This window comes from Saimiri boliviensis, chromosome 3 (genome assembly GCF_048565385.1).
Source record: "Saimiri boliviensis isolate mSaiBol1 chromosome 3, mSaiBol1.pri, whole genome shotgun sequence".
Taxonomy (NCBI): Eukaryota; Metazoa; Chordata; class Mammalia; order Primates; family Cebidae; genus Saimiri; species Saimiri boliviensis.
Genome location: NC_133451.1, coordinates 37308687 through 37380775, shown reverse-complemented (window position 1 = coordinate 37380775; position 72089 = coordinate 37308687). Strand labels below are relative to the sequence as shown.

Genomic DNA, 72089 nt, shown 5'->3' with positions numbered 1-72089 from the left:
ATCCCAGCCAACTTGTGTTCCCATGTATTAAATTCTTGTAAAATCAGCAGAGTGATTTTTGCGATGCCTGGCAGGCAAAATACTTGTAGGCATATTATATTGGGTCTAATTAAAAGCTCAAATACAGCCAATTGTTCACTCCATTCTTTATTAGGGGAGAGGAGTCTTTAAAAGAAATTAGCCAGATGATGCCTGTCTCATTGCAAATACTCAATTCAGCATTTTGCTCAACCATTTTATTTTTAATAATAAGGAAGTTCTGATTGGTAAGGTTGAAAGCTTTTGCTTATTAAAAAAAACATAACAGATCCACGCTAGGTTGCACAATCTGACATGGATTTTCACAGTAGTGTAGAAAAGCAACTAGACTAACATAACGATATGACTAGCATGGGTCGGTACTAGACAGACATTTTACAAATGGTTTCTGATGTAAATTGTTTTTTCTGCTGAGAGCTGAGTTACTCATGGCTAGACTAATGATGGCCCCATGCTCTGAGCTGAGGTGTAAGTCTCTCTCATTTTCTTTTTTCCCTTCTTCCTTAGTCTCTATTCCCTTTTTCCTGTCCCCATGCACACCAGCTTTTGTGTGTTTGTGACCTTCAATATCCATGTGTTCTTGTAAAACATGTAGCTTTGTACATATATGTGTTTCTAATTTATATGAATGATGTGTCATATTGTTTCTCGCATAAATTTGTCCAAACTCAGCTCTTCTAACAAAGGGAGGTTCTGCCTTTAATATTAATACAACAGACACCCATTGTCTCTGGGGGATATGTTCCAAGACCTCCTGTGGATACCTGAAACCTCGGATAGTACCAAAACCTATATATACTATGTTTTTGTTTGTTTGCTTTTATGTCTTCTTGATCTGATAGCCTAGAGGGCTACGAAGTGAATGACGAGTGGGTAGCGTAGAAAAGCATGGACAGGCTGAACAAAGGGATGATTCATGTCCCAGGAGAGAGCAGGGCGGTACAAGGTTTCATCATGCTACTCAACATATTCAATGAAAAACTTACGAATTGCTTATTCCTTGACTTTTCCATGGAATATTTTTGGGCTGTGGTAACTGGAATAGTGGAAAGCATGAAACTGTGGATAAGGAGAAACTATTGTATTTTTTTCTACTTTTCTTACTCAGTGCTGTTTTTGAGATCATTGATGCTGATTTACTTGTGTATTTAGGACAGTCCTCGTATAGATATACGAGGATATATCTTCTCCTACTCTGTTAGCTCCTGCTAACTTTTTCTGCTGAAAGAAATTAATTTTGATATAGTCAGATGCATCAACATTTTGCTATGTGGTTTATACGTTTTCAGCTTTGTGAATATCTCTTCCCACTTGAAACTCACAATGGTAAATGCCTGTATTTTCTTCAGTTAGGTTTCAGCTTCTTTCTTTTACACCAGACATTCATCTTCACATAGGGGATAAGGTAGCAAATCCAGCTTTGTTCTTCCTTAAATAGTGAGCCAATTCTTTTCCTAAAGCGCTTGTGTTTTTGTTAGTCAATGTTTGGCACCACCTGTCTCACATCTCAAAAGCCCAGAGGTGCAAGGGTGCACAGCATTTCTCACGTGTCTACTCAGTCCCATTGGTCTATTTGCCCCTACTGCTTTAGTATATTACTCAAACAAAATCCCAGACACGTGGAAACTGAATACAATACTACTAAGTAACTCCTAGCTTAACAAAATCATAAGACAAATAAAATGCTTAGGGCTGAGCAACAGCCCCACCTCAGGACTCTCACTACCCCATATGGGATCTCTGAATCAGACAGAGGCACCTACTTTAGACATTCACAACCCTGAGAGCCCATAAGGAGAGAGCTAGAGGTCCTTTTCTGCAAAGAAAAAAATATTTCTTCCTTTTGCAGAGAGCTCTTCTCACCAGCTCATCCAGACCTTATGCAGTGAGCAAAATGGTTTACTCTATGTGGCTATTCTGCCGGTGAGAGTGACAAAATTTAGGGCTCCGAATTAAAGCAGAATTTAGAAAGACATTTATAACTTGATATGGTTTGGGTGTGTGTCCCCACCCAAATCTCACCTTGAATTTTTATAATCTTCATATATCAAGAGCAGGGCCAGATGGAGGTAATTTAATCATGGTGGAGGTTTCCCCCACACTGTTTTCACAATAGTGAATGAGTCTCATGAGACCTGATGGTTTTAGACATGGGAGTTCCCCTGCACAAATTCTCTTACTTGCTTCCATTTAATAGGTGACTTTGCTCTTCATTCACCTTCTGCCATGATTGTGAAGCTCCCCAAGCCATGTGAAACTGTGAGTCCATTAGACCTCTTTTTCTTTAAAAATTACCCAGTCTCAGGTATGTCTTTTAGCAGCAGGAGAATAGACTAATACAGCAAATTTAAATACGCTTCTTAAAAAAAAAAAAAACTTCATTACCGGTATTGTCTGAAAAATAAATAAATAACCCAAGGAAAACTGAAAACAAATCAATTAGGAATTATCTCAAGAAATTAAAAAATATAGCAGCAATACAAACTCAAACAAGAAGGAAGGAAATAGAAATTAGTAGACTAGAAACCAACAAGCTAACACAAAGCACTTCAGGATATTAATTAACAAAACATATTTGGCTGTTTGAAAAAAATTAAGAAGGTAGGCTTCTGGCAAAACTGAACAAGAAAAGAAAGAAGACACAAATACCCAACACATATAATAAAAAGGACCTATATACCTAGAGATTAAAAGAATTATAAAATGCTATTATGACTGTTTTCTAATAAATATGTTAACTTAGATGAAACAGATACATTTCTGGAAAAATACAAAGGACAACAATTGGGAGAAGAATAAATAGACTACTTCAATAGAATAATCAGTAAAACCTCAAAGGGTAAGCAAGAGGCCCCTCTGCCCAGAACTTGGACCAGTTTTTCAGAGGAATCTTACTAAACTTTCATGGAAGAATATCTGCCTTTTATAAGATGTTCCAGAAAATTGAAAGACTGAAAGTTGTCCAACTCAGTTGAAATGGTCTATATAAACAGACAATGGCCAGGCTATATATAAAAATAGAATTCTGTCCCACAGTCTGCAGCAACTAGCCCAGGAAACTAACCCATTATCTACAGTAGCCAGCCTAGAAAATCAACCTGCAATCTACAAATTAGACTTGTAGAAAGTCAGACCACTATCTCTAGCAAACAGTCCAGGAAGGCAAACCATAACCCTTGTAACAATCAGTCCAAAATAGCCAGGACTTAATTAATAATTGACAGCATCCCTAATTTTTTTTTTTTTTTTTGAGGTGGAATCTTGCTTTGTTGCCCAGGTTGGAGTGCAATGGCACTATCTCGGCTCACTGCAAACTCTGCCTCCTGGGTTTAAGTGATTCTCCTGCCTCAGCCTCCTCAGTAGCTAGGATTACAAGCACCCAACATCATGCCTGGCTAACTTTTGTGTTTTTTTAGAGATGGGATTTCACCATGTTGGCCAGGCTGGTCTTGAACTCCTGACCTCAGGTGATCTGCCCTCCTGGGCCTCCCAAGGTGCTGGGATTACAGGTGTGAGCCACTGCACCCAACCAACATCCCTGATTTTTGTTCCTGCTTCCAACTTAGGACCAACCAGAGAAAGCTAAATATGCACCCTAACCAATGACATAGGATACCCTGCTTCCAGTTAACCTGCTTCCCTAGGCTAACAGCCTCCAATAAGGGCTTACCTGTAGTCTTTCCTTTTTATTCTCTGAGGCTTGCTCTGTCTTCTCCTTGCCTTTGAATATCTGTCAAAATTCCAGTGCTGGTGGCCAACTCCCTTACTAGCAAGCTCTGAATTAATTGCTTTTGTCTGTTCTCATTTGGTTGGTCTTCACTCATTTGCACACAGTTTATGAAACTAATGAAACATTGATTGGGTAATTACAAGCTCATTTCAGTTATTTCCATGGATATAAAATTCTAAATAAAACATCAGCTAGCCAAATTTTACATTTTATTACAGCTACATATTTGTATATCCCATGTACAAGCAAGCTTTATACAAGAAATGCAAGGATGGTTCTACATAAAAAACATCTATCACTGTCATTTGTCATATTAATGGTCTAAAGGAGAAAAATCCTAAAGGTATCTAAATAGACGAAGAAAGAGTGTTTGTTAAAGTTCAATACTTATTTACATTAAAAACACTCAGAAAACTAGAAAAAGAAAGAAACCACTTTTACCCAGGTAAAGATTATATGTCAAAAATCCTATAACAGAAATCACGCTTATTGGAGACATTTTAGACACACTTCCATGAAAATCACTATAAGACAAGGATGCCAGATGGTTGCTACTAATGCTTAATATGGTGTTGCATAATTTAGCCAATACCATAAAAATGAAAAAAGCATAAAGATATGAAGATCGGTGGGGTTAGGGGGAAATTAAATAGTTATTACTATAGTTATTACAGGTATTAAAACAGTAACGGCAAACCAATAGCATCATCAGGCAAAGTAATATAATTAGATGGTTCAGCCTGTTTGCCAGATGTAAGATGATATTGTAAAACCGATAATGTTCCTCTATACCAGAAACTAGAAAATATGATAGGAATAAAGAAGGAAGGGCAGGTTTACTCTAAACATTTGTGGGACCTGGGGCAAGAATACAAGGGAAAATACTATTGTGTATTTAAATATGTAAAATTTGAAGTCAAAGATATTTAAAACAAATTATAACTTTATTTATACATTTGTACATTTAATAATAGTACCTACAAGCAAGCTCACCATTTGCTTGTCTCACTATACCAACGTCTGAAAGAGGAGATAGGGGGTCGTTTCCTTCTGCCTCTGCGCTAGTTGGCACATGTCTAGATCGGGTTCCCTGGAAATACATTCTGAGACAGAGATTTGCATACAGGTGGTTTAAAGCGGGAAAACACCTGCAATAAAGAAGTCTTACATGAAAGTGAGGGGAACAGGATAGGGCAGAGGGAGAAGCTAAAAAGTTTCATTTAATTTTTGAATAAAGTATTAAATGTTTTAATACGAATAAAATCATTTGCAATTCTAGTATTTCGTATCTATCTAGTTGTCAATGTAAAAATTCAATACCATGCTTCACGCATGTTATGTCTGACCACTCAGTTTTTGGGTCTAGTTTTCAGCAATTTGATTATGATATATTTGGGTAGAGATTTCTTTGGGTTTAATCTTTCGGGGGTTTGCTGATCTTCTTGAATTTGTATATTTTTTTAATCTTTCAACAAATGTGGGGAATTTTCAGACATTATTTCTTCAAATATTTTTTTAGCCCTGCACCTTCTTCTCTCCCTTTGGAATTCTGAATGTTAGATCTTTTGTTATTGTGCTGCAGGTCCCTAGCCTGTGTCCATTATTTTTCAATCTAATTTTCTTTCTTTTCTTTCTTTTTTTTTTTAAATGGAGTCTCACTCTGTCACCCAGGCTGAAGTACAGTGGTGTGATCTCCGCTCACTGCAACCTCCATCTCCTGGGTTCAAGCGATTCTCCTGCCTCAACTTCCCTAGTAGCTGGGATTACAGGTGCGTGCCACCACGCTTAGCTAATTTTTGTATTTTTAGTAGACATGGGGTTTCACCATGTTGGCCAGGCTGGTCTTGAACTCATAACCTTAGGTAATCCACCCACCTCAGCCTCCCAAAGTGCTGGGATTACAGGTGTGAGCCACCGGTCCAGATTTTCAATCTATTTTTCTCTCTGTTGTTTACACTGGGTAATTTGCATTGATTTATCTTCATATTACTGACTCTTTCCTCTGTAACCTCCATTCTGTTATTGAGCCTAACCGGTGGGTTTTTAAATTTTGAACACTATATTTTTTGGTTCTAAAATATCCTTTTGATTCTTTTTTGTGTCTTGTATTTCTTGCTCAGATTTTCTAGTTTTTCCACTTGTTCCAGTAGTGTTCATAATTGCGTTTAGGAAAATTTTTATGATAGTAACTTTAAAACTCTTTTCAGATAATTCCAACATTTCTGTCCTTTGAGTGATGGTGTCTGTTGATTTCTCATGCAAGTTAAGATTTTCCTGGTTCTTGCTATGCTGAGTAATCTCTGTGTGTACTGTTTTGAGACTCTGTTTCCTTTTTAAATCTTCTATTTTAGCTGGCCATCTACCCATTTAGATTTAGAGCACACATCCTGGCCCACTTTTGTGGGCTGTGGTTTGAATGTTAACTTAATTTTTGAACCTTTGTAGTACTATTCTGGTCAGCCACACTGTGCACCGAAGCCAGTTTGAAAGGTGGTGATATTCCATGCTGTAGTTAATTCTCAAAGCTTCTTCTGTGTTGATTCCAGTTAGTCCGATGCTTGGGCTACTCAGAGATGAGTCAGGGACTCCAGACGTGGGTTTAAAATGTCTCTTCCTTCTGTTCCTTGCTCTCTATAATCCCCTCCCCGACTCTATAATTGAAAGCCAATGCTGTGGCTTATGTGCAGTAATCTCAGCACTTTGGGAGACCAAGGCAGGCGGATTGCTTGAGCCCAGGAGTTCGAGACCAGCTTGGGCAATATAGCAAGGCCTTTCATCTCTAATTAAAATCATTTTTTAAAAGCAGTGTTATACTCCAGGTAAACACCATGAGAGGTGCAGCACCCCCCTCACCATTGCCCAAAATATCAGGCACAGAATGGTTCTGGAGGCTGGAGCCATTTAATATAACTGTTATAGTCAGCCAGGTGTGGTGGCTCATGCCCGGAATTCCAGCGCTTTGGAAGGTAATTAGCAGAAGGACTAGTGTGAATGAATGCATTTATTAATATTGTGACTAGAACTCTTTTCCAGATACCCATTTTCTTAGGGCTTTAATTAATCCTATTATGGCTTTAAACATACTTACACTATTCTGACAATTCTACCATGTAAATTTGTTTTGTTTTGTTTTTTTTTTGAGATGGAGTTTCGCTCTTGTTACCCAGGCTGGAGTGCAATGGTGCGATCTCGGCTCACCGCAACCTCCACCTCCTGGGTTCAGGCAATTCTCCTGCCTCAGCCTCCTGAGTAGCTGGGATTACAGGCACACACCACCATGCCCAGCTAGTTTTTTGTATTTATAGTAGAGACGGGGTTTCACCATGTTGACCAGGATGGTCTCGATCTCTTGACCTCGTGATCCACCCACCTCAGCCTCCCAAAGTGCTGGGATTATAGGCGTGAGCCACCATGCCCAGCCGGTTAATTGATTTTTTGATAAACATGTACAAGCGATTTAATGGAGAAGGAATAGTCTTTTCAATAAGTGGTGTTGGGACAACTGGAAATACATATGAACCTTAACTCGTAAGTTATATCTATGTGCAAAGATTAAGCCCAAATAGATTGTAGATGTACATGCAAAGCCTAAAACCGTAAGTAATCTTAGGAGAAAATAGGAAAAAAAGTTTGAGGCCTTGGGTTAGGCAAAGATTTCTTAGATGGAACATAAAAATTATGATTCATGAAAGAAAAAAAGTGATAAATTAAACTTCATCAAAATTAATCTCTTCTGTTGTTAAGAAAATGGAGTTGGGCACCATGGCTCATGCCTGTAATCCCAGCACTGAGGGAGGCTGTGGTGGGCAGATCACCTGAGGTCAGGAGTTTGAGACCAACCTGAGCAACATGGAGAAACCCCAACTCTATTAAACATACAAAAAATTAGCCGGCTGTGGTGGTGCATGCCTGTAATCCCGACTACTCGGGAGGCTGAGGCAGGAGAATCGCTTGAACTTGGGAGGCGGAGGTTGTGGTGAGCCGAGATTGCATCATTGCACTCCGGGCTAGGCAACAAGAGCAAAACTGTCTCAAAAAAAAAAAAAAGAAAGAAAATGAAAAGACAAACCACAGGCTGGGAGAATTTATTAGCAAAACATTTTGCAGATCTAGAATGTACAGAGACTTCTGAGAATGCAATAATAAGAAAACAAATAACTCAATACAAAATATACAAAAGATTTGAAGAGATTCTCCACTAATGAAGATATAAGGCTGTCAAACAGACACATGAAAAGATGCTCCTTGTAAATTATGAAGGAAATGCAAATTAAAACCACAGTGACATACTGCCCCACCTATTTGGTTGGATAAAACAAAACAAAACACTTGACAATACCAAGTGTGCGTGAGGTTGTGGAGTACTTGGAACTCTCATACATTGCCAGTGGAGATGCAAAATGGCATAGCTGTTCTAGAAGAGTTGGGCAGTTTGTTAAAGGCCTAAATATTTACTTAGCATATAATCTAACCATTTAAGTATTTACACAAGAGTGAGGAACACACAACCCAATAATTGAGCAAAAAAGGTTAATAATACCTGTACATGAATATTTATGGTGGCTTTATTCATAATTGCCTCAAATTGAAGATAATACAGATATCCTTCCACTGGTGAATGTATAAGCAGATTGTGGTATGTCCTGATTCAATAATGGAAAGGAACAAGTTACTGATACATGTAACCACATAGTTGAATCTCAAATACTAATGTGAAACAATACATATCAGACTCAAAATGGTGACATACATATATAAGAGGTGAAAGTACAGGGAAATGAAATAGGCCAGGAGGAGGGGGTGAATACAAATAAGCCTGAGGGAATTTTTAAGGAGGGATGGAATTGTTCTATGTCTTCATTGTGATGATATGACTGAATGTACACTAAAAAGAATGATTTTTATCTAAATGATACAATTCACCTGAAATTAAAAAAAAAAAATAAATTGAGGCCAGGCACAGTGGCTCACACTTGTAATCCCACCACTTTGAGAGGCCAAGGTGGGTGGATTGCTTGAGTCCAGGAGTTCAAGACCAGCCTGAGCTACATGGTGAAACCCCATCTCTACAAAATATACAAAAATTAGCTAGGCATGGTGGCACGTGCCTGTAGTCCTTGCTACTCAGGAGGCTAAGGTGGGAGGGTTGCTTGATCCCAGGAAGCACAGGTTGCAGTGAGCCGAGATGACACCACTGCCCTCCAGCTTGGGCAACAGAGTGAGATGGTATCTGAAAAAAAAAATTATATATATATATATGCACACACACACACATACACATACACACACGCATATACATATATGTATATATACATATGAAGATATATACATATTTGTATATATGTGTATATAGACATACGTGTGTGTGTGTGTGTGTGTGTGTATGAATGCATTTCTATATCTCAAACCTCTTATTTATAGAAACCAGCAAATTTCCCCCTTTCTTTACCCATCGGGGATTTCTGGCTTTGCAAGTACTGAAGAATTAGTAGTATTTTTCTAGTGAAAGGATGGATGAGTGGGGCCTGGAATGGAGGGGAGGGTATCCCAGCAGATGACTCAGTATGGTAAAACGTGAGCACACATGGGTTGAATTTTGAGAGGAAGCACCAAATGGCCTGAGGGCCGTCCAGGCCAGAAACTCATATAATAATTAAGACAGCAGGCTCTGGACGTATGTGGCCTGAATTTGAACCTGGTTTTTCTTCTTCCAATCTTTGTGACCTTGGGTAAATTACTTAACCTGTCTGTGCCCCAATTTCCATCTATAAAAAGAAAATGGTAACAATTACATGCTTTACAGTGTTGAGAATTAAACTAATTAATGCCTGCAAATTGCTTAGAATAGTGCAAAATATATAGTAAGTGCTCACTTAATGTTAGCTACTACTACCCATTTGCTCATTCAACATGCCTTCCTTGGCACCCTTTCCACCATACACCCAGGCGTGCTTTGTGCCTGGTCCTGGGCGTTGGACGCTGGACACCCAGGAGAGAATCATGTTAGAGATCTGAGCTCTAGGGAGGGAAGCAGACGGACAAACTGATCATGCATGGTGATAAGGGCTGAAAATTGAGAAAAATGCAAGGATTATGCAGTTACAGAAAGAAGTAGGAAGAGAGTATCTCTGCAGAGAGGGTGAGTGGAGTTCATTCTAGGAAAGCATGAAGAAGAGGTGACTTTTGAGTGGGATTTTGACAAATGAGTAAGAGTTTGGTATCTCCCTGAATGCCCTGTGCACCCATCAAACTCACTGAGCATGGGAAATGTTTGAAGGTTCTTAGGAAAAAGAAGGAAAAGGAAAATAAAAGTTAATTGATAAAACATGAGGCTTTAAAGGGGGTAGGGCTGAATTAAGAACCAGCTTCAGTAGATTGAGGACCATGGAAGGATTCTAAGCAGAAGGGCATGGCATGGAGAAGTCTTTGTTTGGGAAGGATGGCTTTGGTGGCTGGTGGAGGAGAATGATTGAAGTGAGAGAGTGAAGACACTTCTGTGCTGGCCCCAGAGAGAAACACAGGGGCTCACTGGCAATGAACACGAGAGAAAAGACCCAAAGTAGCCTCAGAAGTGATTAGCTGACTGAGGAGGGGTGAGAGAGAAGTTAGGGCCAGAGGTAGGAGCAGAACTCAGAATCACCTATTCCTTAAACTGAGATGGAGGACCGACTTCTCTCAGGGCTTGTTGGGCCCCCAAGAATGGAAGGAAAATAAATTCTTGGCCGGGCATGGTGGCTCACTCCTGTAATCACAGCACTTTGGGAGGCCGAGGTGGGTGGATCACCTGAGGTTGGGAGTTCAAGACCAGCCTGGCCAACATGGTGAAACCCCATCTCTACTAAAAATACAAAAATTAGCCAGGCATGGTGTGGCGCACACCTGTAAACCCAGCTACACGGGAGACTGAGGCAGGAGAATTGCTTGAACACAGGAGGTGGAGGTTGCAGTGAGCCGAGATTGTGCCACTACACTCCAGCCTGGGTGACAGAGCAAGACTCCGTCTTAAAAAAAAAAAGAAAAAAGCCGGGCATGGTGGCTCAAACCTGTAATCCTAGCACTTTGAGAGGCTGAGGTGGGTGGATCACCTGAGGTCAGGAGTTCAAAACCAGCCTGGCCAACATGGTGAAACCCCATCTTAAAGAAAAAAAGAAATTAAAAAAAAAAAAAGAAAAAGAAAAAAAGGAAAAGAAATTCTTGAGTTCCTTTAAGGGGAATTCCAGGCACCTAGCTAGCCCTGAGAAGTAAATGAGCAATTTAATAAGCAAGAAGGTAATAGTGGCTTTAAACAATAGTCAAGGAAGTTAGAGTTACAAGATGTTTGGTTCCCTGTATACACTAAAGATAACATCTTAACTCGTGTCCCTCAGTTGCTTTTCAGAAACCCAGAACTCCAGCAAATGGAGAATGCCATCTGCTGTCATGTACACCTCGGATAAGGAGGAACTGAGGACTGAGTTCTGACCACAGCTTTTTGTTCTAAAGTTCTTCCTGAGGGGCCTGAAGGAAGCCATGCCCAAGGCTTCTGCTGACCCCAGGTCTTCAGATAAATCTTCCCTTCCTTAACCAATTGCAAATCAGAAAATCTTTGAACCTCCCTATGACCTGTACAGCCCCACTTCAAGATATGCCATCTTTTTAGGCCAAACCAATATATAAACTCCATGTATACATTTACGATTTTGCTTATAACTTTTGCTTTCCTGAAATTTACCTTTGCCTTTAAAAACCCTTGCTTAAAAGTCACTGGGGAGGTTGGGTTTTAAGCATGAGCTGCCCAGTTCTTCTTGCTTGGCGCCCTGCAAATAAATGCCCTCCTTTCTCCTGCTGCAAAACCTTGGTGTGGATGTTTGGCCTTACTGCTCTGGGCTAGCAGATTCTGGGTTGGTTCAGAAACAAACTACCATCTAACAGTGTCTTCACAAAGATGAGCAAGTCCCAGCTCAGCCATGACGATCTCATTCTGGTGGTGAATGTGTAGGTGAGATAGTTTCGTTGAGGGATCACATAAGCATAGCTTTGGAGGTGTGTAACTGACAGGCAAGCTGTTGGACATTGCAGCAGGATGTGATATCTCTTCTGGAGGAGATCAGCAAGGCTTGAAAGTTCCCAAGAGCCACTTCTTTTAATTCTTTAGACACCAAATCCTTAGACTGCTGGAGTTCTTGAATCGTGAGAAAAGGAAGAAACACTGAATGCATGAAGTGTATGCAGTGTGAAATAGCCATGATCCACGAGCCTGAAGCTCCAACTTCTGTTTTCTATTCTTAACCCCACCACTCAGGGTGCCTGTAGGGAATGCAAAACCAGGGAAATAATGAGCAGAAGCTCTCAAACCAATAAACATATCTGGACTTGGTGAGAATAAATCTCCCACTTTTCCATAAGTTTAAAAATAATTCTAATTTACAGCATGTGTCATTCTAATTTGGGAGTCACTTTCTCTATACACTGCACTATTACTAACTACTGCGACTGTGATCAGCTCAGGCAATAGGAAATGGGAACAGGCTCGGTTTACATTCTTAAAATGAATGGACATTTGAACAATTCATTGTTGAGTTTTGTGCATACACACTGGTAACTCAAGTCTAGTAGTTTAACTTTTACATCTATATGTATATGTATTTCTACCATCTCAATCCATTGTTTTCATAAATGAATTGGGAGGCCATTAGGCTGAGACGGCTCCCATGCCTTGGGTTCCTGTGTAAGCAAATCAAAGCCTAAATCAGAGTGAATGACTGTAGCCTAGGAAAGCAATCTTAACCAATCAGAAACTGCCAACCAACCTCTAACTGCAAACTTTCGACTTCAACCATCAAATAATTTGTTTTGCTTCTGAGAACAGCTTATTCAGTCTCCTTGAATCAGCCCAACTGTTTACAACTGGTCCTGCCAGATTCATGAATTGCTGACTGCTCAAATAAACTTTTAAGATTTTAATGTGCCTGAGTTTATCTTTTAGCACCATTCTTCCTGAACACAGCTGTTTCTTCTCTTTCAGATTAGAATTGATAACTTGGCCCTCAGCAAGACTCCTAATCCTGCTTTCCTAATCTAATAGCATTTAAAATATAGTTATCCCTCGGTACCCATGGGGGATTGATTCCAGGACCCCCAGGGATACCAAAATCCTCAAATGCTAAAGTCCCTCACATAAAATGGCATAGTATTTGCACAGTTTATGCACATCTTCCTGTATACTTTAAATTGTCTGTATTGCTTATACCTAATACAATGGAAATATTATGTAAATAGCTGTTATACTGTATTCTTTTTATTTGTATTATTATTATAGTTTATTTTTATTTTTCCTGAATATTTTCTATTTGCTCTGGGTTGAATCTGTGAATGTGGAACCCATGGATGTGGAACCTACAGAGGGCTGTGATGGGCAATAGTTATATATTGTCTTTTTTTGTTTGGAACATCTTAACTTTATTTAATCATTTCCCCAAAGAATTCAGTTTCTCATAGAATCTACATTTGTCATCATCCTGATCATTCACCTGGGCATAATCCAGCTTGTAACAATTCTTCCTAGAAGGATGGATCTTATTCTGAACTCAGCAAGTGTCAAAGTCATGCTTAAGAAATACAGCGGAAGAGTTGGCTGGGCGCGGTGGCTCATGCCTGTAATCTCAGCACTTTGGGAGGCCAAAGCAGGTGGATAACCTGAGGCCAGAAGTTTGAGACCAGCCTGGCTAACATGGTAAAACCCTGTCTCTACTAATAACACAAAAATTAGCTGGGCATGGTGGCGTGTGCCTGTAATCCCAGCTAAGGGGGCTGAGGCAGGAGGATCTCTTAAACCTGGGAGGTGGAGGTTGCAGTGAGCTGAGATCATGTCACTGCACTCCAGCCTGGTGAACAGAGAGAGACTCCATCTCAGAAAACAAAGCAAACAAACAAACAAACAAAAAAAAAAACAAACAAAAAAAAAAACAAAAAAAAAAAGGAAAAAGAAACATAGTGGAAGGATTACAGCCAGTCATCTGGACTATCTCAAGCCGGTATTCTACTAGGTTAACAGCCACATACACTTGCTTTTGAGCTTGCAGTCAACTACCTCGGTATATAAGCAGTCAAGTTCCCTAGAAAAGGCTGGAGAGTGGCCCAAAGTCTAAACTTGGCCTTCTCCCAACCTCCTTCCACTCTCCAAGGTAAGTCATGTGGGAAGTGCAGGCCAGACATTATCTTTTGTTTTGCTAAGATGAAGTCCAGGCTGGAGGAAACTGCTGAGATCTAACAATCTAGCCTCAGTTTCAATTACATTGTAGGGATGCAGAGGGAAGAGGATAGGTGATTACATTTTGCCTTAAACAAAAGAACTCCAAATCCTTGGCTGGGCACGGTGGCTCATGCCTGTAATCGCAGCACTTTGGGAGGCCAAGACAGGTGAACCACTTGAGGTCAGGAGTTGAAGACCAGCCTGGCCATCTCTACTAAAAATAGAAAAATTAGCTGGGCACGGTGGCACATGCCTGTAGTCCCAGCTACTCAGGAGGCCGAGGCAGGAGAATCACTTGAACCCAAGAGGCAGAGGTTGCAGTGAGATCACAATACTGCACACCAGCCTGGGCAACACAGCAAGACTGTGTAAAAACAAAAACAAAAACATGCCAACTCTAAATCCCTATCAGAAATGACGTCTTCATGTGATGCAGGAGACTGCAGCACCCATGGACATGGTTACTAAAGGTTTGAAAAATATTTTTTATCCAGAATTATTTACTTTATTGCATTATTGTCCTGTTCCTAGTTCCCCACTCCCCAGCATGAGTCTTGGTATTTTACTCTAAAAGTTTAAAGTATTATACACATGTGTCTTTTAATACAATACACTACAAGTTCTTTTTGGAAGTAGGCAGGGTGAGTCATAAACAACAAATAAAGTATTTCAAGAATGAACTAGGTGAGTTTCTAGATTTTTGCTGGATTGTCTGCTGTTTTACAATTTGAACCTGGAAGACTTCATGTTGGCTATTTTCAGAAAACCAGGGACATAGATTGAGGGCTGAGTTCATTCCTTTAGTGCCTCTTCCAGTTAGATCTATTTTTCTGTCCCTCCATCAACAGTAACTGCCCATCAGAGTAAGTAAAGTTCTAAGCGAGGGTTCTTAAATTGCTCTGAGTTTTGTAGTGATCACTGCATATGAAGTCATCACATGATCACATTTAATATTCTGATGGTTTTATTAACAAGTATATAATATATATTGCATACTGTATATAGTATATGAGGACTGTACAGTACAAATTTATGTTCACAGTTTGACATGACAAAATGTCATTACTGAATTCCCATTGGACTACAGAGTAGAAACAGAGAAGGTACATTAAACATTCACATCTTTAGTAAGAAAGATTACCAAAATGTTTCAGTATCTGCAAGTATACTAATGCATGCTAAAAACCTTTACCCATTCAGTCTTATTAGCTTATAAAATATATTACACTTTATTAAAAATTTCTGCATAGTTTATACAAGTATTAAAGTACTGTAAATGTAATAATCCTGCTATATTTGCAGGTATGGTTTAAGAGATGCTAAGCAGAAAGATTATTTTGACCCTCTAACACTAAATACATAACAGAAAAAAAGTGCTAGTATTTGTAAAACAATATCGTTGTAGCCCTCGTTTAATGCATGTAAAGATGGCTTTGTAAATGTATTTATTGTTCAGGTGAATTTGCGATTATTTAGCAATTGTTAACCTTGACCAAGAAGAGAATAAAGACAGCTCGGAGCAACTTCATGTATGACGGCAATTCCTTCAAGACAACTGTATATTTTCAAGCCAAATTTTAAAACCTTGGATCTTTCAGATTGTCTTTAAAACAATCTAATCAGGAATGATGAGCAGATATACAGTATCAGCAAAATAGTCTTTCAAAAATCCATATTAGTGCAATACTGATAGTGCAGATGGGTGTTTAATAAGATATACATATACATACATAGTTCCCCTGTAGTTCTGTTCCAAGGCTCTCGAAACTTCTGTGTATTTAGCATCTCCTTAGTTGAATATAGCTATGCTGCTAACACATTCTCCAAACCAAGCAATTTAGAATGTTAATGCCCATTGATGTCGATTCACAAAACTCTAAAATATGATGGATTCTGATTCTTCTGACTTCTCTAGGATGACACTTGGGTAACAACTGAAGAAATTCTCTAACAAACAATTTACATAATACCAACTTCATGTTTACAAATCATTCTCATAAATTTAAAATACTGTGATTGAAATCACCATTGATAGTAACATGACACATCATTAAAACATGTTCAAGGGCATCTAATCTTGTATTTGAGGTCTTCCACAATAACAGCTAAAAATGACTAAGAGGCTAAATTTCTCAACTATCATAGTAAAATACAAATATATATATAAGAAAAGTTTGGTAAGGGCCAATTGGTAATAAAAGCATATTGACCAGCATGGGAATAGAGAATGGCCGCTCTGGGTTGCTTTTGCTCCACAGTTAAAATGGATCTTTGTTAAATGAACTGTTAACACAATCTAAGCAAGCTGGACAGTAACATAGGAGTCTTTGCCAAGTCTTGCTTAAAATCTTTTGAACAAAATATATGCCACAGCAAACGCATCAATTCCATGAGATGCCCACGAGACTATTCACTGAACGCGGGCTCAGAGCTGATCTTAGATCAGTTTGATCCTTTCTCGCCCTTTCCCCACTTCTCTATGGACTGGAACACACATAAACTGGTTACCTCCATCAAAACAAGAAGGTTTTCCTTGCATTCCATCTTGATTCTTGCATGTTGTGGAAGAACCATCTCAAGAAATGAACACTCTGCCATGAATTATGACCAAGCATTTACAATACAGACAACACCTACTTTTCAAAGAGCCATTTTATCACTCAATTCATGTCATAGTTGCAAAAGAGAAAAACTTTAGCTTAAAAAAAAAAAAACAACAAAAAACCAATTTGCAGTGCTTTAAAAAAAAAGAAAACCAAACCCAAGTGCCAAGATAACACATTTCTTTGCATTTCTCAACTGTGTCTTCACAGCTGGTTCACAGGGCAGATGAGTGGGACCTCTGCACAGTCCCTACGACTTTTATTAACAGTGCCATCAAAGTAAGCTCCCCACACAATTCACAGGCCTCCGGAATCACTCATTCACAGATGTTCTAAAAATGGCGAAACACTGTATTCCTCCCAGTTAAAGTTGTGTTGGATCCTGAGTTGTGGCTGGGATGAATCTTCAGGATTTCATTCTTCTCTCTTCTCCTCCATTCTTGATGAAGGGGAATTTGGTTATATGCACCCACGTTTAATGACTGTTGCTCACTTTCTTCAAATTCATGACCAATGACATTTCTATGTATGAATTATTTTTATTTTAGACTATGATGCTCAAAAGCCTGCTTTTGAATAACTTCCCCCAATAAATGGTGCTATTTATCTTCAACATAAACGCGAGCCATTTTCAGTTTCTTCTGACACTAAAATAGTGATAGAAAATTGCCAGCTCTAACAGTAAACTTTTGGGAATTTTTGAGCTACATATATGAATCCCTGATCTGTGGTTTTCTATATTTTTTCATAAATTCCCAAAATAAAGGTATGTGTGCTTCACAACTAGTTATATTTACAAATAGGGTCGCTCAGGTCTTAATTAAATCAATCTATTAAAGCATTAGCAGATGCTTTACGGTATGCGTCATGAATACAAATGACAGTCAATTTGGCACCTTACAGCTCACACAGAAGAGTTTCTGTATAAAAGCTATGTGATTAATTTGATAAGGGAATACAAGTACCACTCAACATTTCCCTGTTTACACAAAAAAGCTCTAAGCAGATTGGGTAAAAGAAGAACCATCGTGTCTTACCATTACTGGGCAAATATTCCATGGAGTCCCTACTATTGATGTTTGATGACCTCATGTTAAGGACATTGTAGGAATGGAGACAGTTGCATGGATAACCCCATCGGTGTATGGCTTTGCAGCAGGGTTCTGCAAAGCTGAGTATGCAGAACCTGAAGCTCTGGGAATGCTGCGCACAGCTAACTAAATGTTGAAACCACACTGACAACCCCCAGCCCAGGAGGAATTGCCTCTTCTGCTCCCCCTGCTCATTGGCCCTCTGCTCCAACTCCGTGCTATGAAAGCACAGCACCCTTCCCTTGAACTCTACACATCATCTGCCCACATCGAAAGCCTGGGCTCATCTCCCATTGGTGGCAAAGACCTCCATATGAGCTGCAGTCACAAAAGAGGGCAAAGAACTCAATTCAGCTGAAGTCTAAGATCCAGGTTGACAAAGATATGTGAAGGGTGACGGAAGCGGTGACTGCGCTAGACTGAAATCTTGCTGTACTTCTTTCTAGCTAACCGGTGCAAGGGGCCACCCTTCTTTTCACTGTCAAGCATAAAATAATTAGCACAGGGCAGAGGTAAGAATGTCTCTGGCAAGGACTAGCAGTCTGGATACTGTATTTCTAATACATTTACTCTGACATTCTTTTGAGGAATACATGGAGAACTGACAATTGGTTATGTTAGTTTACATGTTCCCTTGTTCTTATTACATTAAACGTATCTATAAGAAGGGTTTGCTTAGCATCCCCAGAAAAAAAAAAAAAAAAAGTGTTCACATTCTTTAGGTCTGACCCGTGGTAAGGAGAGGGAGGATTAGGGAACATCTACTACTGACCATATGGAAGTTTTGAATGATATAAATCCAGAGATTCAGACCAGCTGAATCAAATTAAAATGTACATGTAAAAAATGTGTTAGATAATGGGAGGCAGGAGAGAGAGAGAGCCAGGTGAGTGGGGAGTCACGCTGAGGCAGGACACAGGGGCATTCAGACTAGCATGTGGCGTTTCCTATGAAGGGCAAGATGGTCAGAACGGGAGAAGCTGCGGTCACAGTCCGGGCACTGGAAAGGTTTGATTCCAGTGTGTTTTCGGAAATGTCTTGTTAGTTCATCAGACCGAGCAAACTTCCACGTGCATCCTTCCCATGTACACTTGTATGGTTTTTCTCCTGCAAAAGGCAAAAGAAAAGAGCTAAATTTTTTGGTAAAGGCAGTAAAGATCTTTGAGCTTATGCCTGACGAATATATTTCCAACATATGTTCATACGTTTGTTCTTCAATAACACAGTGTATTATAAACTACTGCAGGTGAAGCAAGAAAAAAACAGGAACTAATATCTTATGTTTCATTGGCTCACTGCTGAAAAAACAGGAGGAGAATTTTAAGAGTTTTTAAAACAGAGTCACTGAAATCCATTCGGAGGGACCACCATATAGTGAATCAACGCATGGTGATCTGTATTTGCACATCTCCAAATCTTAAATCTGCTTGGGAGCTTAGTTATATGCAGTGTTATTCATTTAATGAGAACTCCAAATTGAAAGTTTGTGGGATTTTCTTAAACTTCTCAATAGTTTTCTAAAAATATGAAATCTCTAACAATTGGAAGTATCTGTTAGGGATTAACATCTTATTATCTTGTTTAGTCAATAACAATTATGCATAAGTATAATGCTTTAATTCAGGGGTACTAAAAGATACGAATTCCTCCCCATCTGTCCTGAGCCAGATTTTTACAACCCCTTCCTGTAGGATGAGGATAATTTACAGATGAGGAACAGAAGTTTCTTGTGAGAAAATAACAGGGAGAACCAGGATGCAGGGAGACCTGCACAAATAAAAAGGCTGTTCTGGCAATCTTACACTTTAAATTAGTAATAAGGGTCATGAATATGACAAATTAACTCCCACTTAACACCCCTTGTTCTCTAGAAGCCTTGAGGGATTACCATTCCTTGGGCATTTCAATGAGATATTTAGGATTTCTATTATCTGCTTCCTGGTACAGAATATACACACAAAGAGGCATTTTTTCCTGTATCGAAACTGTCATCCAAATATTCAATGTCTTTTAATTTTAGGCTGGAATTTGGTAACATCTACCTCTCGGGCCCCACTCATGCCCCAACGATGTCCTCAGTAATCATTGACTGGCCTCGCTGCTTGGGCGTTCCTCTAGACACAAGGTTATCACCCTCAGCTCTCTCTGTGGCTGTTAGCTTTCTCTGCCTCCTCCCAGGATTCACTTAAAAATTTCACTTCCATTTTGCCAGACACTTTCCTTCCCTTTTCTCTTCCAAACCCCAGATTCTTCCTTGTGAAGTTTTCATAGTAGAAGTGATTTGCAAGACTCAGAACAGCAACCTACACTGTTAAGGAAAATGCACACAGATGTAAACTGCTGTCAAACTAGAATTTCACCTCGAAGAGCCTGAGGTGAGATGAGCCTTACTGTATATACATCACCACCATGAATAGTCAATCAGGCTGTTCAAACAGTTCATTTTAAATTTTTTTTAAGAGACAAGGCCTCTCTATGTTGCCCAGGCTGGACTTGAACTCCTGGGCTCAAACAATCCTCCTGCCTCAACCTCCCAAGTAGCTGGGACCACAGATGCACGTTGCTGCACCTGGCTGTTAAAACACTTTTGTATTATTTCCTTAAGATGTTTGACTACCAAAATGTTCGGGACTGAGACCAATTTCATATTTTTCTTGGCTATATAATAACTTTATTATGATCTGGCTGTTCATGCTCTATATTCAGTATTAGGCAAGATGGAAGAAATCCTTGAACCAATATGATAGGCAATGGCAGAAGGATTCCTCAATTTTAGATGATGCATATTATCCAAATTTCTTCACTTTTCTTTCCTTCAAGGACAGTCTTCTATCTGAATTGTGTTAAACTGTTGCATTATTATTATTATTATTATTATTATTATTATTATTATTAGTTTCACTCTGTCGCCAGGCTGGAGTGCAGTGGCACAATCTCAGGTCACTGCAAGCTTCACATCCTGGGTTTAAGTAATTCTGCCTCAGCCTCCCAAGTAGCTGGGACTAAACGTACCCACCACCACGCCCAGCTAATTTTTATATTTTTAGTCGAGACAGGTTTTCACTATGTTGGCCAGGATGGTCTCGATCTCTTGACCTCATGATCTGCCCGCCTCAGTCTCCCAGAGTGCTGGGATTATAGGCGTGAGCCACTGTACCTGGCCCTGTTGCATTAATTTGTGCTGCACAAAGACCGTTCTTCACTCTCAAAAATTTACAATGTATACATGGGAAATAGCTCATATGAAGGCCACATGGTCGTCTGTTAAAGCACTTCCCCTGTTCCGGCAGCAAAGGCTCCAACTCTTTCTCCCTCCTTTGCTAGAGAGCACAGAACTGCAAGTGATTGTGAGCAGCCTTATTACGGGGATTACTTTGAATCTATTCTAACTTATTACAAAGGGAAATCATTAGCAACTTCTTCATTCTGCACAACTCATGGGGAGACGACACATCTGGAGACAACTATGATAACTTTCAAGATGCCTGAAAAAACTTTCATGGGAACGACCTTTGTATTCTATTCTAATACATCTTAAGAAGAAAGATAAAGTGACTCTGGGGTTTCTAATACCTGTGTGTGTTCTTCTGTGTGCTTTCAAGTGGGAGCTTTTAGTGTACACTTTGTTGCATCCATCATAATCACATCTGTGTATCCTCCGTTTCCTTTGAGTATCCGGGGATTCCACAGGTAAAGGTCTCTTCCCAGGCTGCACGATGACCGAAGGGTGATTCCTGTGAAAGCCAAGGTTAAAGGCAAAACGTTGAGAGCACGCTCTTTCTTTTTCATCGGTCTACTAAAAGCATTAACAACACTGGGCAGAAATAAACAAAAAATCCCAACAAAATAAACAAAAAGAAATTAGCTGATCAACCCAGGAAGCACCGCTATATTCATTCAACAAACACTGCGTGGGCACCTACCATGAGCCAGGCACTGTGCTTGGCACCGGGACACAGAGATGAATAAAAACAGGGTTCCTGCCCTCGAGGAGCTCACACTCTAGGGGGAGACAGACACGGAGATAAGTAATGACAGTCAGAAGGGTTAGGTGCTACTCTAGAGGCTGGCGCCGAGTGCTGGGGAGGCTCCTTCCCTCAGTCAACATTTGCCTATTTATAGAATCTTATGGTTCCAGGCAATGCTGAACACTGTATTTTTCCACAGGCTGCTCTGATTCTCATTATTGTTCACTAGGGAAAAATGGAAAAGATCAAACTCCTAAGTCTCAGGAAACCACATGGTAGAGTATATCTACGTTTTTATCCTTTATATAATTGGCATTTAATTGGAGTCCCTTAGAGACTGCCAATTCACATGCAATTTTCAAATGCCGGCTCTTCCAAAGGAAAAAAAAAAAAGTTGGCATTGCTGTCTTCACAAACTCAAACCTCCACTGTCACTGTGATTCCTGTATGAGGGTGAACTTCAATGCAGTGTGGTCACCCATGATGCTGGCTCACGTGGTGCCAGCTCCCTCACGGGACCGCCATTCTTCCGGCCTGATTTCTCTCTCACTCCTGAGCTTGCACCTTCCCTGCGTGGATTCAAAACCAAACCCTGTTAAAAATCTTATAATCTAAGCTTTCTCTTTTTCCACAAGAAGATGGTGGAGAAAAAAGGGAGCTGGAGGAACTGAGAAAAGTCTGTCAAGTTTTCTCAGGCTTCCCCCACTGACTAATGTAAGTAATTAAAATGTTCTAATCTGTTCATTCACTTTCCTAGTGACTAATTACTTGATACATCACAAGTGTATGTCATCGGCCTCTAACTGTCATGAAAGACTTCTTTCTCTTTCATGTTGAATCTATAGCTCCTAAAACGTTCCAGATAATGCAGGAATATTTTGCCTAAGTGTGTTTGGGGAGAAAAAACATGGGTAAAAAGGAAAAAAGAATATGATGAGAGTAAACACTCTTAACTCGTGAGCTTAAGAAAAAGGATAAAACAAATTTATCCATAAAAATCAAAAGGGAGTCTCTTGATATAAAACTTGTCTTGGTAAATATCTGAATACACATCCCTTGTCAATAACTTTTTCAAGTATGCTAAGAAGTGACTACAAAAGAATAAAAGGTGTGTTTCTTACATGATCTTACTTCTCACGCTTTATTATGAGCAAAGGAAAGTGTCAATTTTGACTCTCACCTTCCTACTCTAATATCTGGAAGGGGGGTAGTGATGGATAAAATAGGCCAAGTTTACATACAAGGAAAAGTGAACATAAAATAGTGAAGAGGGGAAAAAGAACAAGGACTTCAATTATATGTGTGTGTGCAAACAAATAGCAGAGCACAGCAAAGTGAGAGGTTTACAGACACAGTTTTTATAAGGCTGAATTATTCTTTAATATCCTTCGATGAAAAGAAAATAGTTCGGTTTATTTTTAACTTTCAGCTTTAATGCCATCTAATGAAAATGTTTCATCTCCATTAAAAGAACTTCAGGAAATAAAATGTCAGGGCGGAAATTTCATGATTAACCATAAAACTTGCATGTCTTTGGGATACTGGGAGACTATCTTTCTCAGATAACTTTAGAAATCTCTCCCAGTTATTAGAGTTTATGGGCTGGGAATCTAATCGTTTCTGTGCAGTAATTCTGACTGCCCTTTCCAGTTGTTTATTTTATAGGTAAAGGTGCATCCAAAGGCTGTGAGCTCCAATTACAAATCGCAGCCCTGTCACTGACAGTCTCTGTGATCCTGGGCCAAGATCTCACCCTCTCTGTATCATGGTTTCCTTTCTGTAAAGTGGGGATGATGATAATGTTATCTCAGAAGATTCTATCTCAGAACAATGTCTGTTCCCAAGATAAAGCTACTAAATGGTAGTCATGAATACTGAGGTTCAAAATATTCTATTTGTAACTTTGTACCCTATGGTTGTTTATTTTCATTAGTTTTTTGAGGATGTCCCCAAACCAGGATACCTCTGCTTGAGCTGTGTCCCTCAAACATTCTGAGCACAGTTAGCTGCCACATCTCTTAAGAGACTGGTGTTGGTTCAGGCCAAGGCTAGATTAAGAGTGTTGGGATCTCACACTTTTTGGTCTCCACTCCCATTTTCAAAGAGTAATGGTTTGGGATTATTACAACCAAGAAGTTAGAGAGCTAATACATCTATCTGTCCACTGTTTTGAGCTGACACAGCCCATCTTTAAGGTTGCTACAATTCACATACACAACTCAATAGGGAACTCTGATCCTTATGTTTTTTGTTCTAAATATAGCTTCATATACTTGGAACAAATACATCTTTTTGTAAATCTGTAACAAAAGGAATTTGATGTACCTCTGAGTGCCTTTATAAATAATCCTAAAGCTGTAACACCACAATCAAGCAAATGGATTTCAAAGCTGCACTTTGGAGCCTGCCTCTGGAAAGGGTTTCCTAAGGCAATTATTACTGGGGCTGCTTCACCGCAGTGGTACTAAGCGCCTAGTTTCAAGTGATTCTTTCCTGGCTAGCTGGTTTCCTACGTGGGCTGCTACTGGGCACACTCCAAGACATTACTTAATCACATCTGTGGGAACATTACTTAAAGAGTACATGTCCCAGCTGTGGCTAATCTGTTGAATTCTTCTGAGATGCAAAATGCATTCTTAGGACAGCATTAAAATAAGCATATTACTCATTAATCATTAAAAGCCACTGGGCTTGAGATCATCAAAAGAATTATTACTTAAAATAAGAAAAAAGTGTTTTCTTTTGAGCAGCATTCAAAGCACAAAATAGTGCCTTCAAATCTTCTGCAATGTTTTACATTGCAATTTGCAAGACGCCAGACTTTGGAATAACACTTGTCCTGTCAACGGATCCCTCCCTATGGAGGCACTTGGCTTTATTTAGTTTTATAGCATCTTTTTCATCACCCATGCAGGAACAACTATAAGTGCATGCCCTGTTGCTAGTTATCTTGCCAGAGACGTCCCTCAACATAGAGTTAATTCCACCTATAAGATGGGTCCATTTTGCTTAGTCATGTTTTCCATTTTGCTTAGTCATGTTTTCCTTTCACTTGAGTGCATGGGCAGATGCCATGGGTTGGATATGACAAGACGCCAGGAAAAGCCCTGATTTGAAAGCAGGAGATCAAGCCCAGGTTCCCTCAGTTGTCAGCCGTGTGATTACAGGCGACTTATCTAATGTCTTAGGTAATCAGTTTGCCTTTTGCTCCAACTCCCACATGCTTGTTGTGGACGAATGACATCATGCCTTTGATAATACCTGGGAAGGTTTTTTGAGGGAAGAGGGCACTATGTGATTGAGAGGAATAACAACACACAATTCTATCAGAGACTCTCTCTCCCTACCTGCTCATGCAGCTGGCTGAGAGTCATTCTCTTCTTCATCTATCAGGGAGCATATGACAATCCAAACCAAAAAGGACTATCACTGGGTGCAGTGGACAATTAATCCATAAGCTACTATGAAGGCACCTACCCAAGCTGAATATGGACACCAAACTAGGATATATTTGAAGTTACCATAAAGTAACTACTCTAAAATCAGAGAATTTGCATTCTGCTGCAGAATTAAGTGTGAGAGGGACCAGGGCAGAGGGGCTGGAGAAGATAAAGGAGAAAGGTGGGTAGAACATTTATTCAAGTTGGAGGAAAATGATGCAGGAAGATGATGGAAGGGGACCTCGTGGAGTTAACTGCTGCCTTTGTACTAGGAAGCTGGCTGCTGAATCCAATGTTGAAGCACCCATTAACACAAGACAATTACAACAACTACAATCAATAATGAAAACAGAAATGAGGGCCGCAAGATTAAGTGAGTAGTCCAAGATCATACATACGGTAAAGAGCAGAGGTGGGATCCTTGTTGGACCCGAAGACCATCTTCTTAGCAACTATAAACCCTGCCCTTAGTGTATGTAATCACTGGTAGAGGTCAAGGTTATCTACAACAGGATCTTACAAATGAGGTTACTGAACCTGTGTGTGGCATTACCACCTTATACCACGTTAGACCTACAAGAAACCACCATTCAGGTGGTTGGATGCTGACCAGTACTGCACAGCCTTCCTACTGGATGGCAGTACTACAGGATACTATACACTCTGTAGGCAGACATGATTAAAAAGACCAGAGAATAGTTCTTTCAATGCTGGGCACAGACGACTTTCTGTTGCCACCACTATTTCCAGGACTTGTTCTGGAGCATCTCTTCTGGGCTTGTGGTTGGCCTGCAGATAGTGATTACAGACATTCCCCATAATAGAAACAATATACTAGGTTAGAAGTGACAGCTGGGAGGACTATGTGTGTCCACATGAAAACTTTCTATGACCCAGAGAACACCAAATTTAACCTACACAGGGATTCTCATCATGGAAGAACTATGTATACATAGCCTGGAAGAATGAAAAAAGAAAACAAAAATAATTCATGTGGTAAGGTGCAAAATCGCAGATGACTGAGTCAATGAAAACTTGATGTAACTTTTGTCATAATGTCAGTGTAACAGAGAGCATACTGTTTTTGAAGAGATTTTCCTATCTTGGCCAGTGATACCCGGCCAGAGGCGGCCACAGACAATAAGCCATTCCTGGTCATTCACACCACATCACGTATGTGAAATCTTGTGCTTCTGTTCCAGGTTCCAAGATGCACGCTACTAAGCAAATGCCAGGTAGACCTAAATATACTTACTCTTGCAACAATGCTTGCGGGGGGGACACTGAGTTCATTAAGGGGGGTGACATTTCTTCAGGATAATAATCTGTCCTCTGTGGTTCGATCCCAGGTTCTATTTTAATTTTTTTCTGTGATGTAGGCTTCTCATATGATTCAATTACAGGTACTAAAAAATAAAAATAGAAAAGTCACTCCACATACAATTTACCAATTTCAGCTTATAAAGGCTTACTGCGTAGCTCCTATCTACTATACAGATATGAGAAATTCATTTGCCTTTGGCAGAATTATAGCAGGAACAAATCTGTGGGAGATTCTTGTTTCTCTTGACCATCATTTTGCCAGTAAGCAGCAAATACAGGGACCTGGATTCTAAGACACCAGCCCTGAAATGATTCGTTCTTACAGTTCTGGATTATTTCCTTTTAATTCCATAGTCCTGTCTATGACCACTTAGTAAACAAGGAGGCCTTTGATTGGCATTAGTTTTCACCACGATCAAAAGGTATTTATTAAATGCCTTTTGTACCTAGAACCATGTTGGCATTCAATAAAGCAACATAAAGTCAAGGCTCTTTCTATCCCCAGGTTGACTATTATACAGTCAAAGTAATCATGTCATGGTATCAAATGGACAAGCCTGATTCTTGGGATCTCTTCTAGTATCAACACTTTAGGGAAAAAAAAAAAGAAAAAATGAAACGCCTTAGGCAGATGAGTATTTCCTTTGAGGAGTTCAACAGCCCTTGCCCCGTGCCTCCTCACCCAGCCCGTGTGGTGAAGCGCCAGTATGCTAGGCAAGTGCAGCGGCATGGAGCAGAGGCGGAATTTACCTTGCATGCTACTGCTGGAATTTTCCATCTCTTCTGACAAGGAGACCATGAGAGGCTGCTGGAGGTGACTTGTGTACATAAAGGGGACGGGCTGCACCACCACTGGCTGGATGACAGGCAGGATCCCCGGGCTCCGTATTCCGTGGCGCGAGAGGGCAGCTGCCATCACCGGCGGCATGGACAGTGGCACGCCGAAGGGCTGCACGCCTGGAGAAGGGGGTGAGTATTTTTTTATCGGTGGGCTAGAAGAAGGCATGCTCAATCCAGGCGAGGCTCTCCGGTGTGAGGACGGGAACTTCAGAGAGGAGGGTGAATTCCCAGCCGACGAAGGGGGTGAACTCCGCTTGTTCACCGTGAGGTCCACTGGCTCCATCTGTATTCCGTGCGACAGGCCTTCTGGGGTCTGAAAGAACTTATCAGGCAAAGGTGTGGAGTAGATGACCCCGTACTTGTTGGGCTTCATGGATTCCATGTAATTCGATGGGTATGACTGCAGGATACGAAAAGGAAAACAAGTGTCAACAGCCAAATAAGTGCATTGACCTGAAACACGAATTAAGACAAAAACACGCTAACAAGGCACTTAATCCCATGGGCTTTACCAAGTGGTTTAGATTTCGATATATACTTGACCTTAAAAAAATGCTCTCAGAGAAGTGTTCTCAACAACATTAAAAATGCTACAAGAGCTGGGCGTGGTGGCTCACGCCTGTAATCCCAGCACTTTGGGAGGCTGAGGTGGGCAGATCACCTGAGGTTGGGAGTTTGAGATCAGCCTGACCAACATGGTGAAACCCCGTCTCTACTAAAAACACAAAAATTAGCTGGGTGTAGTGGCGGGTGCCTATAACCCCAGCTACTTGGGAGGCTCAGGCAGGAGAATCACTTGAACCTGGGAGGTAGAGGTTGCAGTGAGCCGAGATCACGCCATTGCATTCCAGCCTGGATGACAAAACAAAACAAAACAAACAAACAAACAAAAAACCTCAAAAAACAAAGAACAAAGAAAATGCTATGAGAGGCAGTCTCATAAACATTAAAACTAAGATCAATGTGGTCAGGACTGCACATGAAAAATCTGAAATTTAATCCCGAGATGATTCCTGTGTCAAACATTAAGGCTGATACCTGGCAAAAGTTTAAGACAGGCGCTAGCACAGGCATGAGGGCCATTATCATTAGGAGTCAGAGGTAGGGTTCACCAAGAACCAGCCAAGCCAAACCAACCTGTTGCTTTTCTGGTGGGGTTTCTTGATGAGCAGGAAATGCTCTCTAGCTTTAGTGTCTAACTTCAGCAGGACATTGATTTCTCAGGATAAGTAGTATCTTTAACTTCAGCAGGATACTGATTGCTCATCATACTTGTATATAATAAGGAAGAATGGGGCTGCATAACAGACAGTATCTTTCTTTTGAAGGGCTTCAGCAGCTGAACAATCCATGCCTAGGACTGGCCAACAATCCTAGTCAGCCTTAACTGTCCTACAATCCTAGTCGGCCTTAACTGTCCTGGTTTCAGCACTGAAAGTCCCACATCCCATGCAACTCTACAGTCTCAGGCAAACCAGGAGGAGGTCAGTCACTGTACACACCTTTGTCCTGAAGGCCACCCTCACTGGGGCAATTAGGTCCTTGGCCCTAACTTGCTCAATGTTCTTATTCAGAATCTGAATGAAGCTGTAGGCTTGAATGCCAAGTCTGCGGGTGACACAGAACTATAAGAAACAGCTAACGTGCTATGACTCGAATAAGGAAATGTGGTGCTCAGGGTCATTCACACAAGCTGAGGCCCCGTGTTCTCTCCTCCACACGCTGCTACCCATTCATCAAATGAGGCTGGGGGACAAACAAGGGAGAGCAGAGGAGACAAGAGAGTGTTTCCTTCCCAAGATCTGATACACAACTGACCTCATTTATCTTCAAACACCTTTCTCTCTTTAAAGATCATGATGACCTAACTTTCATCTGCCAGCTTTAAATACAAACCAATCGGCCGGGCACGGTGGCTCAAGCCTGTAATCCCAGCAATTTGGGGAGGCCGAGGCGGGTGGATCACGAGGTCAAGAGATCAAGGCCATCCTGGTCAACATGGTGAAACCCCGTCTCTACTAAAAATACAAAAAATTAGCTGGGCATGGTGGTGCGTGCCTGTAATCCCAGCTGCTCAGGAGGCTGAGGCAGGAGAATTGCCTGAACCCAGGAGGCGGAGGTTGCGGTGAGCTGAGATCGCGCCATTGCACTCCAGCCTGGGTCACAAGAGTGAAACTCCGTCTCAAAAAATAAATAAATAAATAAAAACCAATCATCCTAATTTCACACTACGGGCAGTATCCTTGACCATGGAGTTCACCTAAATGACTTCTATTCCTTAACTAACATTTTGTTGTAAATTTTCTTTGTAGAACGCAACATAATTTTTAATTAAACAAGATAAACCAACTTCTTCACTCAGCATTTTAGGGAAACTGAAATTTTGTGTGTCACGCCTGCTTACCTGCAGAAAATTCTTTGTACCTGAATGGCTGACACCGACAGTGATAAACAACGTATACTGCTTCTCTTCCAGTTCTAAAGTCCTACGTGTTTATGATTTAGAGGCAATACTAACTCGGGATGCAACAAAGAAACCCCCCCAATGGCACCTTATAATTAAACACCCTAAAGGCGCTATTCATTTCTGGGTCCCCTAAGCCCCTGTAGGGGCCACTATTGTGAGTTATGATTGTGGGGCAGCAACGGTTCTGACGGGGATTCCTACTGAGGTCACCCCCTTTGCTCTCTGGGCTTGGTCTGGGTGAATCCCCGGCTGGCCATGCATCAGAATCATCTGTGTTTGGAAAATTCCAGATGCCCAGTCCCTGCTCCAGGCCTGCAGAGCGGCACACTATCGAGGAGGAGCCAGGCAGTGAAACTTCCTATCACATCACTGTGTTTGTCTTTATCAGGTCCTCATGGTTAAGATCATGCTTTGTTATCTTCTGTTCTTCCTTGATCCAGACTGCTATAATCTGTGTAACTTCCTAGAACAGGGATTCCTGCAGCGTGCTGCACATCACTCAGGGCGTACCTAAGATGCTTTTAGGTGGGGTACACGACGAGCATACCCTAAGTTAAATTGTTAGGTGTTTATTTGTATGTGTCAGCAAAAACTGTTACATGTATACGTTGTAGTAGCAGCACCAAGTTTGCCTTTAAATGTATTATGTGAAAAGGCAATTCTGTAAAAGAAGGCAGGAAAAATTACTGACGACGTATTAGGAGTGCAGGCACTATGAGGATATGGCAAACTTGTTAAGGTTGTTTTGAAGCCCCACCTTCCAGGAGGCTGTGAGGTTATGGGATAAGCTACGCAACGAGCTTAACACACGCTGCCCTAAGTCCCTTCTTGTCCCTGCTTATACAAGAAACGCTCACTGTCACGGGCTCTGCCGCTCCCAACCAGAGCTTCTCAGACGTTACTGTGCACATCCAATTACCTGGGGCACCTGCTAAAATGCAAATTTTGAATTACTGGGGAGGAAACCAAGGGGCCATAGACTACCTTTTGAATAGCAACACTCTAAATGACAGAGATATAAAACAAAGACACTAAAGGTCTATTTAAAGGAGGGAAAAACAATTTTCTTTTCTCTCTCTCTCTCTTTTTTTTTTTTTTGATATAGGGTCTCACTGTTTTCTCAGGTTGGAGTGCAGTGGTATGATCCTAGCTCTCTGCAGCCTTGACCTCCTGGGGTCACATGATTCTCCCACCTCGGCCTCTGGAGAAAGTGGGACTACAGGCATGTGACACCACGCCTGGCTAGTTTTTGCAGTTTGGTAGAGCCTAGGTTTTGTCCAGGCTGGTCTGGAACTCCTGGGCTCAAGCGATCTGTCTGCCTGGGCCTCCCAAAGTTCTAGGATTACAGGCATAAGCCGCCACGCCCAGCCAGTTTTCACACTAATGCTGCTTAAAAACAAGAAAATGAAGGATATAAAAATCACAAAACGCAAAATGAATAAAAACAGCTTTGAGTCATACATCAAGGATCAAATGAAGAAAAGCTTCTCTACCTTTCTTTAAAGCCAGGCACGCACAGTACCAACACAAGAGGTCCAAAACATAGCCACACTAAGTGTTCAACAGATTTACATTTAAATATTAAGATAGGTATTATTAAAAGAGGCACAAGGTTCATTAACAACGACAAAAAACACTATAAATCATGTACATTGGAGAGTTTCAGGGAATAAATACAGGAGGGAGAAGGGTTTCCCCTAGTCCTAAAGTCTAATGTGCTTCATATAATTCTCCAAAGGGCAATGGTTCTGGTATTAAGAAAAAGAAAACCTTTAGGAAATGGGAGGCAGCATTTCTTCTGTTGACCAAAATGTAGCTTCGCCCTTATGTTCAATCCAATTCTTCCAAGACCTCCCTATGACCTAGATTTTAATGCCAATAGTTATTGGCAGCTAAATGGGAAGCAAAATGCGGACACAGTTTTACGGCTGTCATTGCTGGATTTTTCTATGCATGGGGCGAGTTTTGGAAGAGAAGGAATTTAGAACCTCCAGATTTGCAAACTTAGTAATATTCTCAGGTTTCTCAAGCCATTAAGACAGAAAAAGCCACATGTAAAGCTAAGTTTTATCAGTTTGCTGATATGTCTGTTCTCATATGAATGCCCTCACTCCCTCTATTAGATGTGCAATTATTGTAAGTCATAAGACTAACTGTGGGGAGACACATTTGCAAACAGACACCCAACTCTGGGCAGATAATTAACTGTTTCCAGCCCAAGGCCTCACAAAAGGGTGACGAAATGTGGCCCCTCAAACGGTTCATGTTATCTGGGTGGGTAGAGCACACAAGCTTTTGGAATCAGCTTCCAACAATCCGGTGTGGTGTAGGGACTGGCACGGGGTGTGATCAGGGTGTGTGCCCTGGGCAGGTACCACCTGGTAACAGTCTTCCCCTCTGCTCCAGACTGTTCCCATGTTCTATCAAAGCAATGCACACAAGCACGGCTTTACTGCCCCAAATCCAAATCAGAGACAAGTGCTGATGAAGCAGAAAATGTGCCTCTGGCCATGGACGGACCTCCAGTGCCCTCTGTGCACGCTGCTTAGCCCCAGAGGTCCTGTGTCCTGGAGCAGAGCAGTCCAAAGAGAAGACACAGACATGGGCTTTGCCCTTCCCAACTCTGGCCCCCACTTGGGGATCACAAGGGCTTAAAACACAAGAGCTGGGTCAGGTATAGTGGCTCACACTTACAACTCCAGCACTTGGAGAGGCTGAGGCAGGAGGATCGCTTAAGGCCAGGAGTCTGAGACCAGCCTGGGAAATATAGTGAGACCCTGTCTCTATAGAAAAGGCAGGAGGTTTGCTTGAGGCCAGGAGTTTGAGACCAGTCTGGGCAACATAGTGAGACCCCATCTCTACAGAAAAAACAAAATGTAGCGGGGGTGTGGTGGTGCTTGCTTGTAGTCCCCAGCTACTCGGGAGGCTGAGAAAGGAGGATTGCTTGAGCCCAGTGATCTCACCACTGCACTCTAGCCTGGGCAACAGAGCAATACCTTGTCTCAAAACCAAAACAAAACCAAACAAAACGAAAAAACAAACCAAAACAAACTTTCCCCTGACAAAACCACCAATCTGCTATAAGGAAAAGTTCTTTCTGTCTGTAACATGCACTCAGATGTTCATACGCCCAGTGTGCATTTATTGGCTGACTGCTGCTTCTCATTGCAGTGTGAGGTGATGAGGGCCGGGCATAGGTGCTCAATTAATACTTGATGAATGTGGAGTAAATTAACACACTCTCTTAGCAGGGTTTTTACTACTGACAAGGTAAAGAAAAATATACTAATTGTATTGAACTTTGAGAAAATGATTTTAATTGTGACCGGGAAAGAGGTACAAGGTTTAGATAATTTCTCAAAGCTCTATCACTTTATGCTGCGGTGGTAATTGCATTCGTTTCTTGTTTTGTTAGGAATCGTTTTGGTGAGTTTTCCATTGTAAGAGTTTCGGTGGATGAAGTGACTGAAACGTGGATGAAATCTCTATTTCACTATTCATCAACATGAAAAAAAGCGAATGTCCGTGACAGGGCAAGTCAAAGGAATCTTCATCCAAGAGAGGCTTCCAGGCACAGGAAGGCGTGGCGCATGTATAAACACACACTCTGGGAAGAGCAAATGGCATGCACCCCCATGGAAACAGAGGTAGAAAGCTCTTTCTACCAGGCTTGAAAGCACTGTGAAGAGTTTCTGTTAGAACACCGCAGGGGAAACTACTCATTTGACAAACTTTCCTATCTATAAAGAGTCTGTTAGATGACAGAATATTATTAATCCCGTCTTCAAAAGTAATCTTTCTACAGGAATAGAAGAGTACTTTTTGTTTTATTTTTGCAATTTGTTTTCTTGCTAACTTCCTGAATTAAATCCTTTAATTTTCAATCTTTTGGTAAACGGTTAAAAAAAAAAAAATTTATGTACATATGCATTTTTTTTACACAGTTTCATATTTTGTAATTTTTTGAAACAAACCCAAAAAACAGAAAACCCCACAAAACTGGAAGCTCAGGTTGCTGCTGGTGATTTGCCAACACTGGGTGGACAGTGAGTAGCAGAGATTTAAGGCACAGACTTGGGGAGGCAAAGTCTACTCTGTTCCCCATTCTTGCAAATTTTAATAGGGTGACCCCAAACCTCACAGCACAAGGCTTAGTGGAGAACAGTATGAGGGCTTATATTTGGTTAAGAGGGAAACGACACATAGCAAAAGACCAAATGAGCAGATTGCTTCTGCTGTGCTGTCTTTTTAGAGGGCGGGAAGAGGGGGAGAAATAAGTTATCATAAAGTATTTTTATTCATATGTAGAAATTAAAAATATTTTTACAATGTCCTATTGTGCCTTAATGTTTACAACACTGACTTGAATAGCCAAAGACCTTGATCTTCAGGTCAAAGACTGAATTTAGAAAAAAAAAAAAAAAAGGAATAATCAATTAGGTTCAATACACTTGGCCTATGAAGGCAGAAGAGATGAAATTTGAAGATTTAAGAGTAGGAACAAAAGCTTTTTAATTTTTTAAAGTAAAATCATTTTAACACCCCACTCCTCAAATGTTTCTGTTAACTGAGGTTGTACTGAATTAAGAAAAAAATACTTCCTGCTGATAAAAGTTAAAACCAAAACAAGAAAAACAAAAAACAAAAAACAAAAAGACACCTTCATTTTAAGGACTGACAGTTAACTTTCGGTGAAACCCAATTCTAAAAATGTCAGTTGCAGTTGAAATCTAGCACATGAAGGAGAAAAAGATCATTAACTGCAAAAACACTTCTACATATTTTAACTTCGTGTTTTAACTAACACGTTACAACAATACAAGCTTAACAGTTACTTCAAATTCATTTTACTCTACATTTTTTTCGGTTAAGTGTATTTCCTTGCACTTAATTATACATATCACACCAATTTAGCAATGTGGATCTTCCTTTTAGCTTTCTATTGGACTCTTGAGCCTGATTTTCATGCTTGATTAAAAGCACTGGAAATACACTGAACAGTAAAATGCATCACTGATGGCTCTGCACCATTTGTAAAATGAATCATATTCTCCAGTGCTAAAAATCTATTCCTGTTTCAAGAATATAATTAATGGGGAAATTTTATACCTTCATTTTCCTCTAACATGATCATGCAGTAATGGCGGGGAGGGGGATTTGATGAATACAGTGACAGTACCATGTAACATTCGAAGTAATTTAGTTTTCTGGCCAGGCTCGTGGCTCATGCCTGTAATCCCAGCACTTTGGGAGGCTGAGGCAGGTGGATCACCTGAGGTCAGGAGTTCAAGACCAGCCTGGCCAACATGAGGAAACCCTGTCTCTAGTGAAAATACAAAAATTAGTCGGGCGTGGTGGTGGGCGCCTCAGCTACTGGGGAGGCTGAGGCAGGAGAACCACCTGAACCCTGGAGATGGAGGTTGCAGTGAGCTGAGATCACACCACTGCACTTCAGCCTAGGTGACAGATCAAGACTCCATCTCAAAAAAAAAAAAAAAAAAGAATAATTTAGTTTTTTGATTAATAAAATCCTTATTGCTCAGTTGCTACCATATTCAGACACTCAGCTATTCAGTTATCATGCTGGAATGTAAATGTTATTTCCTTAAAGCCCCTCTGACTTAACTCCCATTATAGATACTGGTAAACACTTCACTGGCTTAGTAATATCCATGGCAACTCAGTTCCAAGGGCCTCAGAGTGACCCCCGTGTCTTGTATAAACATTTTTGGCAGGAACCTCCAGAGCCAATGCATAAGGATGATCTAATTTTGCAAGCGTGTTATTACCAACCTTCAGATACACAACTCGGGCCAAGCTTTCCCCCTTGTGAATATTTTCCAAGCCCGTGGAAGAAAAGAGCAAGACAGAGTGGGGGCGTTGCCTTGTTATCCAATATTCACTCAAGCAGATCTCTCAAGTTGAAACCACTCCCGTCTCTGAAGTCAAGACACCTTTTTCTGTCACCATGTCTCGCCTCCATGGCACTGATGTTGTACCCACAGAAACCTTGCTAGTCCCTGGTGGCCTAAAAGCAGCTAGTGGCCTGGCTCACAGGAGGGGCTGGCTTAGCGCTAAGGTGCTGAAAAGGACAATGAACTTAATTCCCACACAGCCAGACTCTTCCAAGTAAATGAGATTCTGTCTTCACTGCCAAGTTCTTTCTCTCGCTGGCTTCCCTCAGTCATCTCTCATATAGTCACAGCTCCATATGGCTGTTGTCATTGGTTTTAAGCAAATCATTCTATTCTTAATATATTTTTACACACAAAAGGGCTGAGGAATTTTTGTAAACTTACTTCTGTCCCGAGAGGATTTGCCTATGGCCTAAGTCCTATGCTGATCATATCTTACAGGGACGCCAGGCACAGGTCTTAAGGAAGCACAGACCCCATTTATTAAAGGACCCATAGCAGCTAGGACAGTATTTCCCTCACTCATACCTAGGGATGTTGAGAAAAAGTTTGCCTATGAAACGCCTGTCAAGTAATGAGTTATTTTAAGGAATAATTCAACACACAATAATGTTATCATCACTTGGAAAAAGTAAGGCGAGGTGTTCCATTTTGGAAAACTTACCACTGAGACAGGGTCCATGGCCTCTTGCTTGACAGGAACTGGGTCAAACATGAGCATTCTTTTAGTTAAACCTTCTAGGGTGCTCTGGTGTATGGCCTAGAAAACAAAACAAGGTATCCATCTAAATCTCAAGGTTACTTTAAATACAAACTAGTAAAAATAAAATATAGGCTGAGCGTGGTGGCTCACCCCTGTAATCCCAGCACTTTGGGAGGCCGAGGCAGGCAGATCACCTGAGGTCAGGAGTTCGAGACCAGCCTGGCCAACAACATGAAACCCCGTTTCTACTAAAAATACAAAAATTAGCTGGGTGTGGTGGTACACGCCTATAATCCCAGCTACTTGGGAGGCTGAGGCAGGAAAATTGCTTGAACTCGGAAGGCAGAGGTTGCAGTGAGCCGAGATGGTGCCACTGTAACTCCAGCCTGGGTGATGTGGCAAGACTCCATCTCAAAAATAAATAAAAGTAAATAAAATACAATACTCCTCATCCCACCTTTCCACTCCTTTTTCTCCCCTACCCCTAGAATGGCTGGAATTTGTTTCCCGTATCTATGAAAGATGCCATTTACATAATTAAAATCAGACTCCTTGGTCATACCCAGATGAGAAGCAATCAGCATTTCTAAATCAATACGTAAACTCTGACATTTCTGGAACAATATGTACAGCCCCTTCTGAGTGGCAAAGCTTGCCTGGATTGCTGTGCAACTCTTTACAGAGGTTCACATTACATATGATTGCTAAGCACCTCCCCCTTTCCCCGTACGTTGGTTACAGGAAAATTAGGGGGCAAAAAAGACAAGCAAAAAGAAAATCTAGAACCAACCATCATTAAAATCTCATTTTCATTCTAACCAACCCTATTTAAAAGTGGGCTCACAGTGTACCTGCTATTTAGTGCCTATCATTTCACTGAACAATTTTTTTTTTTTTTTTTTGAGACGGAGTTTTTCACTCTTGTTACCCAGGCTGGAGTGCAATGGCGCGATCTCGGCTCACCGCAACCTCCGCCTCCTGAGTTCAGGCAATTCTCCTGCCTCAGCCTCCTGAGTAGCTGGGATTACAGGCACGCGCCACCATGCCCAGCTAATTTTTTGTATTTTTAGTAGAGACAGGGTTTCACCATGTTGACCAGGATCGTCTCGATCTCTTGACTTCGTGATCCACCCGCCTCGGCCTCCCAAAGTGCTGGGATTACAGGCGTGAGCCACCGTGCCCGGCCTCACTGAACAATTTACTGTGAAAGCGTTTCTTTTTCCCTAAGTCTGATTCTGCACCGTGGAATCCCCGTGCCGCTGTGCGAACACATCAGTTGACTGAACTTCCTTTTGAGTGGGCACTTACAAACAGCAATGTGCCTTTTAAACACATCCTTCTGCACACCATTAATTGTTAAGATAAGTTTTCTGTATGGGAATTCCTGGGTGAGAAGTATGTACATTTCCCAAAGCATCTGATGCATCATCTGGCAAAGATGAACTATTATTTTCATTAATAAAATGCAACCTGTTTCCCCAAACCTCCGCCAGCAACATGTGATATCACTTGTGTTATAAAAGATAAACACCACGCCAACTTGTTAAGTCTCCAAATGGCAAATGATTTTTATTCTAAATTGATTTGGTTATTGAAGTTAATTTTTTTCAGTTTTATTGACCATTTGGATTTCTTATTTTGAGAAATGTCTACTCAGGTCTTGACACCCCTGCACAACTTCTTATTGTTTTCTAAGCACTTTTCACATATGAAGAATATTAGCTTGCTTTCACTCAGATTTCTCCTCATTAGAAAATGAGCCTATGGTAAAGGAAATGTCCTTTTCTTCTGCTGTTCTCTGCTTGTCATCCCGTCTATTTTCTTTTGTGTTCTATATAGCCCACTCCTAACACTAATCTACATCAAGCCGACAGCTTCTTCACAAGATGAAATATTCAGTCTGCTCAACGTTCAGTGTGTCTCCTCAGTTACAGAAACATTGTCCTGCTACTAGACACATTTTCAGAAACCGACTTCAGGCACTCACTAGCCAAATCCGGTTTAGGCGCTCACTGCTTTGGTTAGAGGTAAGGCCTTTATAGATCACTCTGGTTTGGGTGGCAAAGTGAACAAGTTCTAGAGCGAGTTCCAGCTGAAGAAGCTGCAGGAGTCCCGGGTTCTGGATGACTTCTTGCATTTCAGTGTTAACAACCCGCATCCCCATCTCCATAAGGGCAGCCCTGTAGTTCGTTGTGTTGGTGCGCCACGGGTTATACTAAGATATCTTCGCACACAGTTATGGAAGTAACACTATGTAGTTCTTGTGCTTCATTGATTCGCTGAAGAAAGCCTGTTTTGAATCTCATGACAACATGTGAATTTCATCAATAACTCGACATAAGGCCCTGACTTCAAAATTGTATTTTCCTACATCACGGGGTGTATTATAATCTGCAAACACAATTTGATACCAAGCTGCTCAAATCAATGGTGCTACCACCCTCTTATGTATTCCAGCAAGAACAAACTCCAACAGCCAGTGAAAAATAGATGATTTCATAATGAGGGATGAAAACGCTTTTGTGTCTTGGGATCTATTATTAACCAGTTCCCAGCCTAGCAGCTGTATGGACGAACGTGGGTCTAAGAACTGTCATCCAGTGCCCCACAGTGGACCATAAACAAAAGATGTGAGATCTCCTGCTTACATCAATGAGGTCAGATCATTTAGCAGTCCTGACTCACGGCTGGCCGCCCTGTGGCAGCCTCCCACCTCTGCACCCCCAGCTTTTTACACGGAATTCACTCTTCCAGGCTCATCTATTGCACTAGACAGTATCTTGATACAAATCCCCCCCCCCTTTTTTTTTGAGATGGAGTTTGCTCTTGTTGCCCAGGCTGGAGTGCAATGATGTGATCTCGGCTCACCACAACCTCCGCCTCTCAGGTTCAAGCGATTCTCCTGCCTCAACCTCCCTAGTAGCTGGGATTATAGGCATGCGCCACCATGCCCAACTTATTTTTTGAATTTCTAGTAGAGATGGAGTTTCTTAATCAGGTTGGTCTCAAACGCCCAACCTCAGGTGATCCACCTGCCTTGGCCTCCCAAAGTGCTGGGATTATAGCCGTGAGCCACCTCACCTGACCACAAATCCTTCTAAATAAAAGCCTTCACATTCTCAGTTGTATAAGTAAGGAGCTCCGGTCTTGAGACTCAAGCAGAGACTGCAAACTAGCCCAGCCACGGGGTCAGTCTGCAAAATGCAGACCGTGCCTCCCTTACCTACTTCTCAAGGATTTAGGTCTATCAAATGAGAGTAAATAACACACGCACACACCTTTTGCCCTCATTTGTATCCACATGCTCACAAATTTTGGCTATATATTCTGTACACGCAACATTAAATGTGTTGGTTCCAACTTCTGGAGCAAAAATGTCTGGTGTTTGCCTCTTTGCTGACATACCCTCGCCTCAGAGGTCTATCCCCTATCCTTAAATAAAACTCAGACTAGATTCAGTTTCAAAGTTAACAGCTGCCTCCCTTCTGTATGAGGTCTCCTCTAAGGCCTTGTCATTTCACAACTGTACTACTGCCACAGCTTCTGCGTGAGGCCACCATCTCCACACTTCATGTTACCCTGCATTCTTTACTACCACTAACTGCAGCACGGTAGAATAAATTAAAGATGATGGGCTCTGGAGTTCCTTTTGGTTCAAATTCTAAGTCCACTACTTAGCTCACAAAGCTTTCAACGACTTTGTCTAATGGCCACAGCAACGACTACTGAATCCTTTTAGAAATGAATTACACATTAACCTGCTATATCTTTTTATCATTAAGACATTATTTAAATCACGATTGTTCTTTACTTTTTTTGGTTTATCTAAGTTTAAGGAAATGCAAGACTTGTAATCCTAAGAGAAACATAAAGTCTAGTAAAAAACACTGGCACTAACAAAACCTGGTTTGCTTTCATTAAAAAATAATTACAAAGCTATGTTTATTTGCTCAGAACTGTACCTCAAAGTAATCCAAATGTTGATGGATGGATATTCTCATTACAGAAGTATTTCAGTTAATAAACAAAGGAGTGATAGGATTAGAATACCTAATTTTGAAACTCCTAGCTAAATAATGCATCCCTGGACATTAAAAAAAAGTCTGTGCAGAATTCAAATATCACAATGAATAGAATCAAACGCACTCACTATTTCACAGGTCTAAAAGCACTTTGTTCCTAATTGGGTAGCTTCTAAAATAGCTTTTAAATGACGATGCTTTTAGTGATAGTCACCGGATATAAAACAAGAAGATAAAGGACATGCAAAGAAAACGCCTGGAACCACACACCCAAAACTGTTAACAGGAACTTCTTGGGAGTAGTGGTGGTGGGTGGGACAGCTTTCTATACATTTGTGGTCTATTTTTAAAGTTTGTTATTTCTATTTTTTTCCTTTTGAGATAGCGTTCTACTTTGTCACTCGTTTGGAGTGCAGTGGCACAATCTCGGCTCGCTGCAACCTCTGCCTCCTGGGTTCAAGCGATTCTCCTGCCTCAGATTCCCAAGTAGCTGGGATTACAGGCGCCTGCCATGATGCCTGGCTAATTTTTGTACTTTTAGTAGAGACGGGGTTTCACCATGTTGGCCAGGCTGGTCTTGAACTCCTGACTTCAAGTGATCTGGCTGCCTCAGCCTCACAAAATGATGTGATTTTAGGCATGAGCCACCGCACCCGGCCAAGTTTGTTATTTCAATAATCAAAACTTGTAATAAAGACAAGATAGGGAAGCTAAGCTAGGAAGGAATGAAATTTAGAAAGAAAATCAAACAAATGAACAGAAATTAGGCTTTTGTTTATGTATTTGCAAAAACATTCTATACTTTGCACCCATATCTCTGAGTAGAGGGACCACTTCTGTCATTGGCACAGATTTGTTTACAGGTTCTGGTCTAGAATCATAAAAGAGTGACTGTAAAGTCTTCAACGTGCTTTCCACATAACTGAGAAGTAACTTAGGCACTGGAAGAATTCAGGTCCCTAAACTTGGTGGTCTTTGGTACCCACGGGCGGCTCAGTGCAATGGGGTTATTATCACTCTGTAAAAATGCTAAATTAACCACAAGAGCCTAGAAAATCTATGACACAGCACTGACGGTAATCTTAAGTAGAACCAGTAGGTGGCGCACTAAAACAGGCATTAGAGACCAGGATACCGCAGCAAAAATTCAGTTTGCCAACGTCGGGGTCTTAAAACCTACTGGGTTTTAACCAGGCTCAGAAATTCTACTAATCATTTTATGTGAGTATCACAGAGAGGAGGAGGCCCTAAATGTGGTTCTATTTTTTTTTTTTTTCTGATGACAATTTTCCAATCCTAAACACATTTACATCTTCATTACATTTAACTAGCTTAGCTAGCCTTAGAAACACATTAGCTAGTGTTAGAAATACATTCTAAGGCTAAATAAACTAAGCAATACCAGGATAACAAAACTGCATCTAAAAGGGGTGGGGAGGGAAAAACTTTTTATCAAACTTTCTAAGTTACGGAGGTGCTTAAAAGCAAAAATATATAGGAACATCACCAGCGTCAAAATAATTTTCCATAACTGGAGCTAATGCCATCTTCCCCAGCTGTGTTACTTTGCAGAGAAAGGCCAATAATACTGAATGATCCTAAAAAAGGAGAAACAGATTTCCCTTTACACTCTTTCCACCTATACTTCTGACTTTTCCGATGTTAAAATAAGGGTCAAATTTCTGTCAAAATACAAGACATAACCTTAAAGGGCTTGAAGATTAAAAGGCTTGGTGAATCATTGACATGAAATTTCAGAAGTAATGCAGTCCTGCTTTGGAGCCCCAACCAGTAGTGTCCTAGGCCTGGGCACTGTTGCTCTGTGGGGTGGGGGCAGTGCTGCAGGTGAGCTGCAGGGCTTAGAAACACACACGCAGTCCTTCATGGAAGAGGAGCCTAGGAGGTTACTAAACCTCCTCTGAAAGCAGCTCGCCTGGAGGCTACAGCATGATTTATTACAGAAACGACCTTAGAGATGACTGCCTGCCCCTTCCCGAGGGAGGAGGGAAGAGGAAGGTGGAGAGACAATGTGTACCTATCTGAAGCAGTTTCCTCCCAGTTTCTTGGGGTTAGAGCAAGACCTGCCTCTGACATTCTCCCTTATCTCCCTATTCATTCCCTTTTCCATGCCCTCATTTCTTCCCACAGATCCTCAAAGGGTCCCTGCATTATCTTCCCCAACCCAGGACTGACCGTGAACCTCCAACTCACCTGCCTTCCTCCAAGCAAACGTCAGTCCCCCAGCTGACCTCAGCTAGGTGTACGGAGCAATACGGCAGCACACCATCACCAGGCAGCCCTTTCTATTCTTCCAAGTGTTTGGATTTTTAAAAGAGGAAACATGTTATCTTTCCCCACCCTTACTCCCCAAAGAAACTTTAGAGAAAAAAGAAAAAGAAAAAAAAAAAGGCTGTGTGTGCATGTGTGTGTAATCACTGGCCAGGAGGACCAGGAAGGCAAGCAACATCCTTGTAGCTCAACTTCCTGTCCAGAGAAACTTTTCTCTCGTTTCTTTACTCAAATTCTTCAAAATCTCCCAAAGGCTCGAGTATTTACGGGCAGTTGTCCTGGCCAGAAATACAGGGGACAGGCAACAGATGTCAGCAGGCATTTTTAAGCTGGAGGCTCCCTTAAGAAAAGCTAAGCAAGACAGCACTTACCTGGAAATTCCTACCTGGAAATGCTTGGAAATTTTCATGCCACTCCAAGATTTTTCACCTGCCTTACTCTTCTACCGCTGGTTTGAGAAGTAGAAAACTTCCATGGGATGTTTCTAAATCTTTGCCGCTTGTGAATTAGTTATTTTGCATTCATGTGTATTGTAAATGGGAAAGAAGTTAATTATTTTGTTTCAGATGAAATAGAACGATCCAGTGAGCAAACAGCCCGCCCTCTCTCCTCTCTCAGCTAACAAGCCACCCAATTTTACTTTCCTGCTCCACCCATCTGCTCCACCCTATGGAGGGTTGCCAAGGCAAGTCCAACTTGTCCAAACAGGACATGGCTTCAGATAAGACTCTGCCCACACCCTGTACTTCGGAAAGACCAAGTGAAGCAATTGATTTTGCATGTCAATAAGGACAGGTGCAAAGGTAACAACCAAGCAAAAGCCTGACGCCTTTCCAAACGGGAGGCCCAGCAAAGCGGGGGCTGGGGGCGGGGATGCCCACACCCATGCTACCCTGGCAAGTTCAAGGCCATCTGGCTAGTGGCATTCCACACCCTTCTCAGAGAAATTACAGCAAACGCAAACCATTTTCCCTACTAGGGTTACACACTTGTTTATGCTCTCTGACAATTTTGTGTTTTAGTTTTAAGGGCAAGCAACCCAAGCTAAATTGAAAAATACCCATAATGTCTAATCCTGCTGTGTACATATCTCACAAGGCCTCGCCTAAGCCCTCACAATTCTCTTCTGTGAAGCGTTATATAATCAAATCCAGAAGGGCTGCGTGAGGCCACGCTGCCTCTCATCTGCCTCTGCTCAGTGCCCTCCCTATCACTGGAGACCCACCCAACTCCACCCATGGGGCCCCACCCTGCAGGGAGTAGGAGGCTGGGAGGGACCAGTTGGCGCTGGGCAGCAGCCAGTTCCTGGAAATTCCGGCCTGAACAGGGATGGTTGGAACCTTAAAAATAACCAGAAGGAACCGTGGGGTGGTGATCATTCCCTCCACTCCTGAGGATTCTCCATTGAAGTTCCTCCCAGAAAGCCATGGAACCTCTGGATATAAAACTATGAGCGAAGCCTGCCCTCTCCCTTTAAAAATAAGCAGAAAAGAGAAAAGCATTTTGAACCACTGCTTTCAACGTGGCCCAAGCCCACCCTACTCCTCTTCGTTCCTGCCTCTAAGGCTGCCCCTCCCCACCTCCCACTGGCCTTATTTTCTGGTTCTTCACCATGGAAACCCAGAGGCCACCTCCAAAGCCGTCCTCACCTCCTTAGCTCTCCCCATTTCCACTCCTGCCTCGGGGGCCTGTGTAGCTGGCTGCAGCTTCTCTGCCACTGGTCTCTCTCAGCCTCTCCAGGCCAGCCCTAGCCCCTGGCCACCGATATTTTTCACAGTTCTCTCCTCCTGCCCTTTCCCAGCTCACAAACCTTCCTCCCATGCACTCCCTGGGTCTGACAGTGGACTCAGGCGCCCATGCTTGGCACCCTGTTCCCCACCAGCTGCCCCCTGCTCCAACAAGTGCCCTTCATGCTGGCTGCCCTGCCCACCCCCCAGGCCTTTGTTCATTTTTGGCCCTGATGCTGGGCAACCAGCGTGGAATGCCCCCTCCCCTTCCGGCTTATCTAAATCCTCCTAATTCTTCAAAGAGCAGCTCAAGGCCCTCCCCACTTCTCGCAGCCAGCTGATTGCTCCCTGGGGGAATCCAAGGCCGCCTCTTCTTACCTAGATACGCTGGGCCTTTTTGCTTTCCCAGTGGTGCGTGCCACACTGCCAGCAGTAATGGGAAGGACAGGCAGGCAGGCCTCAGCCTTCCTGAGAGGACCCCCTCCCCACTCCCTACAGGAGATCGGGCTTGTTCCTTGAATGAAGTTTTTATGTCAAGCTGAAGGAGCTAAGGTAAGAGCACTTAGCTCATAGTAGGAGTTCCACAATCATTTCCCTCTCCCTCTGAATGCACTTGAAATCTCTCCCTTCAACAAGTAATAGGGGTGAAGGGCCTAACTCTAAGGGAGACCTAGTAAACCGAACTTCCTAAGAACAAGTTACTGCCCCTAACCTTAGCCTGGCCCCTCAACACTCCAGAGACCTTATCGGTACCATCTTCAAAGAATTTATTATCCACTCAGTGAGGTCTTCTAAACAAGTCTAGTGTTGAGCTCTCAACCGTATTTTAAAATCTAAAACAGAAAAAAGAGAGCCGAGAAAGGGAGGAGAGGAGGAGGAGGAGGAAACTGCCCGAGGGATGGGCGTGTACACAAACACAGGTTTTTGAAAAAGGATCGAGGAAAGCAAGGGGCTAAGTGATGGCCCAGGTTTCCTGCCAATCACTACCACCTTCAGGATTGGTAGTCACCAGGTACTGTTCTTTACATGAACTCTATCATTTAATGCCTATGAGGTGGTTACTACCTTCCCAGTTTACTGAAATAACAAAACACTGAAACAGAGACGTCAAGTAATCTGCCCAACATCACACAGCTGCTAACTTGTAGAGTCAGGACTTGAACCCAATGTCGTTTGACTTCAAGACTGGTAGCCTTGGCACATCACTCTACCACCTCCCTAAGCAGAGGACATTACACCACCAACAGTAAGTGCAGGATAGTGATTTCTGTGAACAGGCTGGTCCCTGGAGAAGACACAACGTGGGGACAGTCTATTTATGGTGGTGACCATTTCCACTCCTCCCAACTGGCCCCTGCTGCCCACCCTGTTTCAGTATGCACGCTTGGATGCAAGATCAAAAGACATATTCTGAAGGCCCCAAATTAGGCGATTATTCTTCCTAGCCAGTGCACCTGCAATTGTCCCTGTAACTGCTGAGAAAAATTGGCAGCGTGACCCAAGTAAATACGGAAATCCTTATAATAACTGTACAAAGGTGGGTCAGGTCCTCATCCCCATTTTAGAAATGAGGAAATGGAGGAACAGAGGTGAAACGACTTGCCCAATTTCACAAAGCTAGTTGGAGCTGCAGCCAGGAACAGAAGTGTTTCTGCCTGCAGACCCGGAAACTTTCTGTTCTGCTTCAGAGCCTGTGCTGTGGGACCGACCTTTTAGGTAACAGCTCCTCATGCTGGGTCACTCCCCAGCAGGGAGGGTGTGGGTGTGCACAGCCACGCTGGCCCATGGGAAGCAGAGCCCGGGGAGGTTCCAGCAGGCAATTAAGATTTCAAAATGCCTTTTCAGGTTAGATCACTGCAGGTCTACTCCATCCTATGGTACAACTCAGAGTAATGATTGCATATAATTTGAGATTAGCTCTAATAAGTAGGTACTCAATAAATACTTGTGAGATGAATATATGAATGGATGTCAAACTTCGCTTCTCATGTGCTACGATAAATTAAGGGCCAGGGCCCTGGAATGATGGCACACCAGGTGTCCCACATGGAAACGCTGTCCAGCGGCTAGTGAAGCCGCCCTGACATCTCATCTTCTAAAATGCAAAGTAAACGTGATTTGGGAGCCTAGGAGAAAAACTCCCTTGTTTGGAAACTCAGCGGAACAGGAACTTGATCTTACAAATGAAAGTGGCTTTGGAGTGTGAAGCTTTGGAAGGTACCAGGGGTGTAAAGTACAGGAAAAGATAAAGGAGTGGATCTCCGTGATTACACTTAAACAACAGTAGTAGTAAAAAGAACATATAGGCCAAAGGAGGAAAAAACCCCATGCTTGAGTCACAGGTCGCTCTCCAGGGTAGAACCTGCTGACCTCAATATCCATTTGATCTCTCCTGTCAAGATTTGGCCAAACTCCACTGATTTTGGCTAAGACTAGCTCTGGGCCATCCCTGGGGGGATCCCCAAGCCTTCCAGAGATTGGCAACCATCTTGAGGATGTCCTGGGCGAAGCAGGGCAATTCTGGGTCCTCCTGCAAAGGGCCTGCCTCAAGGAGCAACCCCTTACTGGAAACAGGATAAGAGCCAGACCCAGGAGTTACATGAAATGCATGGGCTAGAGGGCCACTGAACTGGCTCTCTTCTGTCTCCAGCCCTTCCAAATAATTAGATGGAGAAATGATAATGAATTCAGCCTGCTGACACAATGGAGTGAGTTTCAAAAACCTCCAGGAAACTGTTTTGCTAAAGAAAGAACTTTACTACAAACTCTGACCAACAGATATAAAACATACAGATCATTTTCTTTCTTTTCAAATGTTCCATTGGATATGGCCACATTACAGAATCAGGACAGGGCCCGTTAAGAGGACACCTTTTTTTTTTTTTGAGAAGGAATCTTGCTCTTGTTGCCCAGGCTGGAGTGCAGTGGCACGATCTCAGCTCACTGCAACCTCTGCCTCCTGGGTTCAAGTTATTCTCCTGCCTCAGCCTCCCCAGTAGCTGGGATTACAGGTGCGTGCCACCATGCCTGGCTCATGCCCAGCTAATTTTTGTACTTTTAATATGAGAGATGGGATTTCACCATGTTGGCCATGCTGGTCTAGAACTCCTGACCTCAGGTGATCCACCCACCTTGGCCTCCCAAAGTGCTGGGATTACAGGGGTGAGCCACCACACCCAGCTGAGGAGACTTTTTTTTTGCTTTGGAAGAAACTAATCCTAGTTCCAATTCAGAAACTGTCAACAGCATTGTGCCTCTTCTCTGACTACTAAATTTCAAGGAAGGAGAGCTGAGTTGGGGGGAAAAGTAGGGCTATCCCCTTCAGACAATGCTGTCCCTTATCAGGGCAGACTGCTGTCTGGTTTCCTGTCTCCAGCTCCGGCATGACTGCTTCAGATGAGAAACAGGGTCTAATAAAGGAACAGAGTGGTCTTCAAAACGAGAATGCTAGCGACGACCATAATCCAACTCACCCCCAAGAGGAATTCTGACTAGAATATCACATACTAGCAAACCAGACATCAATTGTTTTAAGATTCTACAGATTAATTTTTTTGAAAAGCTAGAACCAATGATAAATGAAGCACTTCAGAAAGAGTCCATGTTCCAGAATAATTTATTTCTCAGTACCTTAAAAAATGAGGTTGCCTATATTTTTTTAAACACAACTGGGTGTGAAAACAGAGAACAAGAAATACTACCCAAGAAAGCTGTCATTTTATAGCAAAAATGTTGATTTGAAAATATTAAGAAGGCAAGTTCTCAAGGGGAGATGGAGACAATGGAATTAAGAATCAGGATTTATTTATATGGTCAAATAAAACTCTTATTCCTATTTTTTTTTTATTATAGCAACTATAAGATAGTATAATTTTCCTCAACTCTTCAGCTTAGCATTTAAAAGCTTGCAAAATGTTTTTCTGATAGACTATATTAGACCCTGATCACCTCTATCAACCACTTCATCTCCCTGCAAAAGGGAGAGGAAAGAGTTTTCTGAAAGCCAAATACAGACTCTGTTTACCAAACCTAGATTGTTAACAACTTTGGAATCAAAACAAACCAAAAAACCTGCTTCCATTTGACTTACTTATGAATTTTAAGCTTAAAAGCCTCTTGTCCTGCAGGTCAGCTTAGTATTTCAAGATGCTTTTCCCAAAGGAGAAAGAATTTTGCCAGGACTTCCAAAACTCCCGGCCTTTTTCATAGAAGGTTATCAGTAGCCAAGTAATTGATCCCAGTAACTCTCTTCATACCATATTTTATACTTTCCATTTATACATAAAGAATGTGGTGGAATGTGACATTTAGAGCCAAAGCATCATTATCATCAATTTTGGGGAGCAGAGGGCCTGAGTTGCTGCTTCAGCAACTCTGAATTAATTCCATGGCGAGGCTGTAGATTATTCCTTTCGATTAAAAAAGAAAATCCCCAAATAAGTTTATAAAAGAACTTTCTAAAACTTTTCTTTTTCAACCAAATATTTCCTTAAATCTTAGTTTCTCAAGAACCAAAAGAAAAATAATATTAAGATCGGTCTTAGTTAACTCAAATTCATTAGCCCACAACCGACAGAATATTTAAAAAATAATGAAAAATGTTATTGCAAAAAGAAAATGAGAAGAGCATTTTTCTTCTGTTTTCAAAATAGAAGATTAAAATTTTCCGAACGATCTATCATTGAATGAATGTTATTGCCAGTTCTCCTTTTCTTTGAGCTTAATTCTTAAGAACGGGTTGAAAATGAGATATAGAATATTGTACAGTGAAATTTTTGTCCTTAAAATATTATCCTGATATTTAAATCTTTGTCCTTAAAAAGAAATAATCCTGGGATTTTCTCAATGTCTTAGGCTTTGCTTCAGTGATTTTTCCAAAGATTTCTTCTTCCCAACACAACCAGGACTTTCAGCTAAGCCCAGGCTGCCAACACTGCTTGAATCCTCCATCCACCAAAGCCACCTGGAGCATCCTGGGTTAAATATGAACAAGGGTGGGCCACATCTTTCATATAATGCTAGGTCTTCTAAACTGTAAGGTGTTAATCCTGATCCAAAATTGACAGCTTCAGGGCAAAATGCCTATCTTAGAACAAACACCCTAACCACCTCAACACAAGGATCACAAATAAAAACAAAACTCCTTTAGGTTTCTTTGCCAAGATGGACTGAAATTTCCCCCAAATCACAATGTGGCAATAAAAAATTTTAGAAGGTAAAACCATTTATTCGCCCAGACAAATGCAGTGGAGCAAAGGGTGGACGTAAAAAGGTTAACTGACTTCTCATTATGACATAACACAGGCATCTTAAGCAATATCAAGTGTGTAGAGACATGATAACTCCATGGGTGGGGATACGGAGTTTAGGGGCAGGGACCTCAGCCTGCTCTGGGCTACTGATCTACCAGAAAACAGCCTGAAACAGGAAAGAGCACACATATGCCACTTGGAATGTATGACGCAAACCCCAGCCTTGAAACAAAGAACAGGAAACAGCTCTGCTGGCTGTGCTGGAGAGAAAGCACAGAGAAACATTTAGCCGGCCCTCCCTGACCCTATATTCATGAGCAGCTGGAGTTTTTTAAGACAACAACAGGGGGGTGGAGGTGTTTGTTCTATGGGTGTGAATAATAACACCAGCTTTATGCAGGGGACCTGCCCTATTTACAAATAAGAGCTGCCACATACAGTAAACATCATAAGTGAAATGTGATTTTATCATATTCAAGCAGCAGAGACCTCCCTAATGAACACTAGCCTCCCTCCTGATTTCTTTTGTCCCTTCCTGCCCCATCCCAATGGCTTGTCCCTAGCTCTGGTCCAATTCCGGGTTAGGGTAATGATTATAGTTCAGCCTCAGTGCATCAATAGGAAAATGAAGACAGAGTACTGTGTTAGGAATTCAGATTACAATTTAGGTACTCCACAGAACTAAAACTGGAGCAACGGTAAGCGCCTCCTTTAGTCACAGAATTCCAAGACAGACTGTGGGACATCTAGAGCAACCCAAAATTTTCACTGTCTTTTTCAAACGCAATTACACACATTTTTGCAGAGCTGCTCATCTGTTCAGCATATACACACATTTACAGAAATTTACCTTTTAAGAATGTGATTCTGTTTCTGACATTTAATCTAAAAATTGTTACACAATCTGTACGCCAGACTACTAATTTCTACAAGACATTCTAAAATGGCTATTTTCCCTTTGGGTTATTTTTAAGATAGTAAAATCCATTCACAGTTCCTTTCCCATTATTTCTCTTTACTTTGTTAGCCAGGACTGTTTAACTCAAGCTTACATTACTAGAGATTTAAGAATCTGTTGTGTGCAGATGTAAGTACAGGTAAGGAAAAAAGAAAAAAAAAAAAAAAAAAAAAAGGAAAGAAAGAAGCATCACTGTGCCCATAGCAAGAAAATTGGGTTTTAATTTAGAAACTTTGCAGTGAATAAAACAATAGCTTTCTGCAAAGCTCTGTTGCTTTGTATCTGACAAGGTTTTGTGGTCTAAGCAGCTACTTTTCTTTGTTATTTTCATGTTGAGATTTTCATATTTGCATTCTCTTTCATGCAAACCAAATGTTCTTTACAATGTATCATCATTGAACTTACGGATAGATAGTACATTAGGTTTTTTCCTTCTAATAAATAGTTCGCAGCAAAGCTCACTGACTGCAGAAATGAAGAAATCAGTTTCTCTAGGGAGTTTAATTTAATCAAACATCTAATTTCAGGTTTCTATTAAGAGCCTAAAGTCAACTAACAAACCTCTTTTTAGAACCAGAAGAAATCATTCGTGGACACTTTCTTTAAACACTATTACAAACTCAAATTTAAAAAAAAAAAAAAGGAGATATTAGTGCTAACAGACTGTTTTTCCCCCTAAAAGTAAGTCTTCCCTAGGGTAAGGCAGATCATCCAGATAAATTTCTCTTGTACAAATGCTCCTCAAATTCATACAGAATAGGATAGTACAAAACTGCTGTGTAGAAAACCCTATAATGAACAACTGGCCTATTCCCCACTTGATTTTGCTGGCATGTTTCACATACTTGTCAGAATACCACTTCATACTTTTCCCCATATACCAGACTCTTATGAGAAAATAATCAATATATTTAAAGCGTCTCGAGTGATATTAATGGAAACATAAATTCTGAGTAAGAAATTCAGTGTTTCAGTGTAAAATGTTTATTTTAGTGAAATACAAGAAGGTGAGCAATTTCCAATTTCCGTTTAAGTCCCATTCACATTCTTCTAGTATTATTGTATACTGCCATTAAAATTTAAACCAGAAAAGTGTTTCTCCTTGTTATTAGTAATCTGCCCCAAAAAATGAATATGACAATTCCAAGTCTTATCTGCCATCTCTAAGAAAGCCACTTGGAAATGTTAGGTAGGTCCCATGGGTCCTGGTCCAGGGATCTGTGTCCCTGGGTCCCCACCAGGCTCGGCTGCAGGCAGTTGCCTAAGGCGTCCTCCGCCTTCAGCCACGCTGCAATCCTTGCTCCAGGCACTGCGGCAGGTTCTCTCCATGCCCCCAGGAGGACTCTCCAAACCCGGCCAGCGCATTTCTCCTGCCCCGGAGGATCCAGACGCCCTGGCAGCTCCTGGGCTCCAGGACGGAGAATGGGATGCTGCCTCCAGCCCCAAGTTTCTTTCCAGAGGGCACAGGAGGCTGCTCCAAGTTTGCTCTGTCGGGCGAGCGACCGAGCGCCGGGTCCCGGGAGGGGGGCGGCGGGGGGCGCGGGCGGAGGGCGGGGAGGGGAAGGACGCTGGAGTCGGGGTTGGGGGGGCACCGGGAGGGGGAGGAGCAGGAGCGAGAGGCCTCGGCGCTACCTTTCTCCAAACAACGTTGCCACACGCGGAGAGCACGGAGATTTCTGGGGCTTTGGAGGGAATCGTGAGCGGGCGGGCGGAGGCCGGGGACCACACAGGTGAGCCCCCGCCCGCGCCCTGCCCCGGACGGCGGCGGGCGCTGCCAGCTCCGCTCCTCCGCACCCAGGGTCCACACGGTGCCTCGCCTCAACCCCTCACTTTCCACCGCGAACCTGTGGCCCCCTCCCCCGTGCTCGCCCTCCGCCCCCACCCCGGCTGCCAGGGGCTGCCGCACTTTCCCAAGCCCGCAGGCGCACCCCCCCCCCCCGCAGCGCTGCACCCCCAACTCATTCCCTGCGGCCCCCTCCAGGAGAAAAAATGAAACCAGAGCGGCCGAGGAGGCGGGCTGCAGGGGCCGGGGCGCGGAGCAGAGGTGAGGGAGAGAGGACTTACTTTGCGAGGCGCGGTGCGGGGCGCCGCCGACGAGAAATAAAGGCCCGGATCCGGGCTGCCTAGAGCCCCTCAAGCGCAGTAATGTCAGGGCTCCAGTTCGGGCGGCGTTGGCGGCGGCGGCCGCAGGGGACGGGGACGGGCGCGCGTGCGGCGGGCGCTCTCGCTGCGCTCCGGCTCGGGCCCTGGCTCCGCGCGGCTCCGCTCCTGGCTCCCCTCTGGCTCCTGGCACCAACTCCGGGCAGTCACATGACGCCGGCGCCGCTCGCTCTGCAAGCCTCCCGGGGCTGGCGGGGTAAGTAGAGGCTGGGACCCGGGGTGGGAGGGTCAGGGAGGGGAGAGGGAGCCGCCGCGGCCGCCCGGGCTGGGCGGGTCCCCACCCACTTGGGTGGAGGCAGCCGCCGGAGGGGTCGGCCGAGTCACTCGCGCAAACAGGCACCCCGCCCTGCGCCCTTCCCCCGCCACCCCCGCCTCCCGCGCCGCCTCCGCCCCGCCCCGCCCAGTCACCCGGGGACGGCCTGACAGACACTCATTATTCCCCGGAGCCGGGCGCCGCCCCGCCGGCCCAACCTGTCCCGCGAGGCGCGGCGCGGCCGTGGGGCTGGGCGTGCGCGGCGCGGCCTCCGCCCCCCCTCCAGCCCGCCCGGCCCCGCGTCCCCGCCCGCGTCCCCTCCCTGTGCCCTCCGCCCCGGAGCCCGCGCCCCGCCCGCTCGGCCCCGCCGCCGCGCCGCCGCCCGAGCCCGGGGGGAAGGAAGGGCGGCGCTGACCGCTCCGGGCGTCACACGGCCGCGGCCCGTTGCGCCGCTTCCAAAACACACAGCAGAGCTCTCGGGCGAGCCGGGGCGGGGGGCGCGAGCGGCCGGGGCCATCAATCAGCTGGCTCCGGAGAGAAGGGCGGTCCCGGGCGCGGCGGGAAGGGCTGGGCCCCGCGGCCGGCGCGGCCCCTCCTCGGCCGAGCGCACTCAGCTCCCTGCAGGAGAAAAGCGGAGCCGAGGCGGCCGCGTTGCAGGAGCGGGTGGGCTTGGCGGGTTCGGGAGGAAAAGAGCGGCCGCTGGGGTGCGCCGAGCCTCCCTGGCCCCGAGTCAGCGGGGTCAGGGGACACCCTGTGAGCGCGCTGTTTCTTTGTGCCCCGGGGCGCCAGGCCCCCCAGGCCGACGGCCCAGGCGGCGCCCCTCGCCTTTTGGGACTTTTCTCTGAAGGCCCAGAGACCCCCGGGGCAAAGCTTCTTCGGGCCAGGCCTGGGGCTGGAGCGAAAAAGCGGCATTTGCGCAGCCGGGCTTGCCTAGAAACTTGGCAAACTTTGGTCGGATCCTCCCCTGCAGAGCGAGGGCCCGGCCCAGCAATTCCTCATTTCAGGTCGCTTCCTACGGACGGAACGCCCCAAGCTCAGTGGCTTTCTGGGCGCTGCGAGCGAGCGGCACAGTAGGGCGTTTCGTCCAAGCCAGGCCCCTTCGAGGACTTTGTGTAGATTCGTACTGAAGTTTAATGCCTTTTGAGTTTCTTTTTAAACAGTATTAATGTAATCACGAATGCAATAAAAAGAACAAAGGACAAATTGGTTCGATTGTTTCAGTCCTGTGTAATGTTTAAAACCGCCGCTGCTTCAGTGTATGGCTTGTTATTGCTTCAAGATGTTTTAAAGGCCCTTTAAAGTTCACCCTTCTCACTTTGATGCTTGATCCAGACATGGTACTGCTTAAAACGGAGTGGTATAGTATATTCCGAGCCGCTTCATGTAGCTACACAGTATGGTAAAATTAGTACCCGATAACCTCAAGTAGTGAAATAGCATATTGTAAATAACGCGAGTCCGGGAAAGGCCAGGTGGAGGATACCCAGAACTGACACCGCTCGCGGGCCAATCGGGCTGTTCTGTGAGCTTCGTCTTTAAAGGGTGTGGCTTTTTTTCTTTTTTCATAATGAATAAAAGACCTTCAAGAAAAAAATGTTGGATTAGTGTCAATTACTAATTGCAACTTATTGATCACTGACATCATTAAATGTCTGATCGGCTGCCTTAAGGTTTGCATTAGCGGAACACAGTGTTAGGAATGGCTGGTGGAACTGACTTCTAGTAGGTTCTCAAAAAAGTATGAATTTTTCTCTAGGGACACAGTGATGAAAACTAGAAGCACATAAACCATGTTTTTTACATTGTTCATGTGGTTGTGGACGCAAAGAGGAAAAGCGAAATAGGCCTGTCGGAGAAAAGTGTGACCCAAGATAAGGGAGTGGTTTTGATATGAAAGGGGCAGGCGGCAAAGGAGAAGAAAAGCCATTTTTAAAAGTTAATTAGTAAACACAGCATGTTCGGTGCCCTGTGGGAAGCTGCTCAAACGCAACTTGTACAAAAATGATACCATCCAGTGCTGGGTAGCTCAATGAAGGACACCATCATACTTCAAAATGCCCAACAGGGTGGGGCGCGGTCGCTCACGCCTGTAATCCCAGCACTTTGGGAGGCCGAGTTGGGTAGATCGCTTGAGGCCAGAAATTTGAGACCAACCTGGCCAACTTGGCGAAACCTCATCTCTATGGAAATTACAAAAATTAGCCAGGCATGGCAGCGCACGCCTGTGATCGCAGCTAGAAGGGAGGTTGAGGCAGGGGAATTGCTTGAACCCAGGAGGTGGAGGTTGTAGTGAGCTGAGATCATGTCACTGAACTCCAGCCTGGGCAAGAGTGAGACTCTGTCTCAAAAAAAAAAAAAAAAAAGCCCAACAGAAGTACCTGAAATTTTCCTGAAGTCCTCCTCGAGGCATAGTGTGTCGTTCACTGAGTCCTGGACCTCTTGGGTTACTACCCACTCTCCGGACACTACACTGGTCCAGCCTGTTGCCACCGCATCTCGTTGGTTATCCTGTTTGCAGTACTGTACGGTCAAAGCGTGGGAAAGGCAATAGAGTATGGGAGTAAGAGTGCCGTTTCCAAAATGCAAGCCTAATCATGTCAGTCCCTCAATGGCTTCCCTTGGGATGAAGTCCTAAGCTTTCCATTCCTATTGGCCTGGCCTCTGACTGTCATTACAGACACTTCTCCCTCTTCTCTCTTCCTACTCTTTTCTGGCAATGCTGAACTACTTTCTGCTCCTTTCTTCCAACTCTCTCTTCCCACCTCTGGCTCTTTGCACATGCTCATTTTTCTAGATAAAAAAAGCCTTGCCTTCTCCCTGAACTCATGACCTCTGCTCCCATTTCCCTAAATTCTATCCACCCTTTCAGCCTTGACTTAAATGACATTTTCTCCAAATATGTATTCTCTCACCGCACCTTTGGATAAGTTGAAGTGCTCTGGTAACATCTGGTGGGGGCTGCTGTTTGGGTCATCGGAGTGGGTCCCCTCGTGTAACACTTTTCATTTTTGTAATTGGGTATTGAATGATCTCTCTGTAGCACTAGACTGGAAACTCTATGAGGGCAGACACCTTGTCTTTTCAGCAAAATTGTATTCCCAGGGCCCGGATGTCTAATGACTATTTGTCAAAGGAAGAAATGTGGTTTATGAGTTGAGAGGAAGGAGGAGTCATTCAGAGAGAGCAGAGATGAGCAGAGGCTACAGGGAGGCAAGTGGCTGTGAACTATATTTCCATCAGTCCAGGGACTTTGAAGTGGTGAAGAGGAGGGAAAAGGGCGTTACCCCCACTGAGTGCTCTTTTTTTTTTTTTTTGAGATGGAGTCTTGCTCTGTCGTCCAGGCTAGAGTGCGGTGGCATGATCTCGGCTCACTGCAAACTCCGCCTCCCAGGTTCAAGTGATTCTCCTGCCTCAGCTTCCTGAGTAGCTGGGATTACAGGCACCTGCCACCATGTCTGGCTAATTTTTGTATTTTTAGTAGAGACAGGGTTTCACCATCTTGGTGAGGCTAGTCTCGAACTCCTGACCTCTTGATTCACCTGCCTCAGCCTCCCAAAGTGCTGTGATTACCAGTGTGAACCACAGCACCTGGCCTCCCCACTGAGTGCTTTTAAGCAGCAGAGTGAGATAGTGAAAGGGGTGCCTAGGTCTTTTCAAAATTCCTAATGCTAGCACAGTACCTGGAACATGGTCAGGTGTTCAGTAAATCCTGCATGACAATCTCAAGTGTGATCTTTGTAGTGGCTGCTTTGCCCTTTTTCCTTGCTCATGGCAGGCCAGTCTGGTTGAGGTACAGGAAGCCTGTGCTCAGTGAGGGATACCCCTGCCTCGTCCCCGCAGAGGAGCCCTGGTTACTCCCAGCCAATCCCAGTCTCTTTTGCCAGTGACTGGTTGGAGGGTAGGTGTGTGACCTCGTTCTAGAAAGTGGGACATGAAGGGAAGTGTGCTGGGGGTTTGTGGGAAACCTTTTTCTTCCTGATACAGGGAAATCCCCAGACCTGCTTTGGAAGTTGTTATGTGAAGATGTGATGCTTGAAGCTGTGGCAGCCATCTTGTATTCTTGAAAGAAAGCCAAAGTTTTGATTTTCATGTGGATAGTTCTTTTTTAAAAAAAACCATTTAGTTTTCAGCTCAAATGTTACTTCCTCAGTAATGACTTCTTTGACCACACAATTTAAAACATACCCCTCTTCCTCTTTGCTGTGGTTCCGATATTTGTCCTCTCCAAATCTCATGTTGAAATATGATCCTTATTGCTGGAGGTGGGGCCTGATGGGAGGTGTTCAGGTCATGGGAGTGTGTCCTTCATGGACAGATGAATACTCTCCCTGAGAATGGGGAATAAATGAGTACTTCCTTTGTTAGTTTCCAGGAAAGCTGATTGTGAAAAAGAGCCTGGGTCCAGCGCAGTGACTCAGAGCTGTAATCCCAGCACTTTGGGAGGCCGAGGCAGGCAGATCACCTGAGGTCAGGAGTTCAAGACCAACCTCACCAACATGGTGAAACCTCCATCGAATTAGCCAGGTAATCCCAGCTACTTGGGATTACAGGAGTATCGCTTGAACCTGGGAGGTGGAGGTTGCAGTGAGCCAAGACCATGCCATTGCACTCCAGTCTGGGCAACAAGAACAGAACTCCATTTCAAAAATAATAATAATAATAAAATAAAGAGCCTCCCTCCCGGCTCTCTTGTTTCCTCTCTTGCCCTGTGATCTCTGCACATGCTGGCTTCCCTTCACCTTCTACCATGTGTGGAAGGAGCCTGAGGCCTTCACTGGATGCCCAGTCTTCCAACTAGCAGAACTGTGAGCCAAATAAATGTTTTTTCTTTGTAAGTTACCCAGCCTCAGGTGTTTCCTTAACAGCAACGTGAAATGGGCTAAGATGCCCATTCATTGCCTAGTCTTTGTCCCATTTTACCTTCTTTTTTTTCATATAATTAACTAAAATTACTCTTTTCTTTTTTGTTGTTTATTTGCTACCTTTTTTCTTATTAGGATATGAGCTCTGTGAAAGCAGGGACATTGTTTTATTCACTTTTTCCTCAAGCTTCTAGAACAGTGTCTGACAAATAGAAGTAGATGTCCGTAAGAATTTGTTGATTAACGTATAACAACTAAGCCACCCCAGGACAATAACACCATGTTGAAATGGATTCAGGGGCGAGTGGACACAAGGCACTGCAATCCTCCACTTTCTCTTTTGTGACATGTCACAGTTCGTTCCATCTCAGGCGGTCTCTTCTTGCTACACAAATACATTTTCTTGAGATGCCTTCTTTCTTCTCCACTCTACTTTAGAGCTTTTCTGTTCCTTCCCAGGGAATTTCTCCTCCTCATTTGATGACAGACAAAGCTACCAAGGCAGAAAAGTGTCATGTGCTTGTGAATTTATGAGCAGCACAGATGCATTTACCTTAAAGGAAAACAAAGCTGTACGTTTTGAAGTAAAATCAGAAATGCTAGGCTAAGGATTATCCTTCTCTACAGCATTACAAAAGGGCTGTAGATTCTCTGCATCACCTCTACAAGTTTCCACTCATATTATCTATCCATCCATCCAGTGTAGTATTGCCAGGAAATACTGACGTGGAGTTAGGTGACCATGAGTTCTGGTAAAGATCAGACTGGATGTATGATCCACCCCCACCTCCAGAAGCTCTTAGCATTTCTACAGCAGGTGGACAGTTGTCTTGGATTGTGTTTGGCAAGCCAGCGAAATCCAAGGATGGTGGCACGGTGGAAATGTTGGTTCTTGGAAAAGAAGTCAGAGAAGAAGGCTGTAGAGAAGTTGGGGTCCTGTGGCTCACGCCTGTAATCCCAGCATGTTGGGAGGCCAAAGCAGGCAGATCACAGGGTTAGGAATTCAAGACCACCCTGACCAACATGGTGAAACCCCGTCTCTACTAAAAATACAAAAATTAGCTGGGCATGGTGGCGCGTGCCTGTAATTCCACCTACTCAGGAGACTGAGGCAGGAGAATCGTTTGAACCTGGGAAGTGAAGGTTGTGGTGAACCAAGATCATCCCACTGTACTCCAGCCTGGGCAACAGAACAAGACTGCATCTCAGAAAAAGAAAAAAAAAAAAGAAGAAGGCGGCTGGCTGTAGAGAAATAGCCAAGGGATTGGTGAACTGGACATTCCAAATGGGTTGAAGAGTGGATGTCTTGGGAATAATGGAGTGAGTGACCTGGAAGGTTAGGAGGTGAGTTGCCAGAGAATGGGGACTTACCTGCAAGTTTAGTATTGAGAAGCGTAGCAGTCCTAGGGACTGGTGTGGTCCAGGGAGTGCCTGTGGAAGTGGGAGAGGTAGTTGGGAGTGGAGAAGGTCCCTGGAGATGAATAGATGAGGGAAAGGAATGACTGGGGTGTTGAACATGGTTCCATGTGGATCCTGAAATTACTCAGAACTATGGCCAGGGTAAGACTTAGGCCCTCAAGTCATGTCTTCATTCCATGAAAAAAAAAGCCTCTGAGAAACGTGGATGATGGCCACCAGGTGAAAATGGTTAGAAAAGATCCTCCTTTTTCTATAGTTAAATCTGCTTTCCTTGAATCATGACTATTCATATTAAAAATAATCACTGGGGCCAGGTGCAGTGGCTCACATCTGTAATCCCAGCACTTTGGGAGGCTGAGGCAGGCGTATCACCTGAGGTCAGGAGTTTGAGAACAGCCTGGCCAACATGGTAAAACCCCTTCTCTACTAAAAATACAAAAATTAGCTGGCGCGGTGGCACATGCCTATAATCCCAGCTACTTAGGAGGCTGAGGCAGGAGAATCACTTGAACCTGGGAGGTGGAGGTTGCAGCAAGCCAATACTGTGTCACTGCACCCCAGCCTGGGAGACAGAGTGAGACTCCATCTCCTCGCTCCCCCAAAAAATCGCTTGTATTTCATCGTTTATTTTATTGGTTATTTTGCCAATAAAATATGTTGGTAGTTTTATTTTCTCCTTTTTATTGAAAATACATTATTTCTGCTTCATTGAGAGTTTCAGTCAGCTTTTGGAGACATGTCAGAGACCTTAGAATATTATTTATACTATGACTTCAAAGGGAAATGATTTATGATTTCCAAATCAATGCCCTACACATACAAAGAGACTGCAATTTCTTGCTGCGTTGGAGACCACCTGGATTTTTCCTGTGCTGCTAGTCAGAGTAAGGAAAGAATGGAAGACCCACAAAGTAAGAAAGACTACCTCCCTTGATTTGGAATGAGGCTTTTTTTTTTTTTTTAAGCTATTTTGGAGTAAGGTGGACTCTTTATGTTTCTAGACCTTTCCTCTATGTTAAGGAAGAATTATTGGCATTTAAATCTTGAATTTAATCTACTTCAGTTAGTATTGCTTGAACATTTACCATAGGTCCGGGTTGGGGTGATAGTGCAAGAAGTATGTATGACATAATCCCTGCCTTCAAGGAATTAGAATATATGTATTATTCTGCCGAAGTATTACACAATGCAGAATATAAGAATATAATGAATAAAATTTATTTATTTTATTTTCGAGACAAAGTCTCACTCTGTTACCCAGGCTGGAGTGCAGTGGCGTGATTTCGACTCGCTGCAACTTCCGTCTCCTGGGTTCCAGCATTTTTCCTGCCTTAGGCTTCCAAGTAGCTGGGATTACAGGCACTTGCCACCACACCCAGCTAATTTCTGTATTTTTAGTAGAGACAGGGTTTCACCAAGTTGGACAGGTTGGTCTTGAACTCCTGACCTCAAGTGATGCTCTTGCCTTGGCCTCTCAAAGTGCTGGGATTATAGGTGTGGGCCACTCTGTCTGGCCAGGGATATAATGAATAAAATTTAGAAAAGGACAGTGATATGAGAGCTAAATGGATAAAAGGGTAAATTTATTTGTTCAAAAAATGAATAGTAACGTGTGGTTTGGTTTTTGTCTTCAAGGAGCTTACAGTCTCACAAAAGAAATCACATCTGGTCAGGAAAACCTCAAAATCTTCATGGAGGATGTAATATCTGTGTTAGAACTTCATGGCTGCAGAAGGGGCTACAAATCACATTTTAGGGTCTGGAAAGGGCATGGAGGCAAAGGGCCCAACAGGAACCTGGGTCACTTAGGAATGGAGTGAGACAAGGCAGGAGAGGTCAGCTGAAGTTACGTTGTGAAGAAAATTGGAACTGACATTGGGAAGCCACGGAAGGTTTTGAAGCAGGTGAGCTGCATAATAGCATGTCAAAATGACGTGAAGTATTATGTTAATATAAAGCTCCAACAGGGCAGAGCAGGAGACAGCAGCCGAAGGGTGCATACATCTATTCATGTTTATGTACATATACCATCTCTCTCTCCCACTCTGTACACACACGCACACATACATGTGCATGCGTGAGCATTTTTCTGTCTCAGTGACTAAGCCAGCAAAGAGACAGTATGTACACTGTGCTCTAGGGAAGTCGTCTTGCCACCTTTTGTTTTCTTCTCATTCCAAGATCATTGCATGACTACACTTCCAAAACCCTGAAGTCTGAAGCATTTCCCTCTGCGTAAAAGCTCAGTTGCACAGGTCTCCCTGGTTCTTGGCTGGGAAACAGCCTTTTATCCCTTGGTTTCCCAACCTGGCAAGCCATTCTGCACTCACGAATGCTTTGGAAGTTTCGCTGATCTGTCCTAGAAAAAAAATAAACACATGGTTGTACTACATGAACAGTGGAGAGTTCTTCATCACTCTGGTAATTAAAAAAGATTTGCTAATGGACAAAAACGTGAAAAGATAATAATGCTCATATTGAAGTGATAGGAGTAGAGGGGATTTTCTTTGCCTTTCAATATTCTGTGTGTGTGTTTTTTTTTTCTTTAATGAGCATGTAATCCTTTTGTAAGAAGAAACAAGTATGTTTAAAAAAAATAGCTAAGATTCTGGGTGCAGTGGCTCATGCCTGTAATCCCAGCATTTGGGGAGGCCAAGGAAGGTGGATCACTTGAGGTCAGGGGTTCGAGACCAGCCTGGCTAAGATGGTGAAACCCCCATCTCTACTAAAAATAAAAAAATTAGCCAGGTATGGTGGTGCATGCCTGTAATCCCAGCTACTTGGGGTGCTGAGGCAGGAGAATTGCTTGAACTTGGAAGGTGAGTTTACAGTGAGCCAAGATTGTGCCACTACACTCCAGCCTGGGCAACAGAGTGACTCAACCACAAAAAAAAAAAAAAAAAAAAAAAAAAAAAGCTAAGAAAGAAAGAAATGGGCAAGTTGTGTATAATTAAGTGTCAGATCTGAAGCACAGGTTTGCAAGTTGGCCCTTTGAAAGCACCTCGGAGTCAGAGGTGAGGTGCAGTCCTTTGCTTGCGATTTGGAAGCGGGCTGAGTCTATCGGGGCAGGAGGAGCCTAGGGAGGCTCTAGGAATTGAGGGCAGTGAGACAAAGTGAACAACTCCTTTTATCGACTCTTTCGCTTTTTTTTTGAGACAGTCTAACTATGTCACCCAGGCTGGAGTGCAGTGGCACGATCTTGGCTAACTGCAACCTCTACCTCCCAGATTCAAGCAATTCTCCTGCATCAGCCTCCCGAGTAGCTAGGATTATGGGTGTGTCCCACCACACCCGGGTAATTTTTGTGATTTTACTAGAGACAGGGCTTCACTATGTTGGCCAGGCTGGTCTCAAACTCTTGACCTTGTGATCCACCTGCCTCAGCCTCCCAAGGTGTTGGGATTATAGGCGTGAGCCACCGTGCCCAGCCGACTCTGGGTTTTTAAAGACTGCTTGGATAGTTGGACCTGTGCTGGTTCTTGGAACTGGAATTTCTTCTTCAAGATAATATGTACAGTATTTACTTGACAAATCTTTCCAAAGAGAAAAAAGCTAAAAACAAATAAAAAACAAAACAAAAACAAAAATAGAAAAACCAGCAAACTAGAATGAATAGAGCCGAAGTTCCTATTTCTCAAGATACAGGAATGTATTAATACTTTCTGGAGCAAGGTCCATTCATCCTTTCTGGGAGTCTTTTGCCAGGATCTGTTGGTTCGACAGGAAGCAGAAGTGTCAGAAGTTGTGGATGTGAGTATGTGAGAGATGACCCGCAGCCCCTAAGCACCATTAAGGCTCTGGTGCGTTGTCTCAGCAGGAGGGGCTTCTAGCTGCTCCCCTGTTTCTTTCTGAGCTGCTTCTGTTTGTCTGTTATTGTTCATAAGGTTTTCTGGGTAACTATAAGCAACGGCCTAGTTAGTTCCTCTTGAGATTGCCCACTACTCCCCACCCTTATTTCTCACCTCCCAGCATCCTGTTTGTCTCCCTGACTCTGTTCCCCACCCTGTCCCCACCCTTACAGAGCTACCAGCCCTTTTAGCCATGCTTTTCTTCCCTTAGCTCATTAATTTTAACTTTTTAAAAAAGTGTTCTCACATCAAACAAGGCACACCATCTATCCGCTTTTTTATTCATTGATTTGTGCTTTCTTCTATCATGAATATCTTTAAAATATGTCTAGATATATATTGTAGTGTGTCTTCCCTTCCTCCCCTTGTCTCGAAAATACTGTATTTCCAGAAATTCTAAAAGAATGGAAGGGGATAAAAGGAAGCATGGACAATTTTGAATTACGTAAAAGGATTTTCTGGGGGCGCTTTGCCTACTTAAAGTTACTTGGTTATGATAGGAACAAGAAATCTACAACATATAGTGTGTTCACGCTCACATCAAGATGATGTTTAGTTTATTAGATTTTTAAGAATATTTTAACCAGTCAATAATTTTTTCTGAAGTATCTGGCTCACATTTTAATTTTTCTCATTGTTGCAAATGGATCTATAGACTGTGAAACATTATAGAGTCTAGCACTAAGTTTTGCAGGTTTATGAGAAATATTTAAACCTTAAAAAAAAAGCCATCATAAAAGAAGTCATCAGTGCCCCAGCACAAGTAAATATTTAATTCGGCCTAGTAGTCATGATATCTTCACAACAGAGAAAATTCATTTTGGGCTGGGTGCCGTGACTCATGCCTGTAATCCCAGCACTTTGGGAGGCCGAGGTGGGCGGATCACAAGGTCAAGAGATGGAGACCATCCTGGCCAACATGGTGAAACCCTGTGTCTACTAAAAGTACAAAAATTAGCCGGGGGTGGTGGCACGCGCCTGTGGTCCCAGCTACTCGGGAGGCTGAGGCGGAAGAATCACTTGAACCCAAGAGGCAGAGGTTGCAGTGAGCCGAGATTGCACCACTGTGCTCCAGCCTGGCGACAGAGCAAGACTCAGTCTCAAAAAAAACAAAAAACAGGCCGGGCGCAGTGGCTCACGCCTGTAATCCTAGCACTTTGGGAGGCTGAGGTGGGTGGATCACCTGAGGTCAGGAGTTCAAGACCAGTCTGGCCATCATGGTGAAACTCCATCTTTAAAAAACAAAACAAAAAAAAAACCCAAAACAAAACAAAAAACTCTATATATATATGTATACACACACACACACACACACACACACACACACACACACACACACACACACACATATATATATATAAAGAGAAAATTCATTTCCTAAAAAGAGAAACATTTAGTTTTTAAGCAAGGAGGGAGACACTTTCAAAATTTGTGTACCACTTTTGCTACATAGTAATGTTTCTCATCAGTTTCCTTTTCGGCACTAAAGGTAAGGAAAATGGATTCAAAAGAAGCAGAAATTGATGATGATGGCATTCTAAACTCATATCAATATCTTATGTTTCTTTTGCTATTTCCTCAATATCTGAAACATAAGTTTCCTTCCCAGATTCATACCAATGTGTCTCCTTTCCATGTTTGTTTATTTTCTTATGTGGCAAATTGTTTCAAATGCAGTTCATTTTCTTTCATTTGGTACTCTGAAGATGAGGGCATCTTAAAGGAGTTCCCAGGATTCAGGAGGAAACAGAAGTCTTGAGTATTTATCATCACATCCCAGGAGAGAGATTCTTGGTAGGATATTAGCTTACTTTCTACAACCATGTATCTCAAGGTATTCCCAGTTGTGATGCTTTTTGAAGCACCTGTCTAAAGTTCAGTCCTCAGGACTTTAAAATTTTCATTAGGTGGTAGTTATCACATGAGTAGTGTGGTTTGGATAATGACAAAATTAGTCATGTTTCTTACTGTATTTCCCTTAACTTTTTTCTGTACCTGAAGAAGTAACCTTAGATCCAAACAAACAATAAAAACCAACAACAACAAACCCAGTTAATTTAATCTAGACCATTTGGTACAGATGACTGACAAAGATGCATCATATAAGAGGCCCTCCCTAATTACACTGCTCCCCCCGACCCTACCCTCTCTCAGATGGAATATTGCTCTTTCACCCAGGCTGCAGTGCAGTGGCACGTCTCGGCTTACTGCAACCTCCATCTCTTGAGTTCAAGCAGTTTTCCTGCCTCAGCTTCTCGAGTAGCTGATATTACAGGCACCCACCACCACACCCGGCTAATTTTTGTATTTTTAGTAGAGATGGGGTTTCACCATGTTGGCCAGGCTGGTCTCAAATTCCTGACCTCATGATCCACCTGCCTTGGCCTCCTAAAGTGTTGGGATTACAGGTGTGAGCCGCTGTGCCCGGCCAACACTATTATGTTATTACTTTAATTTAAGACAACAGTCTTAATTTCTTTCTCTCTCTCTCTTTTTTTTTCTTCTGAGATGGAGTCTTGCTTTGTCACCCAGGTTGGAGTACAGTGGCTCGATCTCTGTTGACTGAAACCTCTGCCGCCCAGATTCAAGCGATTCTCCTGACTCAGCCTCTTAAGTAGCTGGTATTACAGGCACATGCCGCCATGCCCAGCTAATTTCTGTATTTTTAGTAGAGACAGTATTTCAGCACCTTAGCTAGGCTGGTCTTGAACTCCTGACCTTGTTATTCACCCTCCTCAGCCTCCTAAAGTGCTGGGATTACAGGGGTGAGCCACCGCACCAGGCCATATAAATGCCTTTTAAAATTTGAATTTATTTATCCATAAATAGGATGCCTATTTATGTATGATTTGTATTTTTATATCTTATACCTTATGATATATTACTTGCTTTAGTACCTCTGTTATAGTCCTAAAAATATAAACTTTACTCAAAATTGTATAAATAGTATAATTTAAAGCCTATTTCCCAAGGAAATTTAATTATAATGTTTAATAATTGAATATTATATTGAAAGGATTATAAAGAGTTTTATGTAAAATGTCCTATTATATCACATAAAAATGGATGTCCTATTGAAATGAAAAGAATTCCCTTGTCTGCTTCTCAGGACATGCAATGGAGTGTGGCTTGGGCTGGCTTCTTCAGTGCCCAGCTGCTCAAAACCTCTAGGGGTGGCTGGGCAGGTGGCTCACGCCTGTAATCCCAGCACTTTGGGAGGCTTAGGTGGGCAGATTGATTGAGATCAGGAGTTTGAGACCAGCCTAGCCAATATGGTGAAACCGTGTGTCTATTACAAATTAAAAAATTAGCTGGGTGTGGTGGCACATTAAAACCCTATCTCTACTAAAAATCCCAAAATTAGCTGGATGTGGTAATCCCAGCTATTCAGGTGGCTGAGGCAGGAGAATTGCTTGAACCTGGGACGTAGTGGTTGCAGTGAGCCGAGATCAAACCACTACACTCTGGCCTGGGCAACAAAGCAAGACTATCTCAAGAGAAAAACCAAAAAAAAACCCTAGGAGGAGCAGGCAGATGGTTAGGTCAGGTCGTGGGGAATGTGGGCTCAAACCCCATGGCAGCGTCTAGGGGTGAACGTTTACAGCTCTTGAAGCCCCAGTGGGCGTGCGTTACTGTGTGCTCTTTTAGATTAGCAGTCAGTAGGCGGCTTGTGTCAATCGGCTCAATGAGACCCCCCGCCTTATTGCAAGGACAGAGGGCTTTCTGTAAGTTGGGGTTTCTTGCCTTAGTGTACTGGAAGAATTGGGTCACATGTGGGCTTGGAGAATGAGTGCAAAGTTTTTTGTTTTGAGACAGAGTCTTGCTCTGGAGTGTGGTGGCACCATCTCAGCTCACTGCAACCTCTGCCTCGTGATTTTCCTGCCTCAGCCTCCCAAACTGGTGGGACTACAGGCATGTGCCACCGCACCCAGCTAATTTTTGTAATTTGGTAGAGATGGGTTTTACCAGGTTGGCCAGGCTGGTCTCAAACTCCTCATCTCAAGTGATCTACCTGCCTCCCAAAGTGCTGGGATTATGGGCGTGAGCCACCACATCCAGCCTGAGTACAAGGTTTTATTGAGTGAAAGTAGCTCTTGGCAGATGGGGGAGCCAGAAGGGAGATAGAGTGGGAAGGTGGTTTTCCCTTTGAGTCCAGCCCCTCAGCAGCCTGGGCCCACCTCCAACCACTCTGGCCAAACTGTGTTGTTCCCCAGCTTATGGCCTGCCAGCGTCTGTCGGGGTACTCTTACACCAGTGCATTCCTATCAACATCCAGCTGCTTGTGTCTCTGCCTGTTCGGGTCTCAGGGTTTTTATAGGCACAGGATGGGGGCATGGCAGGCCAGGGTGGTCTCGGGAAATGCAACATTTAGGTAGGAGAGCACAAATGCCTGTCTTCAGGTAGGGCCCTGGGCACAGGCTCAGGGGTGGAGCTCTCACCAGGGACCACACCCTTCCCTTCCCTGCACTTCCCTGCCCCCTTCCTGTATCACTGTTATATCACATACAAATATTAGACTGGGGATTAAAGGATGAATGCTTATTGAAATAGCCAAGGACTGACATTCATGCTTATGTGTGAGGAACCACCCTCCTGCCTCACCCTAACTACCTTTATTTATCATATTGCTTAGATGCAGTTATATGGAAAGAAACATAGCAACAAGATTTTTTTTTTTTTTTTTTTGAGACAGAGTTTTGCTCTTGTTACCCAGGCTGGAGTGCAATGGCACGATCTTGGCTCACCGCAACCTCCGCCTCCTGGGTTCAGGCAATTCTCCTGCCTCAGCCTCCTCAGTAGCTGGGATTACAGGCACGCACCACCATGCCCAGCTAATTTTTTGTATTTTTAGTAGAGACGGGGGTTTCACGATGTTGACCAGGCGATCTCTCGACCTTGTGATCCACCCGCCTCGGCCTCCCAAAGTGCTGGGATTACAGGCGTGAGCCACCGCGCCCGGCGCAACAAGATTTTTAAAGGTCACATGAAGATGGGATCAAGTGGCTAGAAAGCCACTTGAGGAATATTACACTCCTTTTTCCTAAAGGGTTTGCATTAAATTAGAGAAAACATTTTTTTTTTTTTTTTTTTTTTTTGAGACAGGGTCTCCCTCTGTCACCTATGCTGGAGTGCAGTGGCACAATCTCAGCTCCCTGCAGCCTTGACCACCCAGGCTCAAGTGATCCTCCCACCTCAGCCGTCCAAGTAGCTGGGACCACAGGCACACGACGCCATGACTGGCCAATTTTTTGTATTTTCGGCATGTTGTCTAGGCTGGTCTTGGAACTCCTGATATGCCTCGGCCTCCCAAAGTGCTAAGATTACAGGCATGAGCCACTGTGCCGGCCAAGAGAAAAGAATTTTTTGACCTTGGCTCATGTTTTATATCAAATGAATGAGAAGAATCAGATAGTGGATTTAAAAAAGCGTTACTTTATGGTATTTCTTCTGCTTATGATTGTACAAACACACACTGTTTGCCAAAGCCCACAAAGCAGAGCTGAAATGTATTTCTCAGTCCTGCTGCTGATCTAATTATCTGAGGCAATCAAAAAAACAGCACGAGGGGGACCAGGAAAGGTGGCTCACACCTGTAATCAATCGCAGCACTTAGGGCGGCTGAGGTGGGAGGATCACTTGAGCCCAGGTGTTTGAGACCAGCCTGCTCACTATGTTGAGAGCAACATGGTGAAACCCTGTCTCTACAAAAAACAGAAAAATTAGCCAGGCGTGGTGGTGTGTGCTTGTAGTCCTAGCTACTCGAGAGGCTGAAGTGGGAGGATCCCTTGAGTCTGAGAGGTTGAGGCTGCAGTGAACCATGATTGTGCTACCGCATTCCAGCCTGGGCAACAGAGGAAAACCTAGTTTCAAAAACAAGATACAGAGCAAGCAGCAAGAGGAATAGTATGAAATCTTGGGAAGGAAAAAAAGAAAAAAATAAATAAATATTGAGAAGGAAATGCCCAACATTAATCAAATAGATATTCAAAAATTGGGCATGATGGATATTTATTATACTGATGTTAATGGTAAAGTGATACCTTTTGGAAGTCACAGCATCACTGTGGACCATGTTATTGCAGTTCTTCTCTATTTCTCACTTTGAGCAGGCTTGTGCTCAGGTTGTTGATGTTAAGAGACTTGGATTTGCCAATGCCATCTCTGGCTCTCTGTACTATCAAGGCTGGGGTTGGGGATAAATGCCGACTGGATGTTTTCCAGTGATTTAATTAAAATCTATTTATAATATTTGCTGGATTCCAACCTAGATAGGGTAGAATTAAGTGTTTTCAAAAGATCCTGTCCTCAAGGAGTTTTAAATCTAGAATGGAAACCAGAAAGACTCACACAAAGATAACTAATAGCATGAGGAAGTAAGTGATACATTAAAAAAATAGAAGTCCCTGAAGTAAGTGATACCACTTTGGTTTCAGAGGGTGAAGAAGGCTTTGTGTGAGAAGATGGGTTTGAGCTGAGCCTAGCAGGATGGTATTTCTGGAAGTGATGCAGAGACCAGTGTGGTTTCAGCAGATGGATCCTGTGGGGAACTCTGGGAAATGAGGTTGGATTGGCAAGAGAGAGAGAGAGAGAGAACTATGGAGTGCTTTAAGTTTATGTCCAGGGTTTGGATGCTAAACAATTAAGGACCTACCCTACCAAAATTGGAGATTCCAAGACCAGCTTGGATTTCATGACATTTTCTCCTTTTCAGTTAAGGTGATTTAAGTGTGACAATATTTAAAGTTTAACAAAGCTTACATACATACATTTAAACATCAGGTAATATATGTATTTTCAGACTGTGTTCTAATTTGATATTTGGAAATAGAATCATTTAACCAGTCTCAAATATTTGCTAATTATCTGTACCAGGCTCGGGATTGGACATTTATGGAATTGTTCAACAGTTATTTATTAGGTGCTTACTAGGGACCAGGCTCTATTCTAGGCACTTAGGGTACAGTGTAGAGCAAAAAGAAAAATACGTGCCACCATGGAGCTTTTATTTTAGTGGGTTATTAGTTTGCTAGGGCTGCCATAGCTGGGTGGCTTAAACAACAGATACTTATTTTCCTACAGTTCTGGAGGTTGGAAGTCTATGACCAGGATCGTGTTGGCAGGGTTGGTTTTTTCTGGGGGGCTCTGCAGAAAGGATCTGTTCCAGACTTCCTCTTGTTGACTTGGCGATGGCCCTCTTGTCCCTTTGTCTTCACTCGTCTTCCCTCTGTCTGCATCCAGATTTTCTATTCTTTTTTTGAGACAGAGTCTCACTCCATCACCAAGCGCCAGGCTGGAGTACAGTGGCTCGAACCTGGCTCACTGCAACCTCTGCCTCCCGGGTTCAAGCAATTCTCCTGTCTCAGCCTCCCGAGTAGCTGGGACTACAGGTGTGCGCCACCATGCCCAGCTAATTTTTTTGTATTTTTAGTAGAGACAGGGTTTCACCATGTTGGCCAGGATGATCTTGATCTCTTGACCTCATGATCCTCCCGCCTCAGCCTCCCAAAGTGCTGGGCTTACAGGGGTGAGCAGATTTTCTGTTAAAAAAAAAAAAATCAGTCATATTGCATTAGGACCTACTCTAATGCCATCATTTGAACTTAATTACTTCTGTAAATACTGTCTCCAAATACAGTCACATTGAGCTCGGCATGGTGGCTCATACTTGTAATCCCAGCAATTTGGGAGGCTTAGATGGGCAGATCACTTGAGTCCAGGAGTTCAAGACCAGCCTGGGCAACATGGCAAGACCTTGTCTCTACAAAAAATACAAAAGTTAGCCAAGCATGGTAGTGTGTGTTTGTAGTCCCAGCTACATGGGAGGCTGAGGTGGGAGGATTTCTTGAGCCCTGGAGGTTGAGACCAACTCGAGCAATGTGGCGAAACTCTGTCTCTACAAAAAATTAGCCAGGTGTGGTGGCATGTGCCTGTAGTGCCAAGTATCCAAGAGGCTGAGGTGGGAGGATCACCTGAGACTGGAAGTTCGAGGCTGCAGTGAGCTGTGATCACACCATTACACTCCAGCCTGGGTGATGGAGTGAGACCTTGTCTCAAGAAACAAGCAAACAAACACAACCCAAATGCAGTCACATTCTTGGATATGAAGGGTTAGGACTTCAATATGAATTGTGGCTAGGGACACAGTTCCACCTGTAACAAGTGGAGTGGTGATAGAGCAGTGAATAAACCCTAGAATTTGGGTGATCTTGTTTGCCATGTGCAGGCATTGTAACCAGCGTGCTCACATGCATCATTTCATTGAATGCTTGTAACCAGCTTATGAGGTAGGTGTTGTTATCTCCACTTTACACTGAGGAAACTGAGGGCAGACCACATTCATTCATAGGGAGGTTTGCTTTTGTGATAGGATGTTTAATGCCTTCATTGAGTCAAAGCCTTGGAAGTAGAAATCGAGTTACAGCTAAATGTGTAGGGTATATATTTGTGGCAAATTCCAACTCAGAACAGACCAAAGTCTGGATGGTAAAATAGAGCTGGGGGTGGGGAAGGTTGGTTTGTTTGTTTTACATTAGGTCCTAAGAATAAAACCAAAGATAGGAGTGTTGTTTTTTGTTCATTTGTTTTTCGAGACAGAGTCTTGCTCTGTCATCCAGGCTGGAGTGCAGTGGTACAATCTCAGCTCACTGTAACCTCTGCCTCCTGGGTTCAAGCAATTATCCTGCCTCAGCCTCCCAAGTAACTGGGACTACAGGTGTGCACCACCATGCCTGGATGATTTTTTTAGTCTTTTTAGTAGAGATGGGGTTTTGCCATGTGGACCAGGCTGGTCTTCAACTCCTGACCTCAAGTCATCTGCCCTCCCTGACCTCCCAAAGGGCTGAGACTACAGGCACGAGCCACACACTCGGCCAGGATTAATCTTTACAATTAAGTATCTTTTTCTCTTTGTAGGCAGTCCAGTATATTATATAATAACATTTTTATATA

At 43.1% G+C, this 72089-nt stretch overlaps 1 protein-coding gene across 4 annotated transcripts; it reads right to left on the bottom strand.

Annotated features, from left to right (window-relative positions):
* Nucleotides 1-15991: 15991 nt before the first annotated feature.
* On the bottom strand, nucleotides 15992-53135 carry KLF3 (KLF transcription factor 3). 4 transcript variants are annotated; one of them, XM_039468301.2, is made up of 6 exons: nucleotides 52663-53135; nucleotides 36312-36407; nucleotides 27176-27665; nucleotides 26358-26508; nucleotides 21268-21428; nucleotides 15992-18801 (listed from the first exon to the last, which is right to left on the bottom strand). In XM_039468301.2, exons 2-6 carry the CDS (start codon nucleotides 36366-36368, stop codon nucleotides 18620-18622), a joined length of 1041 nt encoding a protein of 346 aa, XP_039324235.1. In that variant the 5' UTR covers nucleotides 36369-36407; nucleotides 52663-53135; the 3' UTR covers nucleotides 15992-18619. The 4 variants fall into 4 exon arrangements, with proteins under 4 accessions (XP_039324235.1, XP_074252104.1, XP_010336490.1 ...); XM_074396003.1 differs by lacking the exon at nucleotides 52663-53135 and adding an exon at nucleotides 38338-50691; XM_010338188.3 differs by lacking the exon at nucleotides 52663-53135 and adding an exon at nucleotides 43033-50691.
* Between the last annotated feature and the right edge of the window lie 18954 nt (nucleotides 53136-72089).

What these genes read in the sequence shown, in the direction of transcription:
- KLF3 (XM_074396003.1), bottom strand. Translation starts at nt 38,520, where the DNA reads ATGGAGATGGGGATGCGGGTTGTTAACACTGAAATGCAAGAAGTCATC. An exon ending in GCCTAAACCGGATTTGGCTA is followed by an intron (nt 36,408 to 38,337) that starts GTGAGTGCCTGA and finishes TTTGTTTTCTAG; the next exon opens with GCCATACACCAGAGCACCCT. An exon ending in CCATGGACCCTGTCTCAGTG is followed by an intron (nt 27,666 to 36,311) that starts GTAAGTTTTCCA and finishes CGTATCCTGCAG; the next exon opens with TCATACCCATCGAATTACAT.